This window comes from Mytilus californianus, unplaced genomic scaffold, assembly GCF_021869535.1.
Source record: "Mytilus californianus isolate M0D057914Y unplaced genomic scaffold, xbMytCali1.0.p SCAF_7, whole genome shotgun sequence".
Lineage (NCBI taxonomy): Eukaryota > Metazoa > Mollusca > Bivalvia > Mytilida > Mytilidae > Mytilus > Mytilus californianus.
The window spans coordinates 80,677,704-80,749,792 of NW_026262723.1; the positions used below are offsets into that span (position 1 = coordinate 80,677,704).

Here is a 72,089-nt window from a genome sequence, read left to right on the forward strand (position 1 = left end):
CACCCTCTTGTAAGTGTACAGTGGAGATCACTTCTAACCTCTTTAGAACTGTCAGAATAATCTGTCATAGAACTGTTCTAAACTGTCCTAGAACAGTTCTACCCTAGTACTGTTCTAAGTAGTAAAATTGAGAATGGAAATGGGGAATGTGTCAAAGAGACAACAACCCGACCATAGAACAGACAACAGCAGAAGGTCACCAACAGGTCTTCAATGCAGCGAGAAATTCCCGCACCCGGAGGCGTCCTTCAGCTGGCCCCTAAACAAATATATATACTAGTTCAGTGATAATGAACGCCATACTAAACTCCAAATTGTACACAAGAAACTAAAATTAAAAATAATACAAGACTGACAAAGGCTAGAGGCTCCTGACTTGGGACAGGCGCAAAAATGCGGCGGGGTTAAACATGTTTATGAGATCTCAACCCTCCCCCTATACCTCTAGCCAATGTAGAAAAGTAAACGCATAATAATACGCACATTAAAATTCAGTTCAAGAGAAGTCCGAGTCTGATGTCAGAAGATGTAACCAAAGAAAATAAACAAAATGACAATAATACACAAATAACAACAGACTACTAGCAGTTAACTGACATGCCAGCTCCAGACTTCAATTAAACTGATTGAAAGATTATGTCTTCATCATATGAATATCAGGCACAATCCTTCCCGTTAGGGGTTTAATATCATACTGTTAGAATCAGTTTTAGGTAGAACTTACCAAATCAGTTCTAGGTAGAACTGTCAGGATCAGTTCTAGAACTGTCTAAAACTGTTTTAGTTAGAACTGTCCAAATCAGTTCTAACTGTAGAACTGTCAGCAGAACTGACTAAATCAGTTCTAACCGTAGAACTGTCAGCAGAACTGTCTAAAACTGTTCTAGCCGTAGAACTGACCAAACCTGTCAGGATTGTAGAACAGTTCAAAATGACGTCACTGCAGTTAGGACATCTCACTGGTCACCATTCAGTGTTATCATTATCGTTGATAAAGCCACACAAAAAATGCCTCCTGTCAAAGTTAACAGAATTTCAATGAATTATGACAGCGAATAGTTAATCTTCGCCAAAGTGGAAAATCGTATGTGAAGATTTCCAGTATTTTATCCGACACAGAGGGAGTTGTGATATAAGTCTTTAAATTTTATCAACGTTTTCCGTGATGAAGTTTTTAAATCGTCGTTTTTCGTAAACAGTGATGAAAGTGGTGTTAAACTTGTTTTTCGTGAGCAGTTTTGTTGTATTTCCTGTGAACTGTGATCAGCTAATTTAACTCTTAACATCCCTCTTCCCTACATTACCCCCTCACAGATAGTTTGGGTGGGATGGGGCTGAGATAACTATAACACATAGTATATTATTGTTATAGTAATCTAAGACCTGATAAAATAACTAACTCTACACAAGAAAGGGTCTGTGACCTCGATCAAAACGGTTACAAGCTTATTGTCAAAAAGCATGTTCCATCCACAAAAAAAAAAACGTGTCACCCCTTTCCCGTCAGAATATCGCCAGTCGTTCATTATAAACTCTAAATAATGAAGTTTGGTATTTTCTTTACCTGTAAGTACAAATATTTCATAAAATTATTTGTTTTGCCACTCTCCTCTAGGTAGCACGGTAGTATTTGCATTCCAGAATTTAGGTTGCTCTTTTGTGTACCGTACTTAAGTCAATGTATCTGAACATTATGATTGGACAAAAAATACAGTATCAACTGAACATACTTTCCCAAACTGAGGGATGAATCAGGTGTAGAAAAATATAAAATAATTTTACATACAGATGAAAATGAATTTTTGAGAATTTTTTTAAATTTTGTATTCACTGCACGATAAAAGACCTAAAAGCACTAGTGGTCTTAGGTTCTTAAAGATAGCAAAAAAAGTAAACGGTCATGATACATATTCAAATTCATTTATGAATAGTAAAATGAAAGTACTTCAGTTAACTGTGAATGTAGAATTTTTAGCAGTGTTAGAAAGTGGTGAAAATTCTAAGAAGGCTATCATTATCCCTTATGGGCCAGGAAATACTACCGTGCCACCTCTATCGACATCCGTCGTAACAAAATTTCCGCTATAAAAGCGACCGAGGAAACGGTTATGGACATTTTCCGTAACTAGAAATGTTAAAACAGTGCTGTGATGAGAATTTTTTAATATATATTAAATTCTTTTGACTTATTTATATTTAAGACAAAGAGTTCTTAAAACTGTTTTATTGATAGAACTGACTTAATCAATTCTAGCCGTAGAACTGACCAAATCGTAGAACTGTTCTCTAGTCGTAGAACTGTTCTAGCCGTAGAACTGTTCTAGTCGTAGAACTGACCAAAGATTTGGTCAGTTCTAGGTAGAACTGTCTAAAACTGTTCTAGGGTAGAACTGTCAGGATCAGTTCTATGTAGAAGTGTCTAAATAAGTTTTAGGTAGAACTGACCAAATCAGTTCTAGGTTAGAACTGTTCTAGCTAGAACTGTCTAAAAGGTGTCAGGATGACAGTTCTACATACTGTCCTAGAACAGTTCTCCTGACAGATTCTGACAGATTTGATGAGAGGTTAGAAGTGATCTCCACTGTAGTTTTCCTAAAAGCCGTGTTAATATTTTTAAGCCACTGAAAAAAATTGTAAATGTAATAATTGTCAACATCCATAATTTCCAGTAAAATTTAGGAATATATCAATGTAAGAGTGATCTAAAAGAACATAAAACAGAGCTGACATCCATAAATAGTCGGTCTGTAATACTTTCTCATCACTCTTTAGATCCTGACACATGACAGGTGCACTTGTAACAGTGGTTTGATTCAATTTTCATTTATTTACTTTCAATTGTCTTTGCCGCGCCACATTTTCATCTTTGCCAATCAACTTTTCAAGGAAATTTTGCATTTTCAGTTTAGAAATCAAATTGTGAAAAACAACACGTTTTAAATATTTGAAAGCCAAGGAAGTATAAGAACCGAAACAGATAGAGTGCTATATGACCAAGAAAGACCTAAAATAAAAGCCAATTCTATCGAAGGTTAACTTTGCCTGAGGGAGTTGAAACCTTAGTTACTAAAATTATCAACGGAAAATTTAAGAAAGGTTTGTCATAAATCATGTCAGTAATACTGACTACTTAGAATATAGCAAAGTATTCTCAGCCAATGAAAGTGTAGGATTTGGTTTATCTTAATTGTGAAGAATGAAAGTAAATCATGTTCTTAGTAAGGGATTATTTTCTTGTTTAGGCCTATTTACAGTTCAAAACAAAGAGTTTCTATAAATGAGTTACAAATGCCTCGAAGCACATTTATCAGCTTGAAAGGATTTGTGATTGAATGTGACTAAAAGTTTGATTTTTAGAAAAAAACAACAAAATCAAAATAAGTTGAAGTTTACTGGTGCAGTAAAATTGGTACCATAAATGTTATAATAAGAATATTCATAACTTCAAATTTTCTAAAGAATTAAACAATACCAAAGCGATGCAGAAAAAAAATAAGTTTAAAAATTAAATATAACCTAAATCTTTAGCTAATACGCTTACCAAAACTCGGATTACTGGATCCGCTGCTGGTAAGAAAAGTAATTTCCAATATTCCGATGAGATTAAGAAAAATGCAGGAATTTAACTTTTGAATATATTATAAAAGGCATTTTATTTGAACATTTAGTTTGAGTTAATTACTTCACACAATGAAGTACTATTTGATGTAAACAAAAAGATAATTCCTCACTAAAATATTACATGATTAATTAGGAAACTTATACAACTCATACCATTTCATCGTACTGTTTGTCATCTGACGTCTAAAATACAACTTATTAAATAATTTCCAAAATTATAAGAAAGTCCTTACATCACTAAAACGAATCCATAAATGAAATAAAATGCATAAAAGGAAGTCATGCATTAATTATAACCTTGCACTGACAATGAAACGAATTCTTGAATACACCAAATCAAGAGATCAATTGAGCCTTGAGCGCTTAACAATATTCTAAGTTTGTAAGAGAATGATACTTCCCTTTCTTCATGATAAAAATACCATTCTCTTACATATACTAAGCTGGTGATACCCTCGGGTACAGCTTGAACAAATCTTTGAGCTTTAAGTATTATTATGAAATTATGGATTTCTCTTAAATAGGCAGTAAAAAAGTAGCATGCTACTTTCTAAAATTTGTAGTATAAAAAAATCCTGAAAATAGTCATTATATGTTATTTGGTCTCTGGTGGTTAGTTGTCTCATTTGCAATCATACCTCATCTTCTTATTTTTATATTGAAATGACAAGTGATGGAATTTTATTTTGTTTCAAAATAAATTTTAGTTAATGCGGGTTCCTTATTCTCCATCTACTACTGAGTTATACCGCTTTGTACAACCGTAAAATGTTACAAAGCTATGTTATTGATTTTTAGAATAATTATCAAAATGACAGGTTTTGTTTGCTCCGATGTCTGCCATCCTTGTGGACATTTTGTGATATTTAGTACAGGTATTAAATGTGCGAGGAATGAGAAATGTATCACTTGAATTTTTGTTCCTGTAAGCCTAATTATGAATATAATTATTACGGTCGCTTTGGAGTAGGGGATAAACTTAGAGAGTGGATTTCAGGCGATGCTTGTAACTGAATGGATAGATACCATTCGGTTACTCAAACATTCGAGTTTTACCTAAAATAGTATTCAATTGTCATTGTAGGGTTAAATTATTATTATTTAAATTGGCATATACATTTCACATTAATTATTTGTTTTATCAATATGATTTGCAGGATAACCTACCGGTACCGAAACTTCCTAACCAGATCTGTACAAGAAGGAACCAAATGTATCATTCATATTGTTATCCACAGCAGAAATGATGACATGGGTTTTATATTTCATACAAAATAAGAAGACGTGGTATGAATGCCAGTGAGGGAACTATCCACTAGGGACCAAATGACGTGTTTGTTAGCAATTTCAGGTCATCGTACGGCCTTTAGTAATGAGCAAATCCGATACCGTATAGTCAGTTGGAAAGGTTTCATATTTGTTTTTTAGCAGTATTAATTAAGTGAAACTTATACTTAAGGTCAGTTTATGTAATGTTTAATATAGGGAAACGCTATGTCATTTCAATGAACAAGCACTGAAAGAAAATGAAACAACTAAGTTGAGAGAACCCAAATTGCACATATTTTGACAGTTTTTTCACCTACGTTTATTTATGATCCAGATAAACGTTTCCATTCTGTTTTTAATATGTAGATGTATCCTTATTTACTATATTGCTTCACCAATTTAAATTAGATTCCATATTGAATCATAGAAAAATGGGTTTGAACAAACCTCCAAACAATCCATGATTCTGTAATGACGAGTACCCAAATTGCATCCATGCTTAAATTCACGTCCTTAAAAATCGAATAACAGATGCTTTATTTTATTTCTTAAGATTTAAAATAATTGGACATTAGTCCATGCTTACTATTCCTTTGTTTTAAAGAAATGGATGCTCGTAACATATCTTATTTGCTAATTTTTAAAAGATGACTTTTTGTTGACGTCGCATCGACATTTCCGTAGATTTTACTTTTTCCAGTGAATACTTCATCTGTTGATATATACTGTGAACGTTTTGTGAATATTTGAATTTATTCCATATTGATAGAACTTTAGTAGGTTTTTCTATATGAATGGGATTTTGAATAAATAAGCATATTCACCTGCGGAAAAAGTATATTCACCGCGCAAAACGTCGCGTGCTTTTACGTGTATAATAACGATACAATGTTTGACGTTTAGTTGGTTTTGGTAAATAACTGTTATTTTATACATATTTTTCTCGTTCGGAACATGGAATAAAACAATTACTGTCTTTTGTTTCGGTAAATATGTGGTTTAATTGACTTTTGAAAAACCTAGTGACATTCACTTCGGCCGTTGGCCTCAGTGAATATCAGTTTTTCAAAAGTCAATAAAACCACACATTTACCTCATCAAAAGACAGTAATTGTATATTATTCCATATTGATAGAACTTTAATAGGTTTTTCTATATGAATAGGATTTTGAATAAATAAGCATATTCACCTGCGGAAAAAGTATATTCACCGCGCAAAACGTCGCGTGCTTTTACGTGTATTATAACGATACAATGTTTGACGTTTAGTTGGTTTTGGTAAATAACTGTTATTTTGTACATATTTTTCTCGCTCGGAACATGGAATAAAACAATTACTGTCTTTTGTTTCGGTTAATATGTGGTTTAATTGACTTTTGAAAAACCTAGTGACATTCACTTCGGCCGTTGGCCTCAGTGAATATCAGTTTTTCAAAAGTCAATTAAACCACACATTTACCTCATCAAAAGACAGTAATTGTACAATATTTACCTATTTGAAAGACGTGCATAATGTAAAATAATGAAAAAATACAAATTACTCAGTCCCTAAGAAAACTTGTAGATTTTCGCTGCTATTTTTGCTAAATAGGTGCAATTTGGGTACTGTGACGTTAGTTATATTTGTATATGTTATTTCATCAATATGTGATGGAGCTAATAAAATATGCAATGTCAATTTGCTTATAGGAACGGAAGTGATCTCAATTAAAGAAGACGAATTAAAAAAACAAAAACGATGGGAACAAAAGAAAAAAATATATGCTTTCATATGCTAAACATTACGGAAAACTAAGAGTTGGTCAAGCCAACACAATGCATCAGCTACAGAACAAGTACAAGGAGAAAACCAACATACCATTATAAAGATTCCAACAATTCAAGACAAAGAAAACTGTTAAAAATATTATCTGGACCTTAAAAAGAACACAACAAAATTGCCAAAATCCGAAACAATGCAAACACAGTGTAAAAAAACATATATAGATTACAAACTCCTTTATACAAACCAAAGACAGACGCGACCATAATAATAAAAGAAGCCGACCAAATAATGTGTACGCTTCGCACAATTTCCAAAAAGGTCGACAAACCCAAAATGTTTTTCTTACACAGAAAATATACATATTGACTTTTAACTCTCCTATCCTCCGGGTGTCACATGTGGAGCAGGATCTGCTTACCTTTCCGGAGCAACTGAGGTCACCCACAGTTTTTGGTGGGGTTCGTGTTGCTCAGTCTTTAGTTTTCTATGTTGTGTTTTGTGTACTATTGTTTGTCTGTTGATCTCTTTTTCTTTTTTAGCCATGGCGTTGTCAGTTTATTTTCGACTAATGATAAAATTGAGAATGGAATCGGGGAATGTTTCAAAGTTTCAAAGAGACAACAACCCGACCAAAGAGTAGAAAACAGCCCAAGGCCACCAATGTGTCTTCAACACGGCGAGAAATCCCGCACCCGGAGGCGGACCTTAGCTGGCCCCTAAACAAAAATGTGTACAAGTTCAGTGAAAATGGACGTCACACTAAACTCCGAAACATATAAATGAGCTAAAATTAAGAAAAAACATACAAGACTAACAAAGGCCAGAGGCTTCTGACTTGGGACAGGCGCAAAAATGCGGCGGGGTTGAACATGTTTTGTGAGATCTCAACCCTCCCCCTATGCCTCTAGCCAATGTAGAAAAAACAAAAACACAGAAATGTGAATGTCCCTTTGGTCTTTGGTATCCTTCGCCTCTCTTCTAGAATCTTACAGTTGAAACACATTGATGTGGATTCAAAGTGTCCAACACATCAGTAAAGTAACTTCATAAGTAGCTCTGTTATGATTTGAGATGAGTTTTAATTGAGACAACTTGGATCTCCTGAATCACTTAGCAGTTCAAACTTAAGACTATTGATTAGTGGTACGCTTAGATGTAACTAGTTCATAGACCAACATTCCGCACCAACAAGTACTTAATGATTATCACATTCTGGATGAATAACTTAGTATCTTACAATGTCATTTATTTCACTTCAAAGGTTAAAAATACTTCAAAATATCCTGTATCTCCGTGGGGTCAAACTTTTAAGGCTAAACAACATATGCTACCCTAATCTAACCCTAAAGTAACCAGATGTTAGAAATAAAGTTCGACAAAACACTTTCGGAATACATTCGAACTCAGTTTAAATATTGGAAAATGCCTGTACCATGTTAGGAATATGACAGTTGTTTTCCAATCATTCCGTTGGTTGATATATTCAATATTTGGTTTTGTCAGATTTTATGGACTTTCGCTTTTTGAATTAACATTGAAGTTCGTTTTTTTTGCTAATATATTTTGTTCTATAATATGCAGTACTTGTAATACAATGGAGGCAGATATATCCAATAGACGTATCGACAACACAACTCCACAAAAAAATCATAATTGCTAACAACATGATCACCAAACTGGCGTCTTTTGATATCATGAAAGTAACAGAAAGCAGTAAAAGCAGTGCAATGGAACTTTGCTATAAACAAACAGTACACCCAAGTATTCGCGCTTCAGAGCATCTAATCCTTCATACAGAAAACTATGTATTGGATGTCGAGCGAGAAAAATTGTGAAATTCTAAAGGTAAACGGTATAATTCTGTAAAAACAGCGGACAATTTAGAAATAAAGAAAGAATAAACTATGAACTATGAATGACCTTCGCAGTGACTGACAGTAAGACAGATTCTCCCTTTCGGGTTTCATATCAAAACCAAAGGACTTTCTCAATTTACCACATCAAATCTTGACCTAGGGTAGAAATTTCAGTTAGAAAAGATTTTAGATAAGAAAAAAAAAACTAAAGATGGGATCAATGATTTGAGTTAATTTGACGGGTTTTGTACTAATTATAAAACGGAGATGTATAAAACATGACCAATGTCTTAATTGGGACATTTAAACAAAGATTCAAAGTTATTCGGAACTTAAATAATTGAAATAAAAGTTAAAATTGCTGAAGTATACCTGTTACAAAAGAGAGGCGGAATATACCAAAGTGATATTTAAACTCATAAGTCGATTACAAACTGACAACAACATGTCAAAAAAAACAACAACAAAAAAACACGAAAAACGACCAAAAAGATAAACAACAGTCAATACAAGTAAGGACTATGACAGTCTATCCCTAATAACGGATATACTTTTGAGTGAATTTCTAAGATGGTGGCCAGTATTTATGAATATTGCCTTTGTTAAATACCCTTTTTGGTTTTTGGTTACTTTTTTAGTTCGGTGGTTTTATTATTTAAAAAAAAGGAAAAGAGACTGTACGGTGGCCACAACAAATAGAGAATTTCTTCAGATTTTCGTCTTGTTTTTTTCTGACGTTGAATATAATTTTGTAGCATTCTCGGGATTATAAAACGAGACAATATCAGTTTTTATATCGTATGACGCATGACATTCATAACTGTTAATATGCTTTTGTCGCCACTTGCTATCGGGCAGTTGATAATTCACTGTGTAGCATCACAACCGGATATAGGTACCCCTGGAGCGAAGAAACAATGATAGCAAAAAGTATCTATTCTATTCCCCGTACAGTAAAGCACTATTCGCCATACAATTTATCCGCGTTATTTACATGAATTTCTCTGAAAACAATAGTTTATTCCGAAATGAAATACAGTGTTGTTCAAGCATAAATATGACATAACTTTGTTCTACGAAGACGTCAAATGAATAGTTGAAGGATAAATTTGTTTTAACAAGTTTAAACTCGTCACATGCTTCTTTGAACAGGTACTACCCGGTCCGATTCTGACGAATTGAAGAGAGAGAAACCCAATTAAGGATCAAAATCAGCCCTAAATAGTAGCTACATTAATAGGAATCAATATCACAAAACTTTACTTGTCAGCAAAACGTAGAATATAATGAAAATTTGACCTAACCTGACTTCATTATTTTTTTCCACCGCTTCGGGGGTACATATATCCGGTGGTGATGCTACACAGTGTAATTGCTACCCGAAATATTAATGGATTTTATTACATGTTATTCTTTTAAATTTACTGAGTTGTTGTTCTTATTTCTTCTACATTCTCAGCTTTCAAATATTCGGCTTTCAGCGTTCCTGATGAAGGTAAATCCAGAAACGCACTTCGGACGCATGAAATTTATAAAGTGTTGTTTTCATTTAAATGTTTCATGTCTTATTTATTCTATATGTACTGTATCATTTTTCATAAGGATGTAGTGAATCAACGTATTTATAATTTCATATTTTTTTTACTGAGAGAGAGAGTGTGTGAGATAGAACGAAAGATTGTTTTACTCCAAGCCTTATTAGTAATATTAGAACAGCGTGTTGTAGTTACTCCTCAATAGGAAAGTAATGGTGTGGGTAATCGCATGTGATTCTTTCCTTATTACACATTATTTTACGAATAATTTAATCATGTAGTATATACACTTCACACTGATAAACAATAATATCCGGAAAGTAGAAAGTTATAAATGTTATACAGACATGGCCGAAACATTGTTTTTCTTTATTTTGACGATAGTGATAACCAGCGCCACAAAAGACAGTAAAGGTAAATATATCATATCTGTGTACCTTCAGTGGTATGTTTTTTTTTTCTTTTGCTCGAAGTTTTAAATTGCTTGTAGTTTGTTATTTGAGTTAAAGAGACTTCTAGATTAAGATGTATATGCTTGTATATGTTTATGTTTAACATTGTGTCACGCGGGGCATTTATAGCTTACTATACAGTATGGGTTTTGCTCGTTGTTGAAGGCCGTAAAGGTGTCACCTTGGTAATCATACGACATCTTCTTTTTTGTATTGTTTTAAAACGTTGAACAATACTTAGCACACATGTAAAGTATTTTGTTTGTAACACGTAAATTATTAAATCGTTTAATTTTAAATATTGCTTCAGTTAGATAGGAATATGCTGAATAAGCTGTTAATGCACAATCATAAAGGTGCCGCTGAGAGGTGCCGATGCGGCGTAAAACAATCACCAATTAATTAACCACAATCTTAAAGATAGGAATGAATGTAGGGATATGTGGAGTTTACGTCAATGATACAGCAGCTTACACATTAACAGCAGTTACACATTGAGGATATGTATGTAAACTTTGTACGCGTGTGCATTTAAGGAGTATGAACTTTGAACAACAGTAAGTTTATCAAGTCGGTTTTAAACATATATTATGTATGGGAAAAAATAAGTCGATTGCACTTTGCTATCTCAAAAATATAAACTTTAAATATTACAATATATATATATATATTGCGAAATATCTATATCTATTTATACATATACATATACGTTTAAAAAAGTGTACAACAAAACCAATATGACCAAAACAATGATAAAAAAATATGAAAAAAAAAAAATCAATAAATACTTTGGATAACAAATATTATTCATCAGCCTGGTGTACAATCTCTGAGTGTGCAATGGCGTCATTACCTATTCAAACATCTTTGACATATACAAATTAAACACCGAACATCGTTTGTAGAAAGTTGAAGTTACAATTCAACAATCTTGGACTTCATACAAAGTAATGAAAAACAAAAGATGGAAAGTTTAGATCTTTGTTAGATTGATTTTCTATAAAGTGCCTAGTAAATCAACCTAAATATATAAAGTGCCTAGTAAATCAACTTAACAATGTTAGAGTAGATAGTATGATATATATATACAAGAATATTTCATCCTATGTACTTGTTATATAAAAAGTACGTTTTCAGAGTGACTAACTGTCTTCGTCATTTTGTAGGACATCGGAAACATTGGTTTAAGTAATATAAAATAGGAGTTGAAAATAAGACAACAAAGTATCATTCAGCTTGTAATTCGTCTTGGCCGTATTATAAAAACATACTACATAAATATGGGATATTAAAAAGAGAAAGACGTACAAAGAAAGTAAAAGCCAGAGTTGGAAAAACATAACCGAACGAAAATACTACTTTAATTATTTTTAGAAAATGAGGTCGTGAATCGAGATTCGATGTGTAAACTCAAGAGAGGATGTCCATGCTACACTTTCATTTCCTTACGAGTCATTATCTATTGAAAGAATAAATAGGCAATTCTGATTAATGCATGTGTATTTTAACGTTACTTCCCGGTTTTATAACATATTTCCGTTTCCGTAGTGTTCTTCCCACTCTCTCCCAGCGATTTACATTTTATTAATTTTACAAATGAGATACATCATTCAAAATATTTAGTCTATCAATATATACACATTTTTTTAAAGTAAAGAACGAATATATGTACAAAAGTTAATGATACTTGTTAAGTGCATTTTCAACACAGCAATCGGGTTCGAAGTTTTTTCTAAATAATGTTATACATAAAAAAAATACACTGTCAGAACAAAGTTGTCGATGATCGATGTTAGCGTGGAAGTGTCCCTGGATTGAAGTCAAACAACTCGGTTGCTTTAGACTTAACTGTTTGAAGACAGTAATGCCCTTATATTATGTAACCTATTATTCTCTTTGAATTGCACCCTTGCAATCAATGGTTCAGAAAGTTCCTTGAAAATTTTGTCAAGAATATGAATGCCTTATGAAATGCAGCAAAAATTAACACTTTCGAATTTAAGTCACTTATGTAAATTCAAATTACATAAACTTTAAATGCAAGGAACGTGTCAAACATTGAGATATCGATTTAAAAGGATTGGCGTTTATGTCAACAGTTCCCCTCCGAAAATTATGTTTTTTTTTTTTTGTTTTTTTTTGTTGGCTAGTGTCTTTATTATTTAGGTTTGATGCAATTTTCTAACCTTTACATTTCTAAACGTTACAGCAACCAGTTTTATCAATGGATAACATTACAATACTAGTACCTAGAGCAGCCTACTGATATGAAAAGGGTACATGCACGTAGGTCAAAAGCACTGTGTCATTTTGTACATTCTAACTCATGTGGTAATGGTAATTGCCTAGGTCATCTGTAAGGTAAATGTTAATAAACCAACCAGATCACTCTGTCTGGAAAAATCAAGTGGCTTTGAAAAATGTTTCGTTTGCATATTCCTTTGAATAATCATATGTACCAAACAGCGAAGTTGTGGGATATATGATGTTTTGGCCAGTCCGTCCTTCCGTCGTCACATTGTTCTTGCCAGGATAGCGCCTATGTTTTTTTCGAATCCTCTTCAAATTTGGATGAGGGTTTACAATCGGCAAGTCATCGGATAAGTTCGATAATCAGAAAAACCTGAACCTTTTCGAGAGGGACACTAAGTCTTATAAAAAATATCCATTATTCACTTTTGTTGCCATGATATCACCTTCGATCTTTAGCAGATCCTCTTCAAATTTGGAGGAAGATTTTCACTCAACAAGTCCGTGGATGCGTTCGATAATTAGAAGAAGAAAAAATCGAGAGGGACACTTTCCAAATAATCCAGATCCTCTTAAAATTTAAATGAAGGTTTCCATGCATCAAATGCTCTAAAACTTACTAGTTTGATAAGCATGAAAAAACTAAATAAGAACAATTTTTTTCGCGATGGGGCTGTTAAAAATAAATTACTATTTTTATTCTTATCGCTTGAATCAGGATTTTATTTCTCATAGCACTTACTTCAACGGAAAAACTATGCCAGAAGGTTTAGATTATGTGAGCTTGCTCACTAAAGGATCCATATTTTTTTTGAGAAAAAAATATTTAAAATGAATAATGACTTTTCCAGTATACTCTGAAGATGATGTGTACATCTCCAATTCTTCTACAACCCATAATAATATTCTGACTGACTGCAACCTGTTTGGTAACGAGTTTGAAGCAGATTATCCAGTGCAAAAGCTAAACATTAATACCACAGAGACTGGAACTTATTGGGTTGGTGCCAACATAGGCTTCCAACGAAATATAAATCCTTTAGGTGCGTTTATCTATTATCTTATTTCTAGATTCCTTGGTTTAATTGAGAAAAAAAACAAAATGAGAATAATTACAAGTAATATTTCAGGTTTCATCCACCATTTTCTACATAAGGAAATGCCTGTACCAAGTCAGAAATATGGCAGTTGTTTTCCAATCGTTTGAGCTTTTAATTTTGCCATTTGATATATGACTTTCCGTTTTAATTTTCCCTGGAGTTCGGTATTTTTGTAATTTTACTTTTTAAGTAAATGAATTTGCGGAACATGTCGGAATAACGTCACCATATTGAAAACTGCATGAGCACTCCAGTGAAGTCGTGTGGTTTGTAAAATTTACCAGTCACTCTGGTTTAAAATCAAGATGCTGAAATAAAGACTAACTTTGTGCACTATGTTATTACCCCTGAACTCAATTACTCAACCTAAGTTTTACCACTGGGCCGGTACTGCTGGAGGGGGACTATCTCCATGTTGATCTTACTGGGTTTTGACGCCATTAAATGATTTATTTATTTAGTTTTTTTTCTCGAAAGCACTTGATGAAGATTTAGAAACATGTGTCGTGTGCATACTGAAACAAGATTCTGAATTTATATTAAGTAAAAATTATTTAGCGGTAAACTTGCATTTTCTCGTTTCCTCCATTTCTAGTTATTGTAATAATGTGACTCCCACTAGACAGATAGTTGAGAACAAATACATCTCTAGTTCATCAATGATTTTTTTCAACATTTGGACCATTCCAAACTGTTCTAGTGGTTACTGTATTTTAATGTAACTTAAAAAAAATATCATCAAATTGTTCGCAGTGCATTATATCCTCATTGGAATTCTGAGAAGTTTGTTATGATAACAAATGGTACTCACCAGAAAATTGATGTTATTATTTGAGTAGTATAATTGATTAAGCCCAATAGGACAAGTCTTCATATGAGCTGCGTCCGATAGAAATCGACCTTATGGAAATGAATATCAATAAATCTAGTTAACCTTTTTCGGATTGAAAAATAACTATGCAAAGTCTGTAACTGTTTGAAAATTGAGTTGATATAAGAAACCTACAAAACAGACCAAAATTCATCTTATATTTCGTATTTGAATAATACATAAGTAAATAAAGTCTTATGCATGTACATGTATACATGTATACATGTACATGCACTTGCATAAGGTCGATTTCTTATATTTGCCAAGAAAGGGTCATTTCATATTTAAATTTATTTAAGCGTAAGTTAAATGATAGGACGTTATAAATAATGTTTGAGTTTATATTGATCATTGACATTTAATCATTTCTCTGCTATCTAAGGAGTTCGTCGTACAGCGTGTAATAACAACCGAAATGGAAGTTTAGATGAATGTAACAGGCATTGTAAAGGCCAGAAATATTTTAGCTACAACGTGAGTATTTGTTCGTACATAAAAAAATACCTTGATAAAAAATTAAAAGTATTGAAGAAAATTATGATTTGTCAAAAGAGAATCATCGATTTTGAATTCTATATTAACAGCAGATGTTGACTTCTTCATTTTTTAAGTTTGGCCTTCAAACATAAGCTTGAAATGCACTTCAAGTAATTTGTATTTTTTTGCTTTCATAAATTCGAAATGTCTTCATTAGACAGTTCTAAATTTCAAACTTCAACTTTAAAATTTCCACCGTGAGTGAAAATCGTATATCTAAAAGATTAAAAATTAGACTTTTATAACGTCAAAATGAGGCTCCAAAACTTTGGGTTTAAAAAATTCTAGAATAGTTTGGTTCATTTTACTTATTATTCTAAAACTTTAGTCAAAATTTTATCTGTAAAAAATGGTGAAATTTTAATTTTAGAAAGACTTATTCAGAAGGGATATACTGTTAATCAAGTCATTAAAGATGGCATTTTTTGAAATTAATATTTATTCACTAATAGGGTCTTTGCATCGGAAATGAACACATTTATTCTAAAAATTCTAGTTGTTGGCAGGATACGGGTTATGTTCTCCTCGTATGATTTATGTTGGTTGACATGATACTAAACCCCTAACGGGAGGGATTGTGCTTGATTTTCATATGATGAAGACATAATCTTTCAATCAGTTTAATTGAGGTCTGGAGCTGGCATGTCAGTAGCTGCTTATGTAGTCATTTGTTAATTTATGTTGATTATTGTCTTCTGCTTAGTTTCTTCTGTTACCTTTTCTAACATCGGACTCGGACTTCTTTTTAACTGAGTTTTACTGTGCGTATTGCTGTGTGTTTGTTTATTTCACATTTGCTTGATGTATAAGGGGAGTGTTGAGATCACACAAAACATGTTTAACCCCGCCGCATTTTTGCGCCTGTCTCAAGTCGGGAACCTCTGGCCTTTGTTAGTCTTGTATGCTTTCTAAATTTTGGTTCATTTATATGTTTCGGAGCTTAGTGTGACGTCCATTTTCGCTGAACTAGTATACATTATTGTTTAGGGGCAGCTGAAGCTCGCCTCCGGGCGCGGGATTTTCTCGCCGAGTTGAAGACCCATTGGTGGGCTGTTTTCTTCTCTTTGGTCGGGTTGTTGTCTCTTTGACGCAATCCACGTTTCCATTCTCAATTTTATTATAAACACATTGATTATTTAATGTTTTGAGAAGATATCATCTAGTATGATCGTAATTTTGTCAACTGCGAAATAGATCTTTGTCATACCTGTATTTAAAATTTATACAACATGCAAATACCCTCAATAATATTGACAACGTGCAAACATCATTGATATATTAACAACAAGTTACAAGTATTTCTATAAGTTATTCAAGATAACAAGTAGTATTTTTTACCTAGAAATTATAGATATTGCATATTGAATTACAGGAACATTCTTGTAGCTGTTTAAATGATCACCACGTTGACGTTGGGCTTTCAAAGACAAAAATATGCAAACACCCTAAAAATGGTCTGTGTTATGAACAAAACTGCGTAGTGTATGAAAGAGGTGAGTCCCATTATATTTCCGATACACTTGTGATCGTTTCATTTTTGATTATTAATAAATAACTGTACCTCAATATAAATTGACACCATTTACATGTAGATGTCAAACGTTTTAATCCAGAACTAGATTTTGATTATATATTTATTATATGAAATGGGATTACTGTCGTAAAAATGTGCATGCTAATTCTATTTTGGTTTCAAAATTATGTTCCATAATATGATATTCTTCCCTTAAACACACATATGATGCTTCGTTTTCATAATGTTCCAAATTCCAATTCTGTAAATTTTTTGAAGTGTACACTAGTCATTTTGGGGCCCTTTACAGCTTGCTGTTCGGTGTGAGCCAAGGCTCCGTGTTGAAGGCCGTACTTTGACTTATAATTGTTAACTTGTTATACATTGTGACTTGGATGGAGAGGTGTCTTTATATTGTACTTCACTTCGTATGGCGAGTATTATTAACGTTGGTATTTCACATGTGTACCACAACTCGTTTTGACGAATTACAGAGTATCACAAAGGCTAAGGAAACAGAAGTGCTGACTAAGTGTAACATAATAAAGACATGATAAATACTTTAAGAACTCTCGTTTATTGGAAATGTATAAGTAAACATATATAATTTAGATGCAGATTTAGCATAGAAGATTTAGTTAAGTATATATGCATTCATTGGTTCAATAATTTTCTTAACATTATAATTGAAACTCGTTTCATATGAATTTAAAATAATCACTATTTGACCCGTTTTAACCTTTGTGATCTACTATTAAGAAGGATAACATGTTACATCTGCGGAATATCCGATAAAGTTTTTGAAAATACGTTTGGTGGTTTTAACTTTGGTCTCAATTTTCCGACTGAGTTGTTTCAGAGGAGAAGATTTTTTTGTAGGTAACCGGACCACACTCTTTAGTCGAGAAAGCCCTACGGACCAGAGGGACTAAAACTATTCCGATTTCAAAGCCCAAATTGAAATATTAATTACACAAACCTGGTCAAGATCATTCAAGATTCCAAAACTAGTATACAAAATCCAACCCAGAAAGTGTATACTATTAAACATATCTAAAATCCACAACGCTGCTTATGGATTTTGATGTAGCTCACAATCTGCAGAATATCAGAAATCCTCGGTTGGTGTAAATCAAACAATTGTTCATGAAAAACCCTAACATGTTTGCTCTTCCATTTATTCTGTAGTGTTGCATTTTTCTATTTTATCTAGATTTAAAAAACATTGCATATGTCCTTCCATTAATTAAAAAAAAAAAAAGAAATTATCGATCCAGCCTACAATATACTACGATATCATATCAACACATTATTCGTGGATGGAAATAGTATTATCTATACACTTATTTATATAAGCTCACCTGGCCGAAAGGCCAAGTGAGCTTTTCTCATCACTTGGCGTCAGTCGTCCGTCGTCAGTTAACTTTTGAAAAAATCTTCTCCTCTGAAACTACTGGGCCAAATTTAACCAAACTTGGCCACAATCATAATTAGGGTATCTAGTTTGAAAATGTGTCCGATGACCCTGGCTGTCAACTAAGATGGCCGACATTGGCTAAAAGTGGAACATTGGGGTAAAATACAAGTTTTGCCTATTATTTCGTAAACAGTTATAAATAGAGAAAATCTGACAGGGTAAAAAAATATTCAGAATGTTGAGCTCTACCTATTGTTCATTTAGTCAAAACTGTCAGACGATTTCTTACAGGAGTTATTGCCCTTAAATGAAAAATTTTACCATTTTAAATTTTTTTTGCCTATTATCTCGAAAATTATAATAGATCGACAGAAACTTTAAAAAGCAAAAATGATCGACAAGATTAGATCTACAAAAGTTCAAGTGACAAAAATCCTCAGACGACTCCTTTTTAGAGTTATTGCCCTTTAATGACGATTTTTACCAAATGTTTGTGTTATTGCCTTATATCTTAAAAACTATAACAGATAGATAGAATCTATAAAGAGCAAAATTTATCAGCACAACAGGATCTACAAATAATTGAAACATAGCCGAAATCTTCAGTCGACCCCTTATAAGAGTAATTGCCCTTTACTGAATATTTTTACATTCCGTTTTTGCCTAATATCTTAAAAATTAATAGAAAGATAGAAACATTAAGAAACAAAAATTATCAGCAAGACAATATCTACTAATAAGTCAGCAAAACCGAAATCGTTACTCGACTCATTATTGAAGTTATTGCCCTTTAATGACGATTTTCCCCATTTTTTTTTTACCGTTTTTGCATATTATCTTGAAAACTATAATAGATAGATAGAAACTTTAAATTACACAAATGATCAGCAAGACAAGATCTACAAATAAGCCATAATTGCCGACATCTTCAGTGGACTCGTTATTTGAGTAATTGCCCTTAAAAGATATTTTTTATGCATTTTGCCTAATATCTTGAAAACTACAATGGACAAATAGAAACTTTAAAAAGAAAAAAAAGTATCAGCAGGATAATTTCTACAAATATGCCCACATGACTGAAATTGTCTGTTAACTCGTAATAGAGTTATTCCCTTTAATGATGATTTTAAAAAGTGGCCATTGTTGAAAATGCATGTGAGCGAAACAGGCTCTTAAGAGCCTCTAGTTGAATACGTGCTACTGATGTGGAAAATGGCATAAAATTCCAAGAACTGAGCGTTTCTGCAATCTCTTCAAAGAAGGACTAATAGGAAGTGAATTTCATTATATATTTGTTTGTTCAAATGCAAATATAAGCAGCATCCGACCGAAAAACATTCCTGAACACTATATTAGAAAAAATGACCTTTCTATTTTCTTAAAAAAAATAATACGAATTTTGTAACTGCATGTAACTTACACTTGTTTAGATCAATCATTCATACATATTTGCGTCTTAATATATGTGTTGTAATATTTGTAAATTGTGTTTAGTAATTGGTTGTATAATGTTTATTCGTTCCACACTGTTCTGTTCGTCATTGTAATGTGTACTTGTATAATATTGTCTGCCTCTTGTTACAGTGTAAACTGTCTTAAAATGAAACAAAACCTTGAAAAATAGTTAGCAATTCTTTTCTAGTGCATTTCTTTTCCAGTACGTAACATTATGACAAGTATGTCATTTTCTATTGATTTGCAAGATTAGTGTTAATGTTATTCATCTTAAATGTCACATCAATGAATAATGCACTAAAATATGAAAAATGCTTTTATTGTTGTTTCCCTACAAAAATTTGAAATAAAATAAAACATGTGCCTTTTTAAAATTTTACTCTCACTTTGTGTGACAACACATGTGATGTATACATGAGGTATACGTTGTACGTGAAGATGTGGCAAATGATAAACACAAATAAAGTTTACCCTTTGTAATTCCTTGAAGTTAAAGGCTCTTGTGTCTATTGATTATTGAAATTCGGCAAAAACCATGGTGTGTATATGACGACAAACTTTGCACAACTCCTACCAAATTATAATTGTAAAACGTTCTACAGAAGGATACGGTGCCGACTATAAATGTTTGCAAAGAACCTCATTTCCACAGAATTTCATTGTCGTCAATTGGAAGTTACGTTTCAAAAAATATAAAGAGGTCTCTTAAAAGAGGTTCGCTAAATTCAGAACATAATATATTATATGGTATCCAAGAAATTAAACACTTTTTCAAAAATGCATCAACTTCGAAACGAACCAAACATACATCCAGGCTTCTAATCAGGTAAAGGGAATTGAGGAAAATGTTACTATACTCGCCTACCTGAAATGAATTGCGCATATTGGCCCGACTGCAAATAGTGTCTCTCCTGTATGAGTAGTGGATCTGAAATAACAGAAGCTTTATAGTTCATGGTTTATGATGTTGTTTATCTCTATTAATTCTTCCAGCATGTACTAGTATATAATAATTCGCCGGGTTAATGAAGTATTAAGTTTGGTTCCATTCCTCTGTAGACTTTGGAGACTTTGTGTTGACAAACTTACCTATCATGCCCATTTTAGTTCAATTCTTATGTAACCTGTCGTAGAAAGTATGTTTCTAATTTTTGAGACGGAAAAACAGACGGACAAACCATCTGTCGGACAGGACAAAAACAATATGTCTATCACATTTTGACGGGAGACATAATAAACATCTGTGCATAGTTAATCCCTATGTCCAGTAGGGTTATGTTTCGCTTTTTATCTTTCAAAAACGTTGAAGACTGTTTAGATGTTTCAATGACATAAAAATGCTAAATATATCATTTAACAAAATTACAAACAGTCTTGTATCAAAAGATCATGAAATAATTTATACGAAGTTAATTGGAAATAATATTTTGTTGTCGACAGTTTAGAGTTTTATATTCATATCGCGCATTTATATGGAAATTACTTTATTACAGATGTTGAAAAAGAAGATTATTTGTGTGATGTATACTATTTTGAACCTAACATCAGAGAATGGATATTCACAACTAAAAATTGTTCTGTAAAGTTAAACTTTATTTGCGATGGAGGTAAGACTAACTATGTTTTACAATTATCTAATATATGAGCCGCGTAGCATAGAAATCGACCTTATGCAAGAGCACATATACATGTACATGTATAAGACTTTGATTGATTTTGGAACATTCAAATACAAAATATAAAAGATGAATTTTGATCTGTGTTCAACGGTAGGGATCTTATATCAACTAAACTTTCAAACAGTTACAGACTTTGCATATAGATTTTTTCAACCCGAAGTAGGCTGACAGATGTATTGATATTCCTTTGCATAAGGTCGATTTCTATCCGACGCAGCTCATATGTTGAATCTATGCAATAAACCAACACGATTAGAAAAATATAACCAATAAAAGTATCAATTTTAGTTAATATCAGACTTAGAAATAAAACAGAAAAGTCGATTTAAATACACAATAGGCAACCTTGTCAGGTATAAATGTAACCACAAGCAATCGTGTGGAATGCCAAACTATCTCAGTATGTTTATTTTCATTATATGATGTGTTTTTATCATTATTCGAAGTGATTTTTAATTATGTGGTGTGAAATTAAATATAACGAGGAACAGCACTGTATGCTGTGCATGTATGATTTTATATCATGCAATCACTTTTTAAACAGTGCTTGGTATTAATTAGAATAGGTATAAAACACAAAGTGCAGCATAATTATGTTTGTCTTAAACTAACTAACGTCAGTCTATTGTTCTAATTGTATAGTATTTTTAAAAAATCTTGTATTCTAACTTTTAACTTTTAACTTACACACTTCTATAAAACGCACATTTGGAGTTCGAACTGGCGAGCGTTTTCTCCAATTACCGCAATAGTCTTCGGTTCGTTCATGGTACCACTCAACCACGATTGCTGCTATACAATTAATAATAGCACATACTCTTAAAGCGCTTTATTGATAACTCTTTTCTATACATATGCACAGAAATTATGCAAAGTGTCTCAGTGGTAATGATGTTCTTATTTATATCTAATATGTATTATAAATGGCTTTTTAAAAAGTTATTTCATTGTTTTCATTTTTGAGTATAATTGTTTTATTTGGGGTGGTTTTATTAACCCATGGAATGAAACGTTCAACATTCAACATTTTTTTGTTTTATGTTTTATTTGTTTTCAGTTGTCAGGATGTTACAAGACCCTTACAATCACCACCTGACTATGGTTTTTGTGAACACATTGAATAATATGTACTATTCATTTTTTATATTTCTAAATTTATAAATGAATTCAACAAGATTACGGTATACTGCAAAAAAAAACTACTCACACTTTCACTCACTACTAACACATAGTCATTACAATCTTACCATTAGTTTGCAAGCATGACATGTCTATACATGAGGTAAATACAAATATCAACTTCTCGCTGCATTTAGCTCATTCAACATGACTAATTCAACACATAAGATAAATAAAATACAATTTAACTATGAAAATAAAGCCTGCTGCGGTATAATTTTGAACATTACAAAAGTATTAAAACAACAAAACTGTTTTGACGAGAAGAACTAGAGTCTATAAAGAGTCTGTGTTACTCACCTGCATCCTCAACATTGGCCACTTTTTGAAAAAAAATCATCATTAAAGGGCAATAACTCTATTTCAGCCATGTTGACATATTTGTAGAACTTGTCCTATTGATCATTTTTGCTTTTCAAAGTTTCTTTCTATCTATTATATAAGTGTCAAGATAATAGACGAAAAGGTAAAAATCAATATTTAAGAGCAATAACTCTTATAAGGAGTTTAATAACGATTTGGGTCATGTTGACTTATTTGTATACCCTGTCTTTCTAATAATTTTTTCTATAATAATTGATAGATATTTCAATCTTTTTTAGTTTCCAAGATAAAAGTCAAACATGCAAACAAATTGGTAAAAAATCGACATTTAAGGGTAAAAAAACTGCCATTAAGGGTCGAGCAACCATTTCAGTCTTATCAACTTTCTTGTAGATTTTGTCTTGCTGATCTTTTTTTCTATTTAAAGTTTCTATCTATTTATTATGGTTTTCAACATAATAAGCAAAAACTCATAAAATTAGTAACAATCCTGATTTAAGGGTCATAACTCTTATTAGGGGTCAACTGACGATTTCGGCTATTTGACTTGAATGTAGATCCTGTCTTGTTAATCGTTTTTGCTTGTAAAATTTCTATCTATCTATTGAATTTTTCGCTATATTGGAAAAAAACACGAATAAATGGTAAATATCGTCCAATAAGAAGTTGACTCATGATTTCGACCAAGTTAACTTATTTATAGATCTTGTTTGGCTGGTCATATTTCCTATCAGAGTCACTCTCAAAGTTTCTCTGTATCTATTAAGTTTTCAAGATAAAAGGCAAAAATTAAGAAAAAAAGAGAGGTAAAATTCATCATTTAAGGGCAATAACTTCAATACGAAGTCGTCGGACAGTTTTGATATAAGGGGACAGATGGTAGATCTCAACATTTTAAACATTTCTGCCTTGTCAGATTTTCTCTATCAATAGCAGCTTTTAAGATAATAGACCCAACTTTCATTTTCACCCTATGTCCTATTTGTACACATGTCGACCATGTTGGTTGGCAGACAGGGTCATCGGACACAATTCTTGACTAAACTCAAGGACGATTGTGTCAAGTTTTGGTTTCAATTGGCTCAGTAGGTATTTGAAAAAGTTAACGGACGACAGACACCAAGTGATGAGAATAGCTCACTTGGGCCTGTGGACCATAACAACTGTTTAGGAAAGCAAATGGCTATCTTTACATGATGTCAGGTTTGAACATGATTTGACTCTTGTTGTATTGTGTTGAACCGAGCCGTTATACGATTGCCGCTATTACATCACAGTTATAAAACTGTAAAATTAATATAAATATACCAATTATACTTATGTTTCATGTTGTCAAGGCACAATCTACTAAGGGCGGGGTGGATCAATTGATAAAAATTTAATTCTTATAAAATAGACAGGTGTATATATATTCAATTGAATATCCAAGCAAAAGTCTGGGTACGCGCCTGCTTTATCAATAAAAAGGAGGCGGCTTTCAAAACATAATCATACAACTTGCAGAAGTGATAACAGTTTCCAGTGACAGCTGCAAGGACATCAAAACTTACACTAGTAAATGAATTTAAGTCTTAAAAAGTAATCTTTGATATTAACATCTTCTGAAAAGTCTGAAAAATTATTAAATCATGATCAGTAAAAATATACATTATTTCACAGATATTCGCCCATATACATTTCAGATCCACACAAATTTCATGGAAATTGAAAGATTGATGAATACGCTTTGAAAATACTTCATATTTTTGCATTTCAAATTTCTTTCAACTCGGTACACTATCAAATTATAAGCAGATGGTAGAATGTTTAGGGACACCTCCAGTCGAATTGGCTAAATTTCAGCATTCATATGAAATGCTTTCTTCTCAGAAAATTTAACACCCAAATACTTGTATTGGTCAGCGTAACTAAGGACATTGTCACCTACTGTAAAACGGAATTCATGTATATGTTACAGAACACATTAGAATTCAGCAGAATCCAGGATCCTCAAGTACAAATTTTGAATTTGGATATCTACTAGAATAAATAAGAATTCTGATTTATACCAATCAATATCCGGAACAAATCAAAATTCCAATATCTTCTAACATGTAACATATCTAATACAAATTGGGATATCCTGAGTTTTACTAGGATGGTCCTATATATATATATTTATCTTACCTCCTACACATTTCTAGGAATATCTTTGGTTAAGAGCGACCGCGTGGAGACCCTGTACATTTAATATGGGGTTAGTAGGCGTGGTGTATTTTAATACACGGTTAGTAGTGGTATTACGACCGTTTATAAAAACAACTCGGCGTTGAAGAAAAATCTGAAACGTTTCGCCCGGACAACAGATGAAGAAATTGATGATGAACGATTGAAATAAATGCAGAAAACACATTAAAAGCTAACAAGTTGTTATTGTTGGCATTTGTTTTTGTATATACCAATCGAAGTAGGTTCTTTATATTGAAGACTTGATCCTTTGATAGGCCATTAGTCTATATGCCTCATATCAAGTTAGTCGGTAAGATAAATTCGTTACACACTGTGTAACTAATAAGATATAGTTGCTATAGAAAGAAGCAAATCTACCCTTTCCGCTGGTCCCAATTGATCCATTGTTGAATATGTATCGTCAACTACTCGAATTTTCCTTTCATTTATACAAGTACTCAGCTGGTTTTACTTTTTGTTAAGTGTGGGAATTAGTGTTTTCCCTAATTTGCCAGTCTTTGTTTTACTATTGAAACTTTACATAAAGCATAAGAATTGAATGGAATTGTACAAAATAAGTATCTTGACCAGAATTTACCAGAGGTAATCTTCAACAGACCCGAATGGAAAAAAAAGCCGACATCAGAATAATTTGGAAACGCTATTGAATTTGAAGGATTTATGCATGGTTTTACGTTTTATCTCTACTCGTAAAAATTTTTAAAATGTGCTAATTACTTAATTTTTTATATGTGTATAAATAACAAATATTGGACCACCATATACATGATTGATCGGATACCTTAACATCATTGCTTATTATTTTAAGTAAATCATATATACTAAAGGTTAATATTTTTTCTACTTTTCAGATAACCCTTCATCCGATGCAACCAATACTTCATGGCTTGTAGCAGAGCAAATATGTTCAAAAAAGGACAAACACTTACTACAGATGACAAAAATACTGGAAAAAAGATTCAAAGACGGAAACAATTATTGGGTATCTTTTTTTCGTCGAAAAAAGATTTCTTGGGGAATAGGTAACTGTAGAATATAATAAAAAAAATACATGCAATTTATGAAATAACTAACATTACTACTGGGCCACTGAATTACTTATTTAGTAGTACTGTACATTTTCAACTATCGGCTTGATGATACAATATATTAATCAATAATAAGTTTGGTCCTGCCAATGAAACATACAATATTGTCTTGTGCTAACGATAACAAATGTTTCATTGTCTTGTCCTTTTACTTTCCCTTATATTTTTATATTTCTAGTTATCGTTCGCTCATATGTGAATCTGTAAATCTATTTTTTTTTAAATTGAAGAAACTTAAAGCTTTTGATCTTAGATAGATTGTCAATTGCAGATTCCACGTTAAAAATGGAAATATTACCAGAAGCATACAATTAGAAACTTTTCAAAATCAATTGATACTTTTTAGCGTGGTACTCTATTATTACAGTTTGCATTACATTGAGTCTGCAAAATGAAAGAGTAATATAATGTCCACAATTGCAAATATGAGACATGACTAATTATAGACCGAGCAACAATCAAAAGTTAGTTTCTCACGCAAACCAAAATCGTTTGATAAAACATACAAAATTGATTTGAACTACCTTGAAATTTATTAGAAAACACTATACGGAAAAGTCAAGGATATACATTTTGACAGGTCAAAGAAATAACGACTATTAAAGCATTAAGTAATTATTAGTAATATTAACTGCAAAACCCTCATTGCTACTTTATATATAAAAAAAAAACTACTCTGAAACAACTGGGTTTATTTTAAATGAAAGTGACCTTTATAATCTTTACGGCAATGTCCGATAACCATCATGTGAAGCAGCAGTTGACTTTAAACGTTCATGGATGCTCGACTTCTAGATTTGCGGTTTGATTTTTAAGCTCTCAGACGTTTAATATTTTTGACACTTCTTGTAACGGGCGTACCTGGTGATTATTTTTCCAGATATAGTTATGCGCACCGAAATTGTTTCAATTGTTTTTGTGGCATTAATGAATGCGGCTTATTCATTGTCACTCAACACTTCGAATATTGCAGCAGGAACTGATTCCCTTACAGAGTACCTGAACTCACTTCGTTAGCCCAATCTTTAGTTTTCAGTGTGGTTATATGTATAAAGTCTAGAAATATTGTGAATAAAAGTAAAAGAGACTAGTATCAAAGATTTGAGATAAACACAAAATTCACCAAGGACAAACAACAGAAAAATATAAATAACGAGAACGTATGACGAGGTTCCTGTTCGGGGTTAGTTTTCGAAAAGTAACCCTAAAGCTATTGAGGAGGATAGAATCTTGTACACTGCTCAAAGTAAATGTCATTGGTTTGAAAATAAAAGGGAAGCTTTATGATATTGAATCAACAATTAAATGAACAATTCTTTTTTTAAAATACAAGACGATATATATATGAAAACAACATTTATTAAGTCATTTTAGTAAAAAGACAATTGTTTTCTTAATAAATCATATTAACTTTCGTTACAAAGCTTGGTGCATAAAAGTTCTTTTCATTTCACTTGGTCCCAAAGACCGTGTGAACTATTTTCATCACTTTGCGACCGCCGTCTGTCTCAAACTTTTCGAAAACTTTCTTTCTAAAACTACCATACAAATTTAAATTAAACATATATATTCCTTTGAGTATCTAGTACAAATGTTGTATCCGGGGTCCACGTCGACCAACTAACTAATCGTCATGGCTAAATATTGAATATTAATAAAGACAAAATGCAAACAATTGTTTACTATCTTCAGAAGCAGAAGCAGAATAGATATAGAAAATCATTAATTGGTAAAAATGGTCAGATTGAATGTCAAGTTCTGCCTACGTTTATTTTTGACCAAAATATTTGAAACTATATTGCTCTTAATTGCCAATACTATTTTTCCAATATTTGAGTGTTGGCCATAATATTGAAGATTTAAATAGATCATAGCAGAAATTGCAAACACCATAGTAGTACGGCAATACAAGTTCTACTTTTTATTAAAGGAGATTCGGAAACAGAATGAACAATACAATAGACAGGTGTATACACAATATGACACAAGACATTAAGATATGGCAATTATAGACAAGCACTGAAGTGGTACCTGATTTGAGATAGGCATATGAACATGAGATGGGATAAACTTTATTTTAGACCTAAACCGTATACCTTTCAATCTCGATGAGTGGGCTAATAAAACGCTCATAAAATACAAACATTACAAATCAGTACAAGAAATATTTGGAAAGTAAAACGTCGTCGACATAACCTTGTTAAAAAACCTTCTCATGAGAAACCAATAAACGGATTTTAACCAAATATGTTAATGATCCCATGTATGTCTAGTTTATAATGCATTCAAAACTTTAATTTGTCGACAAACATGACAGCCATTTCTACAATAGAACATTTTTTTTTTGGAGGGGGGGGGGGGGGGAGGGGGGAGGGGGGGGGGGGGGATTGCCGTGTTTGGCTTATATCTCAAAATTAAATCAGTTAGAGAAAAACTGACATGTGTAATATAATATTCAACGACATCTCTTTCTACTTTTACACGACCTTTGCTGGGCTGGAAATAACCTATATGAATAAAAATATGGAAAACCTATAATAAATAAATTTAAATAAAGTCGAAAGAATTTCTTTATTGTAGGTGGTGACAAAGATGTCTGTGCTGCCATAACCATTTTCCCAAACGGATCAGTATCACTCGTGTCCAGGTTTTGTACAGAACAATTAGCCACTTTGTGTTACACACATAAACTGCACAGAGATCATCGGAATACTACAGCGAATGACGGTAATCTTTTTAATTTATTCCGCATATATATATATATAATTTAAAAAAATAACGATTTATAATATAGCTCTTCAACTGTTTTGGTTCTTATACATCCTTGACTTTCAAATATTCGGCTTTGAGCGTTCCTGATGAAGGTAAATCCGCTTCGGACGCATGAAATTTATCACGTGTTGTTTTCATTTTTTTTACAGCAGTGGGTCGATACCTCTGCTGGTGGACTATCAGTCCCCGAGGGTATCATCAGCGCAGTAGTCAGTACTTCGGTACTGACATGATTCATAACAAACCTTTCTAAAATTGTCCGTTAAAAGATTTTGAAAATATTAGAAACTAAGGTTTAAACTCCCTCAGGCAAATTTGACCTTAGATGGATTTGGCTATTTTTAGGTCCTTTATTGGTAATATAGCTCTTCAACTGTTTCGGTTTTATACATCCTTGACTTTCAAATATTCGACTTTGAGCGTTCCTGATGAACGTAAATCCTGAAAAGCGCTTCGGACTTTTAGTACTTATATGTTTACTTTTAATGTTGTTCACAGTAATAAGATTGAGTTCCAGTTTCTTATAGTTCAGGCTTTTGACACCCCTTTTATCAGATTCTCTTCAATTTCGGAATTTTCCTCCATTTTGAGCCATTTTAATGCACTTACTAGTCTCAATTTAAATTGGACCCTTAAACAAAAGACTCATTTATATCTTCCATATTTCATTTCATCATTTTCGATCTCATGTTAAAATTAAAAAAAAATCAATGCAGACATAACGATAAGAAGCCGAAAATGAACTTATAAAATAATCAAGTGAAGTATATTCCTTTCCAAAAATGTTATATAAAACTAAATGTGTCTTACATATCCTAGCTCGGAGCAAGTAAGACTGGAACAAAAATAATAATTCTATCAAAGAGCAAACTCAGTTGGAACTCATCACTGTTACATACCGAAAAATTAGGTAATTAAATTATGCCGTAAGGCACGAAAAAAGTTAGGATTTTCCAAAGAAAACAGTTATAATCATGTCAAAAATAGTTCACGGACTAAAACGACAGCCTAACACTAGCTTTTTATGGGATTTGCAAGTACATAGCATAAATTAGATCAATATATGCATGCACATCAAATAAGAACAAAATAACTGTTACCTTTTCGAATGACGGAAAAGGCTAATACTATCTCCTATGGCTTTATTCCGACATGATCATTTATGTATGGGCAGGTGTACTGTGTTCTTTATATTGAACATGTATCATGTGTTCTTTATTACAGATTCGTCGCCATTAGGATTAATAGTTGGTTGTTGTATTGGTGTATTAGCTGTTATTGCCATGTGTATATGTATCATCATTGTTAAACGCAGAAAGTAAGTTAAAAACAGAGAACAAGAAGATTTGCAAAAAAAACCCAAACTTTTTACTTACCTTTGATTGACATTTAACGACATCAAAAGGACATTTTATTTGAACGATTTGTTAATAAGTGAGACATATAAAGTAAAAAAAAATTAAATACATACATACAAATATGAGTCACTTATAATGTCAGCAATCATGGGTTGATATCTTTTTCACTGACTCAGACTTTTATCTCTTGCTCTGTGTTTACAATCACCACAGACTGTTTTATTACGTGTCAACAGATGTTTATTAATCAAAGCTAACAATAAATTTAACTGCTTAACAACATTTATCTTTGATAGACGATAGTAATTCTGTAAGTAAATTTAACAATTTAAGTTGAAGGGTAAAATCTAACATATTTGAATGCTCTAACTACAAAAGCTTTTTCTGGTTGTGCTGGTTGTTTTGTTAGTAGTTTCCATGAGACAAAATTCTTTGATGTTGCCATACTCATTTCTAAATGTCATATCAGTCGTGCTACAAAATCCTCTGTTAAATGTACTCTTAGCTTGTAATAACGACACACTATTGATTTATTCTGTAACTTTGTTCATCCTGGTTTTCATTGGGTCCTTAGTTTTCTGTGTAATGTTTTGTGGACTTTTATTTGTCTTTTCGTCGTTTATCTTTTTCGCCTCGGTCTTTTCCGACTTTTTGGGTTTCGAAAGCCCTCTACGTATCTCCTCCCTCTGTTTGTACGCACATAACATAAAATGAAAGGTGGGAACGAGAGACGGGTTTCTTAAAAAATCTGGGAAGGTTTTCTTTGAGTATTTCAATTACATTAATCAGATTTTCAAAAATCGATTAGTGCCAAAATGGAGGTAGTCATTTCGATTGATTTTTTTCCAAAATGATAGTGCCAATTTGATGAGGATAACCTTTCTAGTTGATTTTTACTGATTGTTCTTTTATTGTACTGTTACATCATTGTCCCAGTGTTAGGGGAGTTGGTTGTTGAGAGCTCATTGACATTCTAAACTGATTTTATAGTTTGTTCTTATTTTGTACTGTTACACCACTGTTCAAAGTTAAGGGGATGGTTGGGCTATCGCTAATATAGTTTTAAACCCTTCAAATGCTTATGTGCCTGTCTCAAGTCAGTAGCCTTTAATCCATTAGTTGTCGTTAATTGCTGTCTTATCATAACACTTCTCCTTATTTTCCCTTTGTCTCAAGAATATTTTTCGTAATAAAAAAAAAAAACAGAAATGTAAAATCCTGACAATTCTAGAATTTACAATATTATTAGGATTAACTTGATGCTTATTGAGTTGTATTGTGACTTAATAAGCAATAAAAGCGCTATTCTATATATTTTTGTTATTTTTTCATGTGCACGTAGGGATTTAATTTTATAAGATGAATTTACATACTAAAACCTTTCTTTTCCATCGTATTAACAGAGTTTATCTCTATTGCTGTGTGAAGGCAACCAAAATGTACCCATGCTTGAGGTGTATGCGCTCAATTTTTTTAAGTTCACTTTTACGTGTTAATCCATTTACTTTTGGTATTTGTCTTTTGATATTGTTATCCAAATTATTAGCCATATCCATATATACTTTCCTGCCAAGTTACAATATGTAGCACGATATGTCCAGGGGATTTCTAAATGGTTGCATTGTGAGATTTTCTGGCAAATTTTGACAGTTTTTGTTAGATTTCTTTGTCAGATTTAATTATTGATTTGTTGATATTACCCAGCATCCATATTCATCAGTGCACAGCTGTAGCGTGATCGACATATAGCAAACAGTTCCCATCAAACCAGTGCTAGGGGTCGGTCTGGAACTTGGAATACGGTGAGAATGTTTTATTCAATGCGGAAGGCCTAATTGTGACTTTTCAGATGAAGAATAACAACGAAAAGCGTTGTTATTTTGCTTTAGTTTCTTCGTGTGTTCGTAGTTATACTGTTTTAATGTATTTGCAAACTTTACCCTTTCTATTCAATCATATACCAACTTGTTCAGTAACCTCAGTGATTCATCAGAACATAACACTTTGGTTTGGCATGGCGTTTACTTTTTCTAACTTTGGTTTGATAGTTGTGTGCTACATGACAACTCAAAATAAGATTTAGCACAGTGAATCACTGGGCTTGTGTGTTTCATTATTCAGGTTGTAGTAACAAATGCATGGTGATTGTTCTAATTTGGATATTCTTAAATTTTTGATACATGTAAGTAACGGCATATTGTCCGACTAACCAGTATATGGTTCCCAATTCAGAACAAAATTTCACTTAATATACCCTTTAAAATTTATAAGAAAGAAGGAAAGATATAAAGTAGTGTATATTGAAGTTTTTTTTTTAAATGCATCGAGTACATGTTATGTGAATGAATACAATCGGAAACTAGTTATGTCAGGTATGTCGACATGGTAAGACAAAATTGATAATGAAATGAATTGACTATTATTATTAAACATTGTTTTTAAACAATAAAGAACATGAAGAAAATGTTCTTCTTAAACTAAAAACCCACCACAATTTTTCAAGGCTAAGTGATAGACTCGAGAACACTATATTAGCATTTTATTTGTATCTTATTTTACGAAGGTGTATGATATTTTATATGTTTTTAAACTTTGTAATTTGACTTTTTCAGTGTGAAAAAAAGAAAATTGAAGTACCTTGAATCAGTTATTAAAGACTACGACACTGAGTATGATAATCCTATGGAGGACATTTCAGACCATATGTACAAAAGCACTGATGTCACAAAACCTAGCTGCTCTGACTATTCATTAGCTGTAACATACAGCGACCCTATCAACAGTGTATTACCTAGAAATACCAAATCTATACCAGAAACAGAATATGAAAGTGTAGGAATGGTACCATCAAAGAAAACACAGATTTATCCTGTAGAAAATCCATATCAAAGTCCTTATTCATAATCAGATTTTTATTTTCGTGGACCTTTACATAATTGATTTTTTTTGGCTTTGTTTAAAATTGGTGAAATTTACATTGTGTATGCTTTTTAGCGATCTCGACAATATGATTGGCGTATATTGTACGTAGATCAATTGTAAATCATAATGATCATTTAATTTACTCAGTTTGTTTAACCGATCTTGCCTCACGTAACGTATGTATCTGCTATATCATCTCTTATGCTGATTCTGACCCTCCAATAATCCCAAATATTGCATAGAACAAATACTCTTTCACAGCCAACACGAAAAAAAACCCACAAAAGACGGCCAAACCCTTTGACCGCAAAGGCCCACGTTATATTAACAACTCAAGTGTAGCATAAAAACAAGGGCCCTGTTAAAATTAAAGAATTTGTTGTGTTGAGGTTTTGGCTCATATGTGTAGTTAGTCAAAAATGAAACATCAATTATTTTGTTGTTCTCTGGTTTTGGTCCTTCGCCCACCTCGCATGCTGATATATATTTCTTTTAAACGATAAGTGATTATAATTGAAAATAATTTACATACGTTAAGAAATTATAAAAGGTGCAAATTTGTCAAAAGTACCAATTTTCAAAAGGAGAATAATCTTACTTTAGTATAATGAAAAGCAATGAAATTTAAATGAAAAGTACATCTTATCAGTTTAGTTTTAAGAGAAAGGTGATCTTTGAATTGAGGTTCAAAATGCTTAGGTGTTACTATAATGGATTATGAAGAGGGTTACCTGCCAAGACAGGTGTTCGCTTAATAAAGGTGACCATCATAACAGTTTTGACTAATTTGCAGTGATAAGACTTCAAATCTTAGAAATTTAGAAATATATCACTCATCTTTCGGTTATATGTGCTCTTCACAACTTTTTTTAAAAGTTTTTGATTTTAAACATATTTTGCCTTCAAGCTTCACTCACAAGACTTATTTGTCGAAATGCGCATCTGGAGCAGTTAACTTGGTACCGTTTAATGTTATTACATTTCAGAAATCTGGTACTTCAATTTATTGTCTGAAAAGTGTTCTTTAAAATTTTTTTCCAAATTTTGCATCAACTGCATAACTACGTAAGAAGATATAAAATCTGGAAACGAAAAAAATTAATATGATTGTGATCTTTGCAATAATGGAGTAGGGGATTAGTTTATTTCTATTTCAAAGATTCAAAGATTCAAAGTTTTATTATCCTCAGACACAACAGTGTACAAGAGGTCAATATACATACATACATACATAAATAAACGAAATATCTATACAGTAATTATAATACAATTATGAAAAACATTACATGTACGACAACAGGAGCTAACACACATTTAACAATCACGTGATTCTCGTGGCACTTTCATTTGTATACAATACAGTCAGTTTAAAGTATATCTGTCATTTGGATTTAACACAATGTCATGAATTTGTGAGTATTTAAATAGGTATTAATAACTGAATAATTATAAATACTTGATAATGTTTTTGATATATCTGCAAATATTACGATGTAACTTTACATTGCAATTTGACAGCATTCCAATCATCTTGATCTCTGATGGATTTGTATTGTAATAAGGTGGAATAAATTTTTTGCGCAGATCCACGATTTGTGGATATGTACAAGTAAACATATAATGATATTCATTACCAATGTTATTTTTACATAAATGACATATTCTATTGTGTTTAGGGATCTTTGCCCATCTTCCTGTCTCTATGGGAAATTTTAAATTTGAACATCTCAATTTACACATATATATTCTATCGGATAGAGCCAATCTAAGTAGATACGGTTCAAGTTTAAATTCATGTTTAAAAAGACCATAAAATTCCCCCCTAGATGAGTTATTTATTTGCGAAAACCAGTTTTGAATAAATTGATCAGTCAAGTTCTGTTTTAGAATAGACTTGAGAACAATGTTATCCATATGCATTTGATCATTCCATATAAAACTAAGCCCTGTTTCATCAAAAATAGATTTAACATAAGCAACCCATTTAAAATGTCCTTGGTTACTCTCGTGAAGTTTAAACATAAGTCTATACAAAATACTAGATATTTTGTTACTACTGGATAAAAGGTTGTTCCAAAATAAAGCCATTCTCAATTTAATGACAACTTCCATTGGAGAACGTCCGAGTTCTCCATATACCATATAGCTAGGAGTATTGTTTCTTAAATTGAGAATTCTCTTACAAAATTGCAAGTGTATTTTTTCTATACCCTGTTTATTTTCAAATCCCCATACTTCACTTGAGTAGACAAGAATTGGAGTAATAAGTGAATCAAACAATTTTAATTGCAAATCTAATGGAATTGACATATTTCTTGTTTTCTGCAATAAGGCATACAATGCTTTATTTGCCTGATCCAATAATTTCTTTTTTGCAGTACAAAAACTACCATTATAATTGAACATAACACCAAGATATGAATATGAATCTTGTACATCAATATTTTCACCATAAATGTTAAATACAATTTTTGGTTTAAATTTTCTCTTACTAAATATTACAATTTTTGTCTTGTTTGTATTAATACGAAGTTTCCATAAATTACAATATTGTTCAAAAGTTACCAAAGCCTGTTGAAGACCTTCTTCTGTTTCAGACAGTAGTACAGTATCGTCTGCATACAAGATAATTAGGAGTTTAAGGAAACAAGACAATTCTTCTTCACATTTTGCATAGACCTTTTGTAGACAATCGACATTGTTGTCTAACAAGAAACTTTCAAGGTCATTTAAAAATAAAGAGAAGAGGAAAGGAGACAAATTCTCTCCCTGTTTTACTCCTACATCACAACTGAAAAACGCTGAAACTTCGTCTCCTTTCCTTATACATGTTTTAATATTTTGATACATATTATATATAACTTTAAAAATTTTACCCTGAATATTTGATTTCTGTAATTTTTGCCACAGTCCCATTCGCCAGACTGTATCAAAAGCACTTTTAAAATCTACAAACGAACAAAACAGTTTTTTTCCAGCAGAAAAATATAATGATATAAGGGCATGTAAAATGAATATATTGTCTACAGTTGAGAAGCCTTTTCTAAACCCTGCTTGGGCCTCAGAAATTAATTCAATTTCCTCTGATAATGTGTTTAATCTACAATTTAATACGGCAGTAAATGTTTTACTAAGGCAGGAGTTAAGAGTTATACCCCTGTATGCACTAGGATCTAATTTAGATCCTTTATTTTTGAAAATAGGAATCATAATTCCCATACCCCAGCTCTCAGGTATAAGACCCGTGTCCAATATGATATTAAATAGCAAAATATATATAGGCATCATATCATCTAATGTAGTTTTAATATATTCATTTAGTATACCGTCTTGTCCGGCAGATTTGCCATTTTTTAACTTCTTTACAACATTTATTATTTCATTAACAGTTATAGGATCATTCAATAATTCATTTAATTCTGGTGATATATCAAAAAGGTTTACATCTATATCATTACTACATTCATCCATATCATTCATATTTAAGTCCTTAAAATAATTGTACAAAGATTCCATAGATATAATGTTTGGATCATCGTTGCCCTTTTTATTAAATTTATTCAAGATTTTCCAGAATTCCTTGCCATTGGTTTTTGACGTATTTCTAATCTTGCTCTCAAGATTAAACTGATAGTCATTGTAAGCTTTATTGGTTATCTGCTTATATTTTTTGCTAAAGTCAAGTAATTTTTTATGATTTGTTTCATTTTTGTGTAAATTGTATTGTTTTCTTGCTTTGTGAAATTTTTTTCTAGCATCGTAACATTTTTTAGTATACCATGGTTTCTTGTTAGTTCTTTGAGTTGTAGTGCGAGGATTTTTAACAAATGTTTCGCTCGCAGATGATACGAGTATTTCGCCAATGTTATCAACGACAGTGTCAATTTCGTGTTGAGTACAATGATCACTCGAGTGTAAATTGTGAAGGTCGTTTAGTATTGCCGATAACTGTTCTTTTTTATTATGAACTGTATTGACAAACTGGTTTCGTTTGTTATCTTGCCACCTTGTTTTTGATGTATTGTCTGACGTAACAGAGTTGTTTTCATGTGACGTACTTTGTGACTTTAATGTAATGTGTATTGCGCTGTGCACATCAGATAACAATGGATCAAACTCTTGTATTTCAAATTTTTTGACTAGTGTAAAAAGCTTTGACGATAACAGTAAATAATCTACTACACTTGTATTTTTACAAGTAGTTTTACCAACACCTTTATCTACACCAATACGGGAATTAGCAATATACATATTCAATTTTTTACAGCAATTAAGTAATTTATACCCATAAGTATTAGGTTGACAACTACACTGTGTCACTCTTTGTAATGGAATATTATAAGACTTAAGATTTTCATAATCTAACATATATGAAATAATTTCGTTGTCAGTGTCTAAGTGAAAAAGATCTAAAAGAGTTTCATCAGCTAATACAAAATCATTCAAAATACCTGTCTTTGCATTAAAATCGCCAATAAGAGCCGTGTGTACATCTGATACTTTCTTAAAAGACATTAATTCATTCTCGATTTCATCAAAAGCTTCTAGATTTGAATATTTCGAACCTTCAGGTGGTATATAAATACAACCTACAATTACATCATTTTGCAAACCAAAAATGCTTTTTGATACTTTCATCCACTGTACAAATTGACTTTCACTCGTTATAAATGCTAAACTCGTTTTTAAGCTTTTCTTGTAAATAACTGCTATACCACCTGATTTTTTACACATTTTTTTTCTATTTTTTGTTACATATGTATAATCTTTTGGAACATCTAACACATCTAGATTATCAAGTTTGCTTTCTACAAATATTGAAATATCATAGTTTTGTATATTATCTGTAAATTCTTTAAATTTCAACTTAGATTTTAGTCCACACACATTTAAGAAAAATATATTAAGATCATTATTTACACATTTATTGTTTTTATGAGAGTCTTTGTTCTCAGTGTCAATACTCTGTCCTCTTGTACATCTGTCTTATTCACCATTACCATGATCCATTGCTACAGGAGGAGGAGGATGTTGACTAGATGTCCTAGGAAAGAAGCGTTTTTTGTCTATATACAATCGGTCTTCCTTTAGAACTGCCTCGTGTCCTTTAGTTCGGGCATCCTTCAGTATGGGAACTAGTTCTCTTCTCCGCTCAATGATTTCAATGGGATACTGTTCATGCACAACAAATTGCTTTTTGTTTTTCAGTTTTTGAATTGCAGCACTTAACACCATATTCCTGTCTTTTCGTCGCTCAAATTTAGCCACTATCATGCCCCTTGGACTCTTGTCCTTTTTTGGTTTAAGTCTGTGAACAACATGAAAGTTTATTTCCTCTTCTATTTGTATTTCACTCTTAATAAAATCTTTCAGAATTGCTTCAGTGTCCTCATCTGGATTGTAATCATCTGGGACACCTTTAAATATCAAATTTTCCCTCATAGATCTTGATTGTTGCTCTATTACTTTCTCTTTTAATTGTCTGTTTTCTTCAAATAGAATGTAATTTTGTTCACCCATGTCCTGTACTTTGTTTGACATTTCACTTAGCCCTTGATCAAGGTTAATGATATTATTAGTATGTGTCTTTATCTGTTCTTTCATGTTAGAAACTTCACAGTCTATTTTCTTGCAGTGTGTTTCCATGGAGACAACCCTTTGTAATATGTCTTCTAGCATATCTAATTTTTTCAGTCTTTCTGTCACTTCACTCATAAATTTATTTAAATCTGGATTTGTGTATTGGTATGGTGATGGTGTTAATAGTGGCATGGTGGACAGCATAGCAGGCAATTGTTGATGATTACTCTGCATCAAATTAGCTGGTGTAGTATGAGGGGCTGGTGGCTGAAATGGTGTAAACGGATAGCCGGGATAAGTCCCATACAATGTTTGGTGGGCAGCAGAATAAACATTACTGGTTAAAGGTGACTGGTTCGTTTCCTGATTAGTTTGTGGTTTTTGAGGTATGGAACAAGCTGGGCTTTGTTCTTTACTCTTTGAGTTATGTGGGTTTGAGTTCTTTGAGTTTTTTTTGTCAGCCATCTTTATCTTTTTGTTTGAAAATGGCGACCCTGTTTGTTTTCGTTTTCGTTTACTTTTATTCTTCTTTTTCTTACTACTTGCCATCAATAAATATTGTTGTTGTTGATGAATTGATTTCAAATAACATCTGGGAACATAATATACGTGTTTGCTGTGACATCTTTCAGTTTAAATCCAAAAAAACACAAAAATTTCTACACTGGTAAAATGTTTCGACTAGCTCCTGACGCCATTATTTTTTCTTTTGGAAATAATATAATGTTGAAATTATGTTTTATGTTGCAAGCTTTATTTGATAATCGAGGAGAATTATTTACAAATAAGTGCTTAACTTTACTAAATGTTTACTCTAATAACTAATTTCACAATTACATAGAACCGCAATTGTGCTGTCTTCACTTACCAGGTTCAGAGGACAGGCAATGGTATCGAATGACCATATTTACTATTGTGCAATAGATAATTAACAAAATTATGTTTTGTTTAGTTATCAAATTGGTTTTTTTTTTCAGTTATGAACCTTTTTATTTGCTCTAATCAGGATACCATAATTTAATCAATAAACAGTTTTGAGACTTCCTGTGTTCGTCCCGTTTCTTACTACTGGGTGGAACAAGCCGAAATTTTGGAGACGTAATGATTTACTCATCTAATTATTATAATTCTAAACCTTCAAACAGCTTTCTTTTAAGTTATCAAAAATAAAGAAAAAAAAATATATATGCACATTTATATTTTGTATAACTGGAACCATGATTTGCGGTGATGAGGCATGTTTATTCAGTTATGAATCCATAACTATAATTGATAAAAACCTGTTGTTAATGAAGACCTCATTCTGCTCTTCCTTCAAATATTTTCTTTTCAACAAGATGTCCATTTGGACAAAGGGAGGGATGTAAAGGGGAATTTTTTATTATCTAGCTTACTGCAAAACGTTTAGTGATTGATTGAAATACATAATAGTAGAGCTATGAAATGTTAGTTCCAAACCTTTGAAACCAAAGACGAACCTCCTGCATCAATTCGCGAATAGTTTATTTCGTTATTTGAACAAATCCCGCCCGAATAGACAATAAAAAAGGAGTAGTTTTCGATAAGGGCTATATTTAGCCCCAAAAATATTTTATAGAAAGGAGATGTCGTATAATTGCAAATGAGACAACTATCCACAAGTCCATATAACGAAGATTATTCAGCTATAGATCAGCGTACGGTCTTCAACTATGAGCAAAACCGTATAATCGGCTTCAAAATGCCTCGACATGACAAAAAGTGAAACAATTCGAACAAGAAAACCAACTGCTTGATTTATTCTTTAAGGAATGACTGTAATATTTATTCTGTCGATGAAGAAATAACATAAAAAATGTGGTGCACACTGAATAACACGCGTAGCGGGTTATTTAAAAGTGTGCACCACATATTTTATGATATTTCGAATAGACAGAAAAAATATTACAGTCATTCCTTATAATTTAATTCTAAATTCCATTTTTAAGGAGTACATTTTGAAAAAAAAACGTTGGTGACGTCACGGTAACATGACAAAATTATGTCTATGAGCTGATAGACACAACACTTTCAGCCAATCAGAAGACAAAATTAAATTATAAAGCAATAAATGGAAAACAAATATGACGCTCAATCCTCCTTTATCATGGGACAGTGGTGTAAAAGCACAACATAAGAACAAACTAAAAACTGTTGGAAAATTACTTGCTTGGTTCATCAAATTGATACGAAGCACAAAAACAACTTACACAAAGACTAAAAGCACCGATCTAAATGCACCTTCAGTACTGAATGCTAATTAAGTCAAAGCCAATTACAACTTATGAATACATTATGTCCTTAATTTCAAGCGTTGATAATTACACCCAATATAGGTACAAAACAGAGAAAGTTGACAAATTCTAGTTGATTTCAAACACATTTAGGCCTTGGAGACACGCAAAAATATATTCCAGTCAGTTTATTTGTTTTAAACAAATATAGTGCCAATCTTAAAAAAAAAAACTCGTCTAAGCGTTACTGATGAAGATAAATCCAGAGAAACGCTTCGGACACACGAAATTTATGAGGTGTTATTGCAATTTGAGAGCAATGGATATGGCTTTGAATTGCTTTCTTTAGGGTATAGGTATTTGTTGAACTTTATTCTTGTAAGGCATTCTTTATGTACTTAGGTACTGGCATGAAAATACGAATATTGTTTAATTTAAATTTGCGTTAAATATCGAAATCACTTTAAATTAAGGAATGTATCTCCCTCATGCATATCTCTTCTTCTTTGTCCGAGTTTGGATTTACTTTTTTGTTTTTTGTTTTTTTTATTAACTCTTTAACTTTTGTATCAAAGTTTGGGCTTTTAAACATTTCGGCTTCGAGCGTCACTGAAGAGACATTATTTGTCGAAATGCGCATCTGGTGCAGTAAAATTGGTACCGTTAATGTTATTATTCATCTTTCCAGCGTACCATCTTATTCAGGTGGCACTCCACCTTCTCTATCGTTCCCGATTGACCATCTATGCAATACCAGTGTACATTTATTTTTAATGTTAATCATTCTCGTCCCGATGATGCATGAAATATTTGCCACTGGACGTTAAAGGAGCAATCAATTGATCATCTTCATTCAGTGACATTAATTAGTTTTAGTCTTTGGAAGACAATTGTCGTTTTTTAATCATTCAACAATTCACCTAATTTTGCATTCCTTTTTAACTGATAAATCAAAAAAAAAAATCAGAATGGTTAGATATGCTTTCACATGGAGAGGTTCAAAACCTTCGACAATTGGGGATCCTGTGTATTGAAAAGAACATATAAAACAGTATTTGTAAATAAAAAAATGTCCGACCTATTTAGCTTATTTCTGTACTAAAAGGTTTCTGTTGGTAACTTAACACTCAGCCAATTATTACATACAACGTAATACATAAAACGGCGACGCTGATTCATTTACGAGTGGATCATAATTGAATCCTTTCAGGACTTCGCAAGTTTTATATTTTTTTTCAGTTTGATCTGCAACGTTCCACTTAAGGCGAAGTGTACGTAATTAACTTCTATACAGAATTTTTTTAAATTCCGCATATGGATTCTCCTTGTGAAAATACATCAGAAAATAAAATAAAAAAAGGGGGTAACCATTTTCGTATTTGAGATACGAGCTGTTGAAATAAACAGTATGATACGCCAAAAAATACAAAGGTTACATAGGGAAAATCATAGAAATATTTTTACATTATCAAGATTTTCTTTTTTGTTGGTCCACAGAATTTAAAAAAAAAATGATATACGATTCAAAAATGAACGACCAATCCAATCCATTGGTGCAAAGAAAGTCCTTAACAACCGTGCTAGTTTTCAAGCTATATCCTGTGGAAGTTTGATTTTTAGCGAGAAAAAAAATGAAAATATTCGGTGACGTTATTGATGTCTACAGTAACGTCGCCACAACTTCTACGCTATATAACGCTATTATACTGTACACTGTCGTAACAAAATCGTGAGTGTGTATCGCCTTTTTTCCTAATTATTACAAATCCTAAGGCGTAAATAATTGATAAGAAAATAAACTGACTAATTTTCAAGGACATTTTTACCGCAAAAAAAAATGCAAATTGGCAAATACATGTTAATATTCTGCAAGTGAAAGAAAGTTACTGTAGGCTTAAACTCCATCTTTTCTTAATAAGACAGGTTTCAGCACCTTTTTTGTAATGTTAGTATTGTCCTATTTTTTATGAATCAAATATCGAGTATGAATTTGTCCCGGTTAACACAGCGTTGGCAGAATGGTTCTATACATATTTAATTAATCGGTTATAATATTGGGATCGCGTATACACGTCTTTTTTAATCTTATTTCTGTATGTTTGAATTTAAAAAAGTAAACTTAATTTTCTGAATCTTTTCATCCTCACCATTTCCGATGCTATTCGATGTATTGCGCGCAATATAGTCTACATCAAAACCCATTTTATTTGTTTGGTTCACACACATGCACGTGACACACGTTTTACAAAATTTCTTGCATCGATCGCTTTCCCTTTTCTTTAACTAAGGGAGCAACCATTTAACTTTAAAGGGGGGGGAGGGGGGGGGGGGGGGTTATGGTTTTTTGCCTGAGTCAGAAAATTTTTTTGTCATCTGCTTGACCACAATATTTTATTTTTTTCATCAAATTGGGGTAAAGAATATTTTTTTTTAGGAAAAGACCATACCCCCCCTAGAAGTTAAATGATCGTTCCTTAAACCAGAGACATATATATGTCTCTGAATAAACGACAAAGCATGATATAATGTTTGTATGCTAAATGAAGTTTCAGTAACAAAGAAAAATATTTTGTGTACCATTATTTGTTAAATATCCACATTCATGGCTTCCTAAAAATCCGCCCAAAAAATAAGAAAACTGCATCTGTATATTATATTGAGAATTGTTATGACTGTAAAAGAAGAACCCGCATATGAAATTTAACAAAATAGAACAGATCGGAGTTTTTGGTTTAACTTCCCGTAGCACATATTTTATGCAAATTCAAGACAAAAACATACACCTAATATGATATTTTAAGATCGACGTATACCTACTTGCATTTCCTACAGGATCATTATGACTTGTATGCCATAGCATTGTGTATACTGTAATGCTATAAAATGTACCGGTGTGGTGCTATAAGAAATAAATGTACCGGTGTAGTGCTATAATAAATACATGTACCGGTGTAGTGCTATAATAAATAAATGTACCGGTGTAGTGCTATAAGAAATAAATGTACCGGTGTAGTGCTATAAGAATGTATCAAGGGCGATGTTATGAGAATGTATCCAGTATGATGCTAAAAAAATTTACCTAGTGTAATTTTATAATAACGTACCTAATGTAAAGCAAGGATACTAGCTGTTCATAGTGTAATGTTATACGAGTTTACCTAGTGTAGTGTCATACGAATGGTGCCTGTATATAATGCAAATGAATTGGTTTTTTTTATTGACATAATATAAAAACAAGGAGATGTGGTAGGATTGCAAATGAGACTTATAGGCAACTATACGGCCTTCAACAATGAGAAAAGCACATACCGTATAGTCGGCTATGCAAGGTCCCGACATGAAAAATGTGACACAATTCAAACGAGAAAACTAATGCCTTATCTATAACAAATCATTTTACAAAAAACAAATATGACAGACATGAACCTACGACAACCACTGAACCACATGCAGGCTCCTGAATGCTTGTAAAATATTGAACTTGGTGATAGAATAGAGCTGACCGTGCTAGATCCTCATGGATAATCGAGGTCGTTAAACATCCCTTGTAGTAGAATATGTCACATTATTTTCTTGACCACCCCCTTCTTACTTTATACTCTATTCAGTCATAATCTTGAATTGAGATTTGAGAAGAAACAATTTACTTTAAAATTGCATTCACTACTTCTGAATGATAACACAAAAGCACAATAAAAGAAAACAATTTTCGCTATCCCTTTGAAATAAGAATTTGATAAAGAAAATAATATCATGTTCTATTTTTATCATACATGAGTAGTTTCAGTTTCAACCATAGTTCTAAATTTAGATTTTACTTTCCCAAAAAATTGCGGACGGAATAGAAGACACCCGTTTATTTTCTGCTCCTCTGGAAAAAGTTGAAAACGGAGAGTTTTTGCGAATTCTGAGACAAATGTTAGAGTGCTTAAGTCTTGGTTTTTGTGTAATGTTTTGAGAATATGATGGGTTTTTCGTTGTTCTCTTTGTTCTTCGACTTGTAAATGTGGCGCTATTGCCGTATTGGTCGATTACCCCCTTGGCCTTGGTATCTTCTTACTTTTTATATAAATATATAAATCATGCATAAAAAACGAACATGATAACGTCTTTCTAGTTCAACACACAAATTCACATGTAATATTATTATTCGTAACCTACAATTTTACGCTACTGTGTGTATTTCATTAAAAACTGAACGTGGCAGTTTTTCAAATAAATATTGTGGGGGTCAATTCTGGTTTGATTTTAATCAATTTGGTACGAATAGAATCAGAACTGTCACTGGTTTATTTGTTTATTTGGTTATAATTTTTTTGTTAGGTGTTTTCACTTTCTGTAGATATGATCACGAGTTGTATTTTGTACCCACTTCTGCGTGTCTAAAACAAATACAGTGGTATCTATATAGAGTCAGGCTAACTATTAATACGATACTAAGATTTCTAATTGGAGTCATGCTGATAATTTCTTTGAAGTTTTGAGATAGCACAGGAATACTTGTTTGTATTCGTGATAGACCGTACGAAGTCATTTCTCTTTCGTGTGCCCATTTTCCTTTCTTTGAGTAAGGGAGATAACTCGCGTAATTAACAGACGCACGTTTTTTGTCCAGAATTCCGCTAGAGGCGTGCAATTACGTATACTAAATACTTCGCCTTACCATTACATTGTGCTGGATTTACGTACTTTTGCAGATCATTCATTGGTCAGTTGCGAATGAGGTATGAGTAGATTAAAATATAATTTTACTAAATCTTTTCTAAAATAAAAAATAAAATTTTGAAAAGTTAGATTTAAAAAAAAAATCAGTTTCTCCTTAATTTTATAGAATTATTTTCAGCCCAAAGCTTTGTTATAATCAAATGATTAAATCGTGCAACTGTCATTCATCGAACTTGTCCTTTGTATTCTGTTGTTAACTTTAATTCATTATCAACAGTTACCCATAAAATCCACAAATAATTATGAAATTACAGAAAATCAAAATATGGAATTCAAAGCAAAAAGATTTTTGAAAAAAAAACTAATAAGAAGACTGAGACTGGGGAACAAGAAAAGAGGGATTGACAGGGGTGGTCATTTCCCAAATCCCAAAAAAGAGCACGTAGAAAATATTTCACAAAATTTTACAAAGCATTTAGGAGTCTTTTTAAGATGAATAGACAGAACTTGGAAAACTGTATCTGATATATATTCGTCCTATATTTGAGTATGCTTGTGAAGTGTTGGACAATAGTGGCATTTGTTATTCAAACAAATTAGAAAAACTTCAACTGCAAGATGCAAGGATTGTAACAAGATTGCCAATCTTTACTAAATCCGAATATCTATATTTAGAGACTGTCTGGGAACCACTACACAGTAGGAGGTACAGAAGAAAACTCCAATCATTTTATAAGATATACAATGGTCTCGCTCAACAATATTTGTGTGATTTAATTCCCCCAACTGTTTATCCACTGCGTAATGGCAATGACTTGATAGCCCCCTTTTGTAGACTCTCCTTAACAAATTCTTCATTTATTCCTTCGTCTATCAAAGAATGGAACAAACTTGATAATTATATCCGTACTCTTGATAACCTATCTTAGTACAACGCTCTTTGTTGAATAATACATACGAACCAAAGACGGTACCTAGGCATTTCATGTATGGTCAGCGGAAATTGAATGTATTTTAACACAGCTGCGAGTCCATAGTGTGCCTGTGGTGCTCCACGTGAGGATGCATTTCATTTCTTCTATGATTGCAATAAATACACCGATATAAGGAACAATCTATTAACTAACATTCATCGTTTTCAAGTGACAACTAATCTAAGGTTGCGCACTGAGTGTAGCCAAAATTTAGCATACGAGGAAAACAGTGAAATCTTTGAAGACGTATTTAAATTTATAAAAAATTCAACAAAAATCATCGTAGTATAATGAAATAATATATAAATAAACAAAATCACCGTGTCCACAGAATTCCAATAATTTATTATTATTATTTGTTTTTATTTGATTGTTCTCAATTTTGTTTTCTGTTTATTTTTCTGTTTTTTTTTAATTGTGTTGTTTTTTTTTCTTTCAGATTGTGTGCAAATGCCTCAGTTTACTATTACCTTTAAGATAGATGCTATGTATAATTGGGACAGGCACATACAGAATGTGGCGGGGTTAAACATGTTAGCGGTCGCCCAACCTTCCTCCTAACTTAAGACAGCTGTGTAACAGTACAACAACAAACTGTAAAAATCAGTTGATAAGGGCTTAACTCATCAGATCACAAAAACACAGACAGGACGTGGCAGGGTATGCATATTTTAATCGATTTACGATATTTGAACATCGATTAAGAAGAGAGATGTCCAAATTTATCAAATGAAAGACCGACCCTGACAACCCGAGGTATTTAATACGACAAGAACAATTTTAAAATATGCATTATCAGACTTACCGTGTATACCGTAAAAAAATATTATTTTATGCAAAGATTTGCTATGAATTTTGTCATATTTTAACTATCAAATTAGAGTTGGATATTCATTTCTATTGCGATTAGGTATAACCACGCCCGACGGCTCAATAGACATTTTCGACAAGTCGTCAACACAGACACTTATACCGACGCCGATACCTAGACTGACTAAAAAAATAGAGGGACCGTATCAAAATGTCGAAATATACTTAATGAATGATCTCGTAAAATTTGGTTGAACTCAGCAGAGGTAAAAATATATATAAATTTTGTAATTGGTTTTATATTGTGATATATTCGGAGCGAATGCTCTCATTAGTTTTAGATATATTCTTGTGATGAATTTGGGATATTCCATCTGGTTTTTCTAATTGTCTCACATGCACTTGTCTCAGAGAAAAAATACCTAGATACCTTAATATAACGTATATCGGTAATTTTGTTTTTCTGAGACAAGTGCTTGTGAAATGTCTCCACCAAGGAATCCAACTTCAGTTTTCTATGTTTGCAACCGTTCACGATAATATTAATGTATGTATCCCAGTTTGTAGAGAAAAAAAACAAACGAATTACTTATCACATTGGTCCGTATAACACACTCAAGTTGTTTTTAATCCTTTTGGTGATATATGCTATATTCAATCTGGTTTCCTTGGACACCAGAACGATGGCCAACAGTTTATGCTGATGCGACAAAAAGGTCAGATACTGGCTTTTCCAGATCACTTTTTTTTAGAAGACAAAATTTATCCAAATCGGTATCCTATAGTGACGCCATATACGCGGCAGAAAATCGCTCAACAACCTGCTGCAGACTTTAAACGGAATGTTGTGTTATGGTAGAAAATACAATTGGCGAATTGAAGTGCTGTAAAGCATTTTATTTGACACTGTGGAGACATCCACAGTACAAATTTTATGCCATAGTGGTATCTGTGCAAGCTTAGTTTACCGTCAACGTCAGCTGTTCTGTTAAATGAAGTATCATAATTATCATCAATATATATTTATAAGGTATATTTCACGCTATAAAAGTGCTTTACACGTTCCCGTTTCTGTGTAAAGTTCTACTAATTTACACAAAGATCCCCCACTTCATTTTTTCACTAAAGTACAATATATGAAAATAGGTCAATTCTTAGCTACTAAACAGAGCCAATGAACACCCAATCATTGAAAATTAATGTTTTATACAATATTCAAAAGGTAAATTAGAAGAAAAAAAAAATAAATGCATGTAGTCGTTGTAAACCTTGAGATGACCCCTTCTCAGAAAGGTTACTTGTCCTAGCCATGGGTGAAGCGTCAGTATCGAAGTTTTTCAATTAACAACGTATTATAAGGTGAAATAAAACTAACTAATCTAGATATAAACTAAGCAAATGTTACTGTTAATACATGAAGCAAGAAACAAAAAGTAAAATAGCAACAATACCGAACTTCAAGGAAAATTCAAAACGGAAAGTCCTTTATCGAATGACAAAATCTAAAGCTCAAACACATCAAACGAATGGAAAACTACTGTCATTCCTGACTTGGTATAGGCATTTCCTCATGTAGAAAATGGTGGATTAAACCTGGTTTTATAGCTAGCTAAAACTCTCACTTGCATGACAGTCACATAGAATTCCATTATATTGACAACAATGTGTGAGCAAAACAAACAGACACAGTATTAAGTAAAATTGTCAAAAATTGGGGTACAGCAGTCAACATCGAGAAACGAAATGGCATATAGACACTCTATAGACAAAGTACATAAGCAAAAATGAAAGACAACAATACCAAAAATGACTATAGCACAGTAACACAATGGCGGGATGTATAAATACCGAGCCACGCCAAAAGTTTATTACCAAAAATGGACTAAAAAGTAAAGGTTAGAAATATAGAAAGAAATAAAACACTATAACACGTAATTAAGATGATAAACAACGTCAGTTCCTAGAATCTATACTTCAAGACCATCATGTATTACATGTATTTGTGATGTTGATACAGAATATTTATCAACAAGGTCTTGGTATCTTCCGATGAACTTTTTTTTTGGAAAAAGGACGAGACGTTCTATGACATAACCTTGGTTCATCAACTTTCTGCTCAAACACTGGTGAGGTTTTATAAAGTCTAAGTAGCAGCTGCAGGCTCTTGAATACCGAACGAGTTGGGAAATGTATACTAGTATTCGATATGCAGGTGAAGTTGGTATATTGCTGTTAAGGTGGGGGAAATTTATAATTTAAAAATTAAAATCGTCTTGTTTGTCATAGATTCTGGTACTAAGATGACCGATTATGTCAAATTCAAGGTATAAGTCTAAAAATGAGACGGATGAAGCCGTGTCTGTTGTTTCTTTAATTTCTAGTTCTGGAGGATATATTTACGGAACCCAGTCAGAAAAGTTTGGATTGTTAATGGAAAGAACATCATCAATATATCTGAATGTGAAATCAAATGATCTAGCTTCTTTGATCTTCTTGTTTTTGACAAGTGTCTGAAGGAACTCATACTCATATGAAAATAAGACGAGGTCGGCAAGAAGAGGCGCACAGTTCGTTCCCATAGGAATGCCGACAATTTGTTGAAAAAGTCTACCTCCATATTCAACAAATATGTTGTCAATAAGAAACTCCCGCATACTGATGACTTGTTCCTCTGTGTAGCATGTTTTACCTTTTTGTTCACTATTAACAAAATATGCCCTATGGTATCCCAAAGCAATAAATGTATAGCGTATGCTACCATTTTTATATTGAAAAGCATTGTGGATTATTTCTTTTATACGATTTTTCAATTTCACATGGGGAATGTAGTATACATGGTTGAAAAATCAAAAGTTTTGATAGAATTAATTTCAGAGAAAGATCGAGATTTAAAATTATCCAGAAGTTCTTTTATAGTTTTAAGAATCCACATATGGTTAATACAACTACGCGAGTAAACAGTTTCACAGTATTTCTGAATACTCACTTTCACTGCTGACAGAATTTTTGTCAATCTAATGGACAATTCCTTTGTAGAACATGCAAATGAGCCGGAAATGTACCGTGGCTTGTATAGCTTAGGTATCCAATACTTCAATGTAATGTTCATTGAGGCCATGAAGGACTTATGATTCACCAAAATCTCATCCTTGTCAAATGATATGTTTTTGTATGTAGGATTACCTGAGTAATGAATGTTTATGGCGTATGAAAAATATCAGTATCATGGTAAGATAATTATTTATATTCTCTTTATGAAAGGAGGTGCTATGATTTTCTCTTGTTTAGGCATTTTTACCACAGAAAAGCAGAATTTTTTTATGCACCCGCCGTCACCGGAGGGGGTATTAAGTGATACTCTTATCCGTTCGTACGTCCGTCCGTCCGTATGTACCTCCCAAAATTGGTTTCCGTTCTCTAACTTTAGTTTGCCTCAACCAAATGTTATGGAACTTGTACACAATGCTTATTTCTATAAAAGACATATCAAGTTCGCATTTGGATGGTGTCACTTTTACCCCGTTCTCGAGTTATGCCCCTTTATAACGTTATATGTAAGCAGGGGCATCATCTGTGTCCATGGACACATTCTCCATTTATTTTTTTTAACAATTTTAAACGAATCATATAGAATAATTGTTTTCTCCCTTTTGTCTGGTACTACTATCATATTTCTTTTTTCAAATTGAGAATCAGGATAAAATAGTATACCCCTCCCAATTAAAGTACCATTAGAAAATCAGAAAATTTGGTAATTTTATAGTGTAAAGAAACAGGTATATATATATATAATTGTAAAATATCATATATTTTTGTATTTCAGTTTAATAAACGGAGGATAAGATTGTTTCTGCATAAAACCTTTAAAGACGTTTAACATGTTTAAAGGTGGAATATTGTACAGTAAAACCCTAGTTGACAAGAACACACGGTTACTATCAAAAGAACTAAATGTTTTAACTGTAGTTTGCATTTTCATCGGGATAAATAATCACCTTACACAGGTCTTTATTTCATGCCTTGAATAACATTTCATTAAAACTTGGTATCGTCCGGGTAAATTCTTCAGAAGAAAGATATATCGTTCTGATAACTCCATATAGGTATATAAATTATATTCATGAATAAAAAGTTATTTTGTGTATGCGTCAATTCAAATAAGGAGACATGTAGATGTCAACATACGATCGTCGACAAAGACAAGTTTTTTATGCCATATCTCATAGCTCGAAGTAAATTCTCATTTGCATATTGAAAAGTTATCATAAGTTTTTTCAAAGGCACAAACTAGCACTGCTTAAATCAAGTGGGGTTTCTGAATTTGTTTTAGAGATTGATAAGTATGCGATTTCATTTTATCATTTGTTTTGAATGATCCAAATATAAATAAACTCGACATGAAACACGGAAATATACAAAAAGCACCCAAAACCTTCCGGTAACACAGGAAACATTTTAATTCAATGACTTTTAACATATTTATCAATTTGCAAAAATGGAGCTGGTGTTCTTCTGTCTACTCGTATCAGTTTTTGGAATACAATCTTCCAATGCAAAAGGTACGAATTACATTTTCATGTTTTATTTGAACATTAAGAGAGTCGCAATTGTAATGAATTATAAGTAATTCAGAAGATTTCCTAATATAAGTTAAATGCATGGTAGTATAACAAAAACTGTGGGGATCGCATGAACTCCAAAAGGGGCGTTATTGGATGGGTCAACAGGTTAGCGTCTCCTGCTATGCATGCACCGCCCGCCATGCGAATCTCCACTCAGTCAACATGTCAGAATCGGGAATAAGACACAATCGGCAAATAACAGATTTGACGTCTATGTTGGCATATACCATTCAAGGACATGTCTCTAGTGAGTTTAGACACATACATATCGTACCGCTCAACCAAGTCGAGATGGTGACCGTAAACTTTTGTAGTGTCGATTTTTGATCGTATTTCCTCATAACGCTGTTGGAACAGTTTTGTACCAGGAGCACTTGTAGTGAAGACCGTAAAATGTGAACATGAACGATAGTTACGTATCAATTGAGATATGTAAACGCCATACGATGGTGCAGAGGGTATATTACTGCTGAGAAATGGTTGGTTGATAATTGAAAAGTTAAAGTCATCACGTTTGTCATAGATTATAGTTTTAAGTCATTCATCTGTGTCAATATCGAGTAAAACTTCAGATATAAAGCAGATCTTCTACTTTCGGTAGGACATCATTAATATATATAAAAGTAAAATAATAGAACTTTGGAATTTTTTTTGTCTTCGCGAAGGTTTAGTATGAATTATGCTTCTTATGATTACAAAGTAGTCGGCCAGTAGGGTTGCAAAATTAAACCCATTGGAATACCGACTGTCTGTTGAAATACTCAATAAATATGATGTCGATCAAAAGGTCAAGCATTTTGATTAAATCCTCGATATTTGTTTTTGGAATCAGTGCGGTTCTACAAAAAGTAAAATTATTCCAGGCCATTTACTTACGATTTTTTTTTTGTAGGAAAAATCGAAAGTTTTGATATGACTGCTTGAAGTTTTGATAAATTATAAAGATCACGATTAGAGGTTTTGTGCTAGATCTTTAGAATTTAAAAAAAAAATCCACATCTAATTGACACCACTGGCTGGACATACCGCATCACAATATTTTTGAAGGCCAAATTTTTTTACATTAATTCCAAAGGAGAGAAGAACGGATTTGTGGTTTTCTGAAATTTCCTCTTTCGTGAACGATGTAGGGGTATATGTTGGATTACGAGTGTTGCTATGACAACTGAGTGTTTTAGTAAGACTTAAAAAAATAATGATTTTGGTATATAAAATCAATATTGTAAGAGGCTGTTTCTGCTGGAACAAAAAGATAATTGTCGTGGAGAGTGAATAAAGCATTCACAACCTTTGGTTTCTTGAAAGGGCTAGTAACCCGTGTTCTCATTGTTCGTTGTAGATTTAGACTGCTACAAGTTTATGTATCCATTAAAATGGATGGGAATTTTAATCGTCCCCCTATCATAGTGAGGAGACGGTAATAGTAACTAACCACCTAGATCAATAGGTGTCAGTCTCTTGTTAGTTAGCTTCAGCCTGGTGTCTGAGTTTTGTATTTGTAATGACAGCTTGTAAATCGTGAAATAAAGAGAGAACTTTGGAAAATTTTAGGTTGACATATTAGTCTAAGGTGTAGTATATATTGTCCTCATGATTGGAAGGAAATGTACTTTTTAAGCTAAAAGTATGTAAAAATGTATTTTTACACTTGCAGAATATTCTGAAGATGATGTGTATATATCTAACTCTACCACAACCTATAATAATATTCCGACTAACTGCAACTTATTTGGTAACGAGTTTGGCGAGAATTATCTGGTACAGAAGCTAATAATAAACATCACAAAGACTGGAACTTACTGGATTGGTGCCAAAATAGGTTTCAAACGAAATATAAATCCTGTAGGTATGTATATCTATAATCAAATAATTATTCTTTAAATTATTTTTCTTTTGTAAACAAAGATGAGATTGATTTCAAATAAATTTTTTTTATTTAAGTATTGGATTGGAATTCGCAGGACATGGCTGTACAAGATAACGGAATAACCTTCATATTTATTACTTCAATTTTCAATAGCATGGAATGAACGAGACTGCAGGAAGGAGTACGCACATATGATCATTACAGGCTTTTAATAGTTATTGAAACTGAAAGTCCATTCCTTTGTTTAAATTACAACCATTGTGTCGTTTCCGATTATGTCAGTCCCATAAGGTGTCACACCACCAATTCACGATTCTTATATATTCAACAAAATCTTTAGATTTTCACAGGTATCTAAATATTTTATCTTTTCTAGATTGAATTAATGAAAATTATGATTATACTGAATTATCAATGTATCGTCTTTCTACACGCCAATTTTCAACCAAATTAATGTTTAAAATATTGAAGTGACACAGTACATGATCTTACGGAAGTCACTACTGATAAAAATTGTCCTCTTGTTTTCTAAAAATCATAATGAGCATACTATTTGGCACATCCATTAATTGTAATGTAAGTTCATGCCTTAGTAAATTTTGGCTCGAAATTATCATAATATATTTCTCATTTGGCAAAAGTTTCATTTATGTAAATTAATTTTCTAGTTTGAGAAAACATATAACTGCAAACGTTCGGTTTTGTCAGAGTAGGGCTACTTTTTCATATGTTCCTTTTACATATGTTCTAAAAATGATTGGTTGAATTGGTTGTGTGACACATAAAGGTACATTCCGCTTCATCACCACCACTAGCATATTTCGTATGACATATTGTATTGCAAATGTTCAGTAAGAAAGGGTTACAATATTTAAATTGATGATGCAACACTGTTTAGCAAATTTGACGATTTTGTTTGTTCTTTTTCAGTCTTTTAGTTTTTATACCCTTAAGTGTTTAACTCATTTTGCTTCTTTTTCGTGCGTACTTAATTAAGATTCAGAAACAGGTGTCGTGTTTACACTGAAATCAGCTTCTAACGTTTACACTACGATAATATTATTGAATATCAAATTTTCATAGATATTTTCGTTTTTCAACCACAACCCCTTTTTTACTAGTTGTATGTGTGTTACCTTATATAGTCTGACTAGACAAATAGTAGGTCACACTTGAAATTCAAGTTAACCAAAAAAATTAGTATATAATTTTAATTTCTGACTTTTTAAAAATAGAAAATTATATATATATAACATGTTTTGTTTTTGTTATTTTATGTTATACTTATAAATGAAATAAGCTTGTTGTAGGAATATTCGAAATGTTTGTTATAATTATCTGAAAATGGCTGTATTTACTGGAGTGTTTAATAAAGAAGAGATAATAGTATCAGACGAAGAATGTCTTCATATAAGGCACAAAAGAGCCCACGTCTCTAGATTAAAAGATGAACTTTGTTTTACTTTGATTCGGTCTTCAATCAGAAAATGATTCTATAGAAAAAGGGAGGGTTTGGCACCAGCAAACTAGTTTAACTCCGCCACATTCTATATGACTGTCCCAAGTCAGGAGCCTTTTGTTCAGTGGTTGTCGTTGGTTTATGTCTGTCATATTTGTTTTTTGTAAATTGTTTTGATATAAATTAAGCCGTTATTTTTTTCCATTGAATTGTATCATATTTGTCATGTCGGGGTCTTTTATAGCCGACCATACGGTATGATTTTTCTCATTGTTGAAGGCAGTACGGTTGCCTATAACTACTTACATCCACCTCATCTGAACTTTGGGGGATAGTTGTCTCATTGGCAATCATACCACATCTCCTTATTCTTATATGGTAATTTAAAAGCCTGGTTTCTTAGATGAGTTTTAATCATTGAAATGTTATACTTCTTCTATTATTCAAGGAGTTCATCCGGGATGCAATGCAAATTACAATGAATGTTTATATGAATGTAATAGACTTTGCAAAGGTCAAAAATATTTTAGCTACAATGTAAGTATGTGTTCCTATGTAAAATATCGACTGTATAGATATAAACCGGACAGTAAAATCATCATTGATTTATCGGGAGCTTATATATTATTGACGATTAACCTAAACTTTTGAATTTCAACTTTTCCTTTTCAAAACTTTTAGTATACTTTATAACATTTGTGATTTCTAAATATATGCTATAGGTTGCACTTGGTAAATACAGCTGTTTTACAAACCACGTCTTGTTGGGGAGATATATAATATTCATAGATATTTTGTTTTGTTTACCTACTGGTTCCCAGATATGATCTCTATGTTTCATCTCATAGAGACACAACTTGAGAATTTACCAGTATTGGTAGCGGCCAAATTGAATTTTAAGGAAGACTCAAAGTGAAGGGAGAGGTAGATAATGATAGTATAATTCTAAACTCTTAGAAGTTCGGGGCATATAAATGTTGAAAATATGCCGCACAGCCCTTTACTTTGACCTTTAAAAAATAGTAGCGCACGTGAACTTTCCATTCTAGGTTATCATTTTTTACGAACCTTCATAGCAAAAGTGGCACAGTTTTAACCGTAAAAGGAGTTCCTATAGGAAATTGCATTGTCTGTATTTACATGAGTGCAACTATTACGCCTTTTTAGATTGTTAACAAAGGTAATAATCTAATAGGATTCATGATCAAATTGACAGGACGGGGGTTGGGTGAAAATGAATGCCTCAACCATCTGTAATCAAAACATGCGTCTACCATAAGCTTTGTGTAGGCAGGTAAACAGTTTGTACTTCAAAGGGGTTTTATTATTAATAGTTAAGTCGGTAACTTGAAAACTTTATTATTTTTCAGAAAAATGATGCCAATATATTAATTTGATCTTTTTATACATGAATGATAGTGCTATCAGAAAGGCATCACTTGAACAGATTTAAATTCTACTTATGGCAAAATTTTGACATTCTGACATTTCCGTGCCCCTGTTTGTAAAAAAATAATGTATTGCCATGGGTACATACAAAAAAAATAAAAGCTATATTTCACAAAATTAGCTATTGAAAATCAAATCCACCATTTTCTACATAAAAAAAAATGTACTAAGTCAGGAATATGACAGATGTTTTCCATTCGTTTGATGTGTTTGAGCTTTTGATTTTGCTATTTGATAAGGGACTTTCCGTTTTGAATTTTCCTTGGAGTTCGGCATTTTTGTTTTTTTACTTTTTATTTAGAAATGATTTAAATTACATCCATAATGTGTCTTTGTTTGACGCATAAAACGTTTTCACACTTAAAGACTAGCTTAATTGTTGTTAAAAAAAATAATAGAACGGGGTCAATAATTATGTAGGGTCATTTCTAAATTTAAAAGAGGCGAGAGATCCCGAAAGAACATTCAAACTCATAAGTCAAAAAAGAACTGACAACGCTATAACAAAAGCGAACAAACAACAAAACAACAGTACACAAAACCCCAACAAAACATAGAAAACCAAAGACTGAGCAACACGAACCCGATCAAAAACCGGGTGTAATCACAGGTGCCCCGAAAGGGTAAGCAGATTCTGCTCCACAAGTGGTACGTGTAGTAATGCTCATCTAGGTACAAAACCGATGATTAGACTAATTCGTTAGGTCACATTCGAAGAAAAAAGGATGGGATTGTAGTTACGACAATTGGAACATATCCGTCGTCATCTGTGAAAGAGATATTTCACAACGGTCAACCAATTTGTGATGGCGTCCGTAAAATTTTTCGAAGGGATGATTTCAACTTCCTTGTAAGCAGCAATCCTCTATCAAGGAAATTATGACAGGCAATGCAATCTCTGGAATATCGTATCAACTTGAAGATATGTACTCCATATACAGGTGCTGCTGGAATGTTGCTACATAGAAATAGAAAGTTCACAATTTGGAAGCTGAAATCCTATCTTTTGTCGTAAAGTATTAATTTCAAACGAAAGTTATTGTCAATTTCTAGATGTAAGTTAAGATATGAGGTAGACTTAACTGTATCTGTTGTATCCTTTATTTCAAGTTCGATGGGATAAATGCATTCCACAAAGTCACCAAACTTTGAATTATTAAGTAAGAAAACATCAACTATATAGTGGAACGCAAAGAACGTCGAAGTGCATAACAACTCTACCCAGGCCTGCTCGATATCAAAAGGTCAAGATATAAGGAGTTAAAGAGTACCAAAATAATAAAAAGGGTTACGTACGCTGTTCCTTTGCTTTTTGTGTGTGTTTTTTTTTTTTGCTGTGCATATATACTGATTTTGTGACATGGATAAATTCCCTATTTCCTTTCTTTTTATTACACAATAAAGCCAAACCTGTTGATGGCCAACTTTGCCCGAGGAAACAACTTTCAGTACAACAAGAAATTACACATAAACTAACGAAATTATGGGTTTTCGAAAGGCAAATTTCAATGATTAAAAAGTACTCAAATTTAGAGTTTAAGATGGGAACTCCATATTTCAAAATTCTAACATTCTAACCTTTTTATACTTTGAAAACCAAATATATGTGTTTTTATTTATAACCCAAATGATATTCCGTTGAATTGGCAACGTACTAACGACAATGGTAGATATGAAAAATTTTTTATAAATATGTTGTGCGAAATACAAAAGTAGTTTTTTTCATAACGAGAAGCTTTGGAAATTAAATTACAGGAACAATCTTGTACCTGTTCAAATGATAACAAGGCAATCGCTGGACTGACAAGGACAAAACAATGTAAAAACCAAGAGTATGGGCTCTGTTTTGATAATAATTGTGTTGTTTATGAAAGAGGTGAGTTTTGTTATTTTCCACTTGCACTATATGCATGTAGTGATCTTTAATTTCAAACTTTTAACAAATAATGTAAACATCTTAAAACGGGAATTAACTACCATATAGATATATAATACTAAAAGAGAAGACCTGTTTTTGAATGTCGCTTCTCTGTCCTCCAGATCAAATCAATCAATATGTATCTACTCAAAGAGTAGTATACACATTAAGGTTAGTTATCCGCCCTAATGATTATTCATTTTGTGTTAGTTAGGGAATAATTTTGGAAACACAATGATTTCCGGATGTCCTTTCCTTCATTAGCATCGGTTTCAGATGTTATGCCTAATCATGAATGTTTCGTATATTCCTCCTATCTAGCAGTACCGCCATACGATATGGTATAATGAGGAACATTTAATACACTGCATCGGTATAGATTAATGTGAGCATTTGCTTACCCAGCCACACTTTTCTGTGTAGGTATACATTTTAACAAACAACCCTAAATTTGTTACTAACAACACTTAACAGGCTGACAATTCACACCTTAAGACTGAGTGACGGTTATAGAGAGTCCCGACACTCAGTCTTAATGGAGTCAATATATTCAGGACAAACTTATAACGGAGGGCAAACTTTTGATTAAAAGGGCCGTAATGATGTTATATGATGTCAAAATTTAGTCAACTGTAATGAAACCCACAAATTAAAGACAACTACGTATTGCACGTTCATGTTAGGCCAACAAATATAACCCTATTTCCTGCGTCCCTTCCCACCCTAAATATGAAATCGTTACACTTATTGGAACAACAATCCCGTCCTCCTTCCCTCGACTGTGACATTACCGAAAACGATTTATTACCGGATTTTTTCAACAGAACGGTGTCATATGTGGAGCAGGAACTGCTGACCATTCCGGGACACCTGACCTCATCCCGGTTTTAATGGTGATCGTGTGTTCCAGTCTGTATTTTCTATGCAATGTTTTGTTATTGTTGTTTGTCCTTTTGTCCTTTTTTTAATTTTTGGCCGTGGTGTTGTCTGATTTATTGGACTTATGAATGCCCACTTAGTATATTCCATCTTTTATTATTCATGCATACCAGAACGCATTTTATAGACATTTTTGGTTAAGTACTGTTAAAGTTAAGACATTTTTTATCAAACGCAATTTAAGTCCAAAATATTTCCCCACATGCATGATGTTTGTAATTTTTTTTCAAAGATAAAAATGTTTTAGTTTAAAGCAACTATATGCACAGGATTTTTTTGTTTATACACAGTTTTCATTTAGAAGAAAAACCGACATGGTTAGAACATACAAATAATAACACCATTACAAACACAATTCCATCTTAATATTCTCGTCACGGTTAGAAAATACATTAAATAAATCCATTACAAACTCAATCGCATATTCTTGTACGTGTCTAAAATATTTTTAGAAATTTACCTCTGATAATATAAACGTCACAAAAAAATACGTCACTTTTTGTGGCGTTGATACAGTCGTGTGACGCACAGTTTATAATTCGTTTGTGGTGTCCTGGTGTGCTGTCGTGGATTCATGGGAGGTGTCCGTTGTTATTCTGTGGTTTACATGTTGAACTGTACTTTTATATTATTTATTTATGTGTTTCTCTGTCCTGAGTGTTCTTGCGTTTATTTGTACTGTATTCCTGTCACGTAATGTTGTCATTTTAGCGGTATTTTTATCATTGCCATATAAGCGAAGGTTTGTCTAGCCATAAAACCAGGTTCAACCCACCATTTTTTTCTTAAAATGTCCTGTACCAAGTCAGGAATATGGCAGCTGTTATCAAATAGTCCGTTTCTATGTACGTTGGCGTTTGTTTTTGTTGCAGTTCAGTGTTTCTGTTGTTCCGTTGTTTTCCTCTTATAGTTGATGTATCCCTCGGTTTTGGTTTGTGACCCGGATTTGTTTTCGCTTAATCGATTTATTGAACAGCGGTATACTACTGTTGCCTTTATTAACCACCTACCTATCCTATTTTTCTGTTCGGAGACATGAAACAAGTATTTATATTCTGGGCATTTTAAAAATACGGTAAATATTAATAGGGTTTGCTATGGATGATTACCAATTGGTTTTCAATTTGTTTGTAAGTAGGATATTATGTTGTCTTGACAGCGGGATATTCAACATAATCTTGAAAACTTAACACTCTACTGTTGATTCTGGTAAAGTTGTATTTCCGTTTGCAAACTAAAAGATTTCAGACAGGAGGATTTTCTAAACTGTTAACAGTTACAAAAAATAACATTACTTGCCGAATTTAATTTAACCAAATTTGGCCACAATCATCATTGGAGTATCTATACTTTTAAAGGTGTCCGATGACCCTGTGTGCCAACCAACATAGCTGATAGGGCTAAACATAGAACAAAGGGGTAAAATGCAAATGTTGTCTATTATCTTAAAGACCGCTATAAATAGAGAAAATCTGACAGGGGCAAATATTTTTAGAATGATAAGATCTACCTTCTGCATATTGAAATCATAACTGTCAGACGACTTCTTATAGAAGTTATTGTCCTTAAACGACGAATTTTACTTTTTTTCATATTTGCTAGCTAACTATCTTGAAAATAATAATAGTTAGACAGACACTTTGAATATCCAATATGATCATCAAGACAAAATCAACAAATAAGTCCGATCGCCGAATTCATCAGTCAACTGATTGAAGTTATCACCCTTGAATTACGATTTTACCATTTTTTTTCTTTTTGCCTAAAATCTTGAAAACCATAATAGATAAATAGAAACATTTCAGAAGAAAAATGATCGGCAAGACAAGGTCAATAAATAAGTCAATATTGAAGAAATCTTCAGTTGACTCATTATAGGTGTAACTGCCCTTGAATGACGATGTTTACCCTTTTTGTGTTTTAGGAAAAAAAATTAAAGAAAAGAGAAACTGTAAACAGAAAAAAATATCCGTAATAAAAGTTCAGCAAAACAGATTTTTTAGTTATGAATTATATTCTAATCTACAATGTTTGAGAGTTTCCATTGTTGAAGATGCAAATAGACCTAGGTGAGCGACACTGGCTCTTTAGAGCCTATAGTTTAAATGCGTTTTTCCTATCATTGATTATCTATATGACCAATTTTAAGTTCTCTTCGTTTTGTCGTTGGGTCTTGTAGAGTTTATTTTATTTCATCATTCTCTGATATTTGAGAATTTGTTCCTACTGTTACCCATATAATTTCCCAATGTATTAATAAAACTTGTTTAACATGTGTTGGTTATTACACGACGATTTCTTACTTTTCAATAGTTCTATTGATAAAAATATGTCTCGAATTTAATTTTTTGTGACTATTGTTCACATGTTTTTTTTTCTAGTAATTATAACAGAAGTAAAATTTCATCTGAAAAATGACAAAAGAATAGACCATTTTTCAATTACCAGGCTCTTTCCATAAGGTTTGTTAAAAGGCATGATACACTGTGTCCTACCTGTTGATTCCGTTTGCTAAAATTGAAAACAATGTCGGTTTTGAAAATGGACTTTTTATTTATACAATACGAACATCATACTGTTTAGAAGTTCTAGTAAATGTTCAGAACTTGCAATACCTCCTATGAATGTATAATTTATATTTTTCAATTCACAAAATCCAAGATGATTACACTGAATTAAAGAAGAACATCACATATATAAATATTTCATTTTCTATTCAATTTGCAAGATGATCGTCTTTCATATTCAAAAGTCAAATAAATGAATTAATAAATTATCTTATATACAACTTCTTTCAATGAATTTGTTTTTAAAAATGAAGAAAAAAATCTAAAATTAAACTTTGCGTGACAGTAAAAGGTTTAAAAAAAGAGCCGAAAGATACCAGAGGGACATTCAAACTCTTAGTCGAAAATAAACTGACAACGCCATGGCTAAAAAAGAAACAGACAAACAGACAAACAATAGTACACAAAACACAACATAGAAAACTAAAGACTAAGCAACACGAACCCCACCAAAAACTGGGGGTGATCTCAGGTGCTCCTGAAGGGTAAGCCGATACTGCTCCACATGTGGCACTCGTCGTTTTGCTCACGTAAGTACAAACCCTATTACAATACCTGAGAGTTTGGATGAGGGTCTTCATTTTGGTATTCATTAATAATTTTTCAGGCCGTTTTCCTGTATTCTATATTTTTTCTCAATTGTCTTTTATTCTTTATATTTTAGCATCCCATTATTCTCTTCTTCCCAACTTCTCCCAATATTCTGTTTACTTTTTTTTCCCCATTGTTCTCTCTTCTATAAATTACATCAAGAACCTCATGCCTGGAAGTTGCACGCTTTTGTGTTGATCTTCATATCCGATGTTTGTTTATGTTCAGTAAAATTTGTATGACGAAATTAAAAGAATTACGGGCTCCTGATTTAGTACAGGCACATACAGAATGTGGCGAAACTACATATGTTTGTGAGCGCTCAACCTTGCATAAAAACACAGAACAAACTGTAAAAATTGGTCGAAAAGGGATTGAGTCATTAGATAGACAAAACTCAGTACACAACAAAAGGATGAAGTGTAAACAATGTAGACTAAGAAAACTTTGCGTTGACAATTTACCCTTGCATATCCAGCAAGGTTCCGTTCCTACTTAATAAGATAATTTGTTTCAAAATAATTTAAACATACAGATGGTAAGAAAAATACCCCCCCCCCCCAAAAAAAAAAAGTGTGAGGGCTACATGACATAATTCAAAAAGGAATAATTCTCATGTAAAAGAATTCATCTGAAAAATTTAATATCTTATTTGTTTTTCTATTTCAAGTTTTTTTGTTTTTGTTAATTAGAAGAGCATGTTAGTTATGGTCTGCTGTCGCTATTTTATCATCATCATTGCGATTGCAATAAAATAAAACTCCAACGCTTTTGGGGTAAATTCAGTAAAAAGTGTCCCATTGACTTTAATGCAAATCAATGTCTTGAATTAAATTTATACCTGGTTTACCTTCAGAAATCAGAAGCTTTCATATATCATTCATTTAAGTACAAATGTAGCCCCTACTTTTGCGACAATAAAACATAGAGTCATGAGGCATTTTTGGGCCATTCACATGGCCTTGTTTACAAACACTGTAGATTCGCACTAAATTCCTATACTGACCCCATTACTTTTCAACCCTGCAGTAAATAAAATCAAGTGCATTCAGCAGTAATTTTTTTATTTTGTTGAACTTTAGTTTCGATCCATCGATCAAAAAATATTTATTACGAACATTATCTACCAATCAGAAAGCTCTCCCCCAGATGGGAGGTCCCTGATGACGTATATTTATTTACTGAATTCAACCCTTTTAGAAGCCACGTTTATGGTTTATCGTTGTTTGAAAAATATCTTCCAATGACAAATAAAAAAGATAAATATATCTTTTAAATAAATACAAATAATCTTGTATCCAGAGATTATTAGCTATAGGATGACGTATAAGAAGTAAATATCTTTGATTCATATCATCAACATTTTCAGAAAACTGAAAAAAAGTTAAAGCTGATCTTTTACATCCTTTTGTAACGCGTTGTGTGAACCCTGCTTTTCAAAACTGATAAAATCGGTGTGGTCGCTTCAAGTGTACAGGTATCTCTATATTCTTTAGTTCAATATTCAACCCAACCTACAGCTAAATATTTATTTTATCAATATCCACATATATCTTTTTTGAGATATGGAAATTATTCAAATTAAAATATTGCACAATGTAGAGACTTAGGTTTAATTACCAACAAACGCACTAATAGTTGATTGCATGATGTAGAATGGAATTAAGCGTATTAGAAAGGTTATTCTATTGTTACAGTTTTTATTTTGTAATTACACCCGATGTTAATATCACGCAGACTAAATAGCTGTATTTTCTAAAAGCGAAGAAGATTTACACTTAGAGTTGAATAAACTCGAAGATTGGTGCAAACGTTGGAGAGTTTTAAAAAATAATAAATCAAATTGTGTCCACTTCAAGAAGTCGAAGATGAAAATTACACTTAATAAATTTTGTGCGTCTGAATCGCTCTTCGGCATTTCTTTCATCAGGAACAATCAAATCCAAAATCTTTGGAAACCAGGGATGATAAATATTTTCGAACGTCAGGAGCTATACCACCAACAGAGACCGAAAAATAATAGTAAAATCCATCTAAGATCAATTTTGACACAGGGAGTTGGAACCTTAGTTTATAAATATTTTTTTTAAATTATCAACGGCGAATTTTTAAAGGATATGTTACAAATAGTATCGGATTCGAAACACTGACTACTCAGCTGATGATACCCTCGGTATCTAACAGTCTACAACCAGAGGAATCGTCTAAGTGCTAGAAAATAAAACTAACACCATAAATGTCATGCATCCGACGCGCTTTTCTAAATATACCTTCATCGAGAAAGCTCGACGTTGTTTACCAGTATGAATACTTAGGTGTTATACTCACATTAAATGGAACAGTTATCATAACCCCCAAAGCACTGTCATAAGGGACTGAGAGAGCACATGGGAAATGAAATAATTGTCTATACACCCCGTCTAGTTCCGTTTTGAATTCATGTAGTTTCCTCATGTTTAGATTTTTATATAGAAAATCAAAATCTGCCTCTTGTTTTTTCACATGATTGGAACAAAGTTAGATTAATTTATAAAAGACAACGCATGAACGATATCTCATTAGCTTAAAAAGATCATCCATATAGTTTGAAAAAAAATGAAAATTCTATATCTCATTGGGTATAAATGAAATTTACGGGGCCGGCTTCTTTAACACCTGATATCATCCCTAGCTTTGTAGGAGCTCTTGTTGCTCAATCTCTGTTTTTCTATTTAATGTTTTGTAGATTTTGTCATTTCCCCGGTTTTTTTTACCATGGTATGGTCGTTTTTCTTTGAGTTTCTTAGTGTCCTGTTAGTATCTTCCATCTTTTTCCTAAAACCTCAAAATCAAGTTTGTTTGAAATAAAAAATTAAGTTTCAAAAGAATTTTTTTAAATCGGTTTTATATATAGATTAAATAAACAAATGTAGCTGCAGCGTACACCAGTCGCTAAGTACGACATGAATTCGAGGCAACAGTACTTCAAATCTCATGAAGCCATTAGTAAGAAAAAAAGAAAATTCAGGGAATCGCATGAACTGAAAATCGAGCGAGACCTAGTTCGTCGACATAGTAATCGTCTTTTAATATGGAAGCATCATATTTGGTTAAAATGTCACAATTTGGAATAGGACACAAATGGCAAATGCATAGGTAACGCCACCACTCTGGCATTTACACATCAAGGACCGCGAAAATATGTTGCTTGTGAGTTGAGAAACAGTCATAACGTATAGGTCAACCAATTCATGATGGTGATCGTTTACCTATTGTAGTGTCAATTTCAGTTGTTCTTCCTCATTAGTCTGTTGGAGCAGTTTTTGCCTAAGGAGCACATCCCTGTTAATGAAGTTCATATAGTGTGAACATGAACGAGCGTAACGTATTAACTCCGATAACTAAAGGCCGTACGATGGAGCAGAGGGTATGTTACTGCTGAAAAATGGGAAAATGACAATTGGAAAGTTGAAATCATCGCGTTTTTCATAGATTGTAGTTGATAATCCTGGATTTCATAGAATCAATGAAATAAACAAAATAAAAACATTTTAATGGTGGATCGCCAATCATTATTCCAACAATGTTTGATCCAGTTTCGAACTATATTAACAGAAGAGAGAACATTTATATTTGATCAGTTATAATAAGGAATTGCGTTTGGTGGCAATGTTTGTCTTGCTGGAAATTACCCTTTATAAATAGGATGCATTGAATTACCATTATAAAAGATTCCCGTACACTTTTATTTTGGTTCAGATTTGCGATATATTTTTAGGGGCGATTAAAAATTCGATTTCCTATATAAGGTTTAATTTAATGTCATTATTAGACTTTTAAATATTTGAAACTATCTTGTTAAATATTTTACTACAATCATATAATGTTGTTTGTACATATATGTACTATGTTTAGATAACGCAGATGTCAGTACCCCACTTGCGCTTGCCCTCGTTGTAAATTGGTAGTTTCACAATAATAAATATATACCAAGAAATTTGTTTTGCATGCACTTGTATAAAAATTGCGGTTTTATCCAGCGCAATCATAGGTTTGAACGTTGTTTTCAATTTAGACTTGTTTATATTTTTTCGTTTGGGCTTGTATTATATTTGCCTTCGGGTTTATATGATCCGTTCATCCTATTTTGACTCTTTCAAAATTAAAGAGTCTATCCTAAATTGAGGTAAATTATATGGCCTTCCAAATACCGTTTCGATTCCTAACATCACTGAAGAGGCATTAATTGTCGATATCCGGATATGGTGTACAAATTTTTGCACCTCATGTTTGCGATATACCTTCTTTTCCGCAAGTTTATTGTTTTCTGTTTGGTAATAAATTAATAATAAGATCTATTTTGTTACATCTTGTGTTCTATTTATTTGGCAATCGCCAATGGCAGTCAGCAGGGTTTAAGAATATCAGTTGTTCGACCTGCTAGTCAATGCGTTTTGTTAAAATATACCTTTTCACTCATTTTGGTCTTTTGGAAAATGTTGTTTGTGCTGTATTTAGACCCCTCTACCAAGAAATTCGTTTTGCATGCACACGTATAAATATTGTTGTTTTCAATTTAGACTTGTTTATATATATATATATATATATATATATATATAAATGTCTAAGAATATAACTTAAACACGCTAATTGATAGATTAAAAAAGTTCTATTAGATTTTAAATAGATATACGCAATATTTCGCTAGAAAAACTAGCTTTATCAGGCGTGTGCATCTATCCAGGTGAAATCGGATGCATGACAAAAAATATTTTTGTAGCTCAAAGTACACGCAGTTGGAATAAAAGTTTAACATATTTATTGATGTTGTATAAATTGTACTGATTTCAAGATTATTGTTTTGATTTGTTTTTAAATCTTTTCTTGTCTCTTTCATTGAGTCCATCAGATTCAAGAGTCCGTAACTGGTGCATCCAAAATCTCTCTCTCTTTTGTCTCCCTTGCGTGTCCCAATTTTGATTTTTCTCAATGATTTGAAATGTGACGTTTTCAAAATCATGCCCTTCTCTTAAAAGATATCTTGTGATAGGACAATTTCTTTCTTTTGTATAAAATGGCCGATGGTTATTCAGTCGGATGTGGAATGGTGTTTCTGTTTCACCAACATATTGCACCTTGCAAGTTCCATACGTTAGAACATACATACAATTGCTTCTTCAAGTAAGTATCATGAAAGTGCTGTAAAGTCGCCACCACTGAAAACTCTTTCACCAGCACAGTAACAAAGCAGCGATACAACCTCTATGCTACATATAATTGTAAAACGGAAAATAGTATTTATATTCTTTCTTGTGAAACTTGCAAGCTGCAATATAATGGCGAAACAGAAACTAAATTCAACATCAGACTTAATAATCACCGGTCACACAATCACGAGACACCTCTTAAGAACAGGACATACTTTTAAAAATATCACCTTTCAAATAATAGAGGTGAACCAAAATTGGGACACCCAAAGTAGAAAACATAGAGAGAGATTTTGGATGTATCAACTACGTAATCTTGAACCTAATGGACTGAATGAGAGAGATGAAAAACAGTTTTATCCAAAACCAAAGGAATAAATCTTGAACTTCTTACTATTTAACTAACACAATTATTTGTTTTGATTTAAGAATTGCAATGTACAATAGGCTGCAAAAATTCCTTCACAGCATCCGATTTTTACCTAGATGGCTGCAGGCGCCTGATGAAGCTAATTTGTTTAGCGAAATATTGCGTGAATATATAAAATATAACAACTAATTTTATAACACTCATTCGTGTGTTAAAGTTACATTCTTAGGCACTTATATAATTTATTATTGATGCGCAATGATAAGAAACACGGTATTGGCAGTATTTGGCCACAGCTTTATTATAAAATTATAAACACATATAACTAGGTAAACAGTTAAGATATATATATGTATAGTAAATAGATATTTGAATGAACGTAGTCACCTTTCATATTGGCAAACTACGACACGATAACTAGATAACTAAATAGATAAATAATTAAGATATATATATATAGTAAATAGATAATTAATTAAACGTAGTCACCTTTCATTTTGGCAGACTACAAAAAGATAACTAGATAGATAGATAGATAACTAGATAACTAATTCTTTACAATAAATGAAGCATCCAATTAAATGAATCCTGGGAAACAGAGATTCGTAAATTTTTGTGTGGTGGTCCTGGGATACAGAGACCCACAATATCAAATGTTTTGGATGCTAAATGAAATATGACGCCAAATGACGCATATTTAAAGGAAACGCAGCGAAATGTGCCAAATTGACCAAGACAGTCATAAATGATTGTCGGGTCAACCGCCATTAAAAGCGGATAGAGCTGCGTAGAAGCTGTGAGCCAAATACAATATAAAGGAGTCATATATTTAAACCCTAACGATAACTGAATTTTAATGAATATCATGCAATTTCTTAATAAACATTGTGGAAAGTATGTGGTGTGTAGACAAGAAAGGCTTCTACCGCGCCTTGAAATGTGGTAACCAAATGTATTACCAATATGAGTCAAATGTTCACCATCTTGGCATTTAAATATGGAATTGGGAGATGCATCGGATTATCGTATGTATTGATTGCAATATCCCCCTTGACGAATGATCAAACTAGCCAGCCAGCTGATTATCCTCTTTCTGGTTCTAATAGATATAAGAAGATGTGGTATGAGTGCCAATGAGTCAACTCTCCATCCAAGTAAAAATTTATAAAAGTAAACCATTATAGGTCATAGTACGGTCTTCAACACGGAGCATTGGCTTTGTTTCTTCATTGTTTCTGTTACTACGGAATAATGTCATGTTTATTAGGCAAACTTAAGACCACAACAATCTGATATTCAGTAAAAGAACAGAAACTATATTCACAGTATTTTCCCACATCTTATATGTTATACTCCTGTCGTATTGTCAACTCAATCAATTCCGCGTATCTACATATGTGTAAAATTAGAGATATTGAAAACCGAATTCCAGTTTAATCGTGTACAAGATGAATACCACCTGGTATATTCCGAACTTGAATAAATTCGTTTTCTACAAAGGTGGAAACCAAACTCTAATGATTACTGGCGAAACTGCTAATCTTACATAACGGTTAGTATTACTAAAGTAATTGCAAGTTCTAAACAGAAGATTAGAAAAAATTCAAACAGTTATACCCATTGTTGTATTTGAATATATAAACGAAATGACATAGACTTCCATCTACACATTGCCTGAGGTTTAGAATCAGGTCAACCACTTATGGCAGCTCCGTAGCAGCGCCTTTCCTGAAGAAACGAGAACTTTGTATCCCTTGACTTAATCCGAAAATATTCAGTGACTATTTTAGGACTCCTAAACTGATCTCTAGAGAAAGGAGTTCTATCAAAACAAGCATTCTGAAAGTAATGCATTGCAAAAAATAGTCACTACCGGTTAATAATTCATTGTACTGGAACAAAATATTAACTTGATCTATAACTTGTCATGGTGTAAACTATAGAACAAATATCAAGTCAATATATTCAAGCATGACGAGAAAAAAAAATGTGGAAAACTGATTATTAAGTAATTTTTTTTTATAAAGTCCAGGGACCATTACTCTGCACAAAATCACCAAACCGGAACAAAACTCGAAACTTGAGCAATTACTTGTCATGATAAAACTATATACCAATTATTAAAGCAATATCTTCAAGCATGACAACAACAAAAAATTTAGGAAAACTGATAATGTGTGTGAATTTATAGAATATTAAGTCCAAGGACCAAAACTCAGCACAAAAATCAGCAGACTGGAACAAAATATGAACTTGATATGTAACTTGCCATGATAAAACTATGTACTAATTATCAAATCAATATCTTCAAGCAATAACAAAAAAAAAATAATTGCGGAAAACTGATTATTTGGGGGAATTTTCTTAGTCCAAGGACCATAACTTTGAACAAAATCATTAGGCTGGAATACAATTCGAACTTGATCTGTAACTTGTCATGATAACCCTATATACCAATTATCAAATCGATATCTTCAAGTAAGACGAACAAATATGCGAAAAACTGATTATTTGAGTGCATTTTCTCAGTCCAAGGACCATAACTTTGCACCGAATCATCATACTGGAACGCAATCCGAATTTGGTCTGTAACTTGTCATGATAAAACTATATACAATTTATCAATTCAATATATTCAAGCATGACGAAAACATGTGCAGACAACTGATTATTTTAATGAATTCTCTTAGTCCAAGGCCCATAGTTTGCACAAAATCATCAGACCGGAACACAATTCGAAACTGATCTGTAACTTGTCACCATAAAACTATATACCAATTATCAAATCAACGTCTTCAAGTATGACGAAAAAATGTGCGGAAAACTAATTATTTGTGTGTATTTGACCACAACTCTGCACAAAATCATCAGACCGGAACAACATTCATACTTGGTCTGTAACTTGCCATGATAAAACAATACACCAAATATCAATCGATATCTTCAAGAACGAAAACAAAAATGTAGAAGACTGATTTGCCGGATTGACAGGTGGACAGCTAGACAGACGAACATAGTGATAACCCTAAAACCCCTTAAACTCAATCGGTAGGGGACTTATAACAAAGCAATTGACCAGCGACAGGTCTAAACTTGTAAATAGTAAGTTATTTCGTTTAAGCAAAAATAGGATAAGCATCTCTAGGCCGCTCATCAATAACGTGTGTGGTTCCTTCGAAGCACTGGTCAGTCTAAGATAAAATTAAATGGAGTTCAATACTATATATATTTTTCTTGATATCTGGCGAGATGACAATATTATTTGTAATATATTTCATTTTTTTTTTTTTTTTTTTTTTTTTTTTTAGTATTAATCATTAGCGTAGAGATCGTTTGTACACTATTTTTGATTGCAAGTTACTTTTACAAACTTGATCACCAAAAGTTTTAATCTTTGAAAAGATTATCGTCTGCAAATCGTTGACATGAATTTACAATCTCAGAGAGTTAACGGTTTCCTTACATTTACTATATATCATTTTTAAGGTCAAGAAAAGTTCAAATCGTAATCGGCATCGCAGCTTGTAGATACATTACGTTAGGAATTTATTATCTCAAACTGTAACGTATCTCATTAGAAAGATTTTGTATTCGAAAGAGAAACATCGAAATGTGTGTTAAATAATGTGAACAGTTGTACAAGGACTA

General features: G+C 32.4%; 1 protein-coding gene across 3 annotated transcripts; it reads left to right on the forward strand.

Moving 5' to 3' along the window:
- The first annotated feature begins 10,267 nt into the window (after positions 1 to 10,267).
- On the forward strand, positions 10,268 to 33,471 carry LOC127707852 (uncharacterized). 3 transcript variants are annotated; one of them, XM_052212607.1, is made up of 10 exons: positions 10,268 to 10,460; positions 13,600 to 13,791; positions 15,102 to 15,193; positions 16,629 to 16,749; positions 21,135 to 21,248; positions 25,904 to 26,074; positions 28,721 to 28,867; positions 30,137 to 30,230; positions 30,567 to 30,580; positions 32,883 to 33,471. In XM_052212607.1, the coding sequence occupies exons 1-9, from the start codon at positions 10,394 to 10,396 to the stop codon at positions 30,571 to 30,573; spliced, it is 1,005 nt and encodes a 334-aa protein (XP_052068567.1). In that variant the 5' UTR covers positions 10,268 to 10,393; the 3' UTR covers positions 30,574 to 30,580; positions 32,883 to 33,471. The 3 variants fall into 3 exon arrangements, 2 of the variants coding, with proteins under 2 accessions (XP_052068567.1, XP_052068566.1); XM_052212606.1 differs by lacking the exon at positions 30,567 to 30,580; XR_007985046.1 differs by lacking the exons at positions 10,268 to 10,460; positions 30,567 to 30,580 and adding an exon at positions 10,483 to 11,055.
- Positions 33,472 to 72,089: the final 38,618 nt, after the last annotated feature.

Bases quoted from the DNA above. Each gene is read 5' to 3' on its own strand.
- LOC127707852 (XM_052212606.1), top strand. From the start codon at position 10,394: ATGGCCGAAACATTGTTTTTCTTTATTTTGACGATAGTGATAACCAGC. The intron at 28,868-30,136 runs GTAATCTTTTTA...TCTTTATTACAG, and splicing joins GAATACTACAGCGAATGACG to ATTCGTCGCCATTAGGATTA. The intron at 30,231-32,882 runs GTAAGTTAAAAA...TGACTTTTTCAG, and splicing joins ATCATTGTTAAACGCAGAAA to TGTGAAAAAAAGAAAATTGA.